This window comes from Phascolarctos cinereus, unplaced genomic scaffold, assembly GCF_003287225.1.
Source record: "Phascolarctos cinereus isolate Bilbo 61053 unplaced genomic scaffold, phaCin_HiC Scaffold_726;HRSCAF=1367, whole genome shotgun sequence".
Taxonomy (NCBI): domain Eukaryota; kingdom Metazoa; phylum Chordata; class Mammalia; order Diprotodontia; family Phascolarctidae; genus Phascolarctos; species Phascolarctos cinereus.
The window spans coordinates 128308262-128380350 of NW_027556098.1; the positions used below are offsets into that span (position 1 = coordinate 128308262).

Here is a 72089-nt window from a genome sequence, read left to right on the forward strand (position 1 = left end):
TCTCAAGCTCTAAATCTATGATTCTGGGTATTGTACTGCTTTGTGGTATCTCTTGAATTAATTAACTTTCCATGTGTTTATACCAAACCCCTTTCCACTCCCATCAGATCCAATCATTCTACGGAGCTGGGCCATTACTCTGCCTCTTCTCTGGTGGAAAGAATGTCCTGTTAAGTTTTTCTTAACAAATCTGTGAGCTATCTGTCACTTGTAGGGTGGGAAGATAGGTGCCATCCCACACTCCCTATGGAACAGGACTTGTCCCCAGTACAACCCACTCTCCCACTTCACCCCTTCCTGGGAGGTACAAGATCCCAAACTCTCTCTTTCTGTCCTAGAATAGGTAATAATCTAACTTTTTCCCCAGCCACCAATAGTTGTGAAGGTGCTTTAGGAAGATACCCTTCTCTACCTTATCTTCAAGCACACCCACATCTGCTTCTAGGATGGAGCTGGTACTTCTTAACTTGTTCTGTTTTCCAGCTGTTACCAGTTGACTGATAAGGTCACTCTCCCCCCTGGCCCCACCCCCCTCCACTTTTTGGTTTCATGGTCAGAGAGAGCCAGTCACATAGGATAAGCAGGCATGGATAGGCTGCAGTCCTCATCTCAGATTTGATTGCAGTGACTCCCTATTGATTTTAAGATAAATTTTATTACTTCTTTATCTCCTTTTTTATAATTTCCATTTTTTGCGTAAGTTTTGTGATGCATATAATCATTAATATAGAAGTACATGGATATAATTTGGAAATATGTAGATATACACATATTGAAGTATATGATGAGAATGTCTTTACCAATATGGGTGCACTATAAAAACAGTTTTGAGACCAATGTTTTAAGAAACTAGTCTAATAGAGAGGAGATTTAAAAGTAAGTCAAGCACATGAGAGTAGGAAGGTTGTAAGCAGCTCAGCCATGGAAAGGTTGTCTATTGTTTATGGGCTCACTTATGTATCTGTTATCTCAGTCTTGCCAATGGATTGAGAACCAGGGAAGTCTCACAAGAGACATAGGTTTAAACCAGAAGGAAAGTTGGACCCTAGATAAACTAGCTCAAAATCCAACCTGAACTCAATTTTACAGATTGAGAAAACTGAGGTCTGTATGGGGAAGTGACTCGCTCAAGGTCACACGGGTAGCAAGTAACACAGCTGATATTTGAACCTAAAACCAATGCTATTTCCACCATCCTACATTGCCTGGCCAAATGGCTTCCTGGAAGTAAGGGGTCCATGTGGTTAAATGATATAAACATGAATTTTATGAATGAAGGGAGAACTAATCCTTATATCTGACTAGTGAATTTATCTCAGACAAACCAATTAGGTCAGAGAAAATTAGTATATAGGCTCTCTTGGAGGTACTCCTCCAAGCTGGAAGGGAACCTCTTCCTGTCCCAGCCTATGGAGCTCTCCTAACTTAGTTTATGTTCTCTGCTCACTGGCAAAGCTCAGATGAGATACACCTTGGGCCAATGAATAACCAACATGTTTTCCTGGTCCTGCTGCCTATTCTACTGAAATTGAGAAGAATAATGAAGATTCATGTACCTAGCAGAGTAATTCCCAAAAATTAAAGTTCATAATAGAACAAAAAAAATCACAGAATCATATGATACCCCAGTTACAAGGAACCTTAGAGATCAACTAATTGATCAGTTCTTAAAGTGTTGTCCAGGGACCTCAGGGGGTGGGGTGGGGGTGATACTTGAGACTCTTCCTGGATTCAGATTCATAACTGTTTTCATAATAATGCTGACATTTAAATTTCTAATACTCTAAATATGGGTAAATGTAACCTACATCTGGGGGGTCCTCAATAACTTTTTAAGAGTGTAAAGGGATCCTGAGAGAAAAAAAGTTTGAGGGCCACTGATCTAATCTTTCCACTACCCCACCTCTATTCTAAAGACAAGAAAACTGAGGACGTACCTCTCATCTCTGTCTTCTGTGCCTTTGCTCAGGTCTTTCCCCATGCCTGGATATCACTGCTTAAGAATCTCTTCCTATTCTTATCTTTCCCTTCCTTGAAGATGCTTCCTTTAGCTTAAGTGCCAGGTGCCTACCTGCCCCATGAAGTCTACCTTGATATCCCCAGATGAAAAATTTCTCAACTTTTCCTAGAGCATTTTAGGTCTCCCACAGGATCTGAAAGGGGCCTAAAAAGTCATCTAACCCAATTCCTCTCATTTTATACATGAGGAAATTGAGGATCAGAAAGCTGGTAAGAGCCAGGTCCCCTGGTTCCATTTACAATATTCTTCCCAAACTCACTTTACTTTGTTGTACATTTATGTACACATGCAATTTAACTCCATCCACTCTATTCCTTAAGGACAGATGTTGTTGTTTGTTTAGAAGAGGACCAATGACATCACGGGATGATGTCTTAACTTGCCCATGAATTGGATTTAAGTGAGGTAAGAGTTGCACAAAGTTGCCGGTCTCACTCTCTTTTTCACAGTCATTAAAGTCCAGTGGCAAGACAGAAGTCAGGATGACTGGCAATGGCCTGGGATGCAGTGGATGACCTTGGCTTCTTCAATGTCTGACCAAGCTCTAAGACAGTCTTCTAATGTCTGACCACAGTGCCTGCTTCAGCCTTCTTCATGGCTGTTGGAACAAATTGTTCTTATCCACCCATTATGCTGAGGGAAGTCTTCACATGCTTGGGGTCAATATCCCCCTAATTCAATGATAGGTTTGAGACACATCAGTTAAACCCTCAACATGGTTTAGCCCATCAGCTGAGATGGTTCACTGGGGTGTGGCCATTGCACATGCTACAGCTTCTTCGAGCTGTGGGTGAGAGTTGGGAGAATCAGGTCTCCATGACCCCATTAAGGACAGAAACTTCCTGAGGATGAGGGTAATGTGTATCTCATCAGATCCCATTCTTCTCTCATTTCCTCTCCTAGGGTCTTGAATCCTATTAGTGAGGAGCATTTTTAGAAGGGCCGTAGAATACATTGTTCAAGAGGCCTTCAGTAACAACGAATGAGGTGAAACAATTCATTCCAGATCACTCAGAAGGTGAGGGATGGTGGTCCCTAGGGTGCCTTTGCTTTTGTTTCTTATAATCATGGAAATTCCAGAGATAGAGGTTTGGGCTTAAAAGCAAGAGGACTACCCAGCGAACCAATGCTACTGCGGCACAAGTGTCAAAATGCTGACTCAGAATTTGTGGCCATTTCAATTTCCTATTTTACCCATGTGAATTATGATAGCTATCACCGAACTCCTTCTCCAGCCCCACGACCACCATACTCTCCACCTCCATGACCCCTTGTCACCTTGAACCTCCTCTTTCTGCTCCTATTCTTTCCTTCACGGTAGAAGTAGTTCCTCTTCTTTCATGTACCACAATACACTTGTGGCCTCTTCCTTCTCCCAGTCCTCCATCAAAACCTGGTCTCAGAGAGAGATCATAGATCTAGATCTCTACATCTAGAGATCTCGAAAGCCATCCAATCTAACCCTCATTCTTTCCCCCCCCACTCCCCTCCTCCCTTCCCCTGCCACACACACACACCACTTTATAGTTGAGGAAACTGAGGCCTAAGAAAGTTAAGTGCTTTGCTCAAGAGTCACTCAGAGAGTAAGCATCTGAGTTAGGATTTGAACCCAGGTTCTCCGTTTCTAGGATGAGTGCCTGTTTCACTGTATGATGCCTCCTCAGATCTGCTCCCAGTCGTTGATGAATTTAAATCACTCTATTACCTCTCCCACAAGGCAGTAATACTTTAAGTAGGGCTATGAGACTTCATTAACATAATTTTAGGCATTAGGATAAGGAAGCACTATTTTTGGTTTTGTTAGGGAAAGGATAGGAAATATTCTTGGTGCTGTTGAAAGCAAACCACATGGAAACAACTTTGAGGTTTTGCCTTACACCTCTCAAATTGTCAGATGATGAACAGAAACAGCCAGTGTTGGAGGAAACTGAGAAGTCAGGCACAGGTGATACAATCTTGGTGGAGCTGTAAATCAGTTCAATGGTTCTGAAAAACAATTTAGAATCATGCAACAAAAATCACTAAACTGTTTATACCTTTTGATGCAGTCATACACCCCAAGATCATGACAGAAAGCTCTCCTGTATAACAAAATATTCACAGTAACATCAGCTAGAACGAGGTGGGTGCCCATGATTTGGGCAATGACAAGTAAATTGTGGAAAATGAATTCAATAGAATATGACTATAACTTAAGAAAAGAGAGGAGAGAAGGAATTCAAAGAAACATGGGAAAACTTGCATGAGGTGATAAAGAATGACAAAAGCTGAGCCAAAGAACAATGTATGTGTCTGCAAAAACATGTCTGGAAAACAACACAAAAAAGCTAAATTCTGATGAATTGCAATAACCACCTTGATTTGAGAGAACAGAGCATGAAACACCCCTACTTTTAGTAGAGGCATGAAATATTGTGAGACTCAGTAGATTATCAGTTTTGCTTATCTCTTTTTCTTTGTTGCAAAGGAGAGTTCAGTGTGGGGTGGTATGTGGGGAAATGACTGTAACGTAATAAACAACAGCATAAAGCAGCAGTAACAACAGAAAAAAAAAAAGCAATCACATAGGCACCCGCCTATTTTCCCTTTGTACAAGGCTGGTCTTGCCTGAGATTTGTTTGGGGCTGTCTTACAATGAAATTCTTTCATATCTAGGAAACCTTCCCAGCCCACATTAATCTAAACTCCAAAAGTACTCACTGTCTCATCTGCACCAGTAACTTGTAAAGTGAGGGTCCATGGTCCAAGTCTCTGTTCAGGCAAAAATATTCCTTAAAGAACAATGTGATGTGATGGAAACAATAGTAGATTTAGAGGTAAAGGACCTGAGTTCAAATCTTAACATTCAGTCCCTTTATGATCCTGAAAAAGTATCTTAACTTATCTGGGCCTCACTCCCCCATCCCTATAAAATAAGGGGGATTGGGCTACATGACATTTAAGGTCCTTTCTAGCTCTAGAGAGACATGAAAAGCACATCTCCAGTTGGGTAATGGGCTCTCTTGAACTCTTCTCTCTCCTAAACTCCCCCAATACTTTTGCCCAGTCAACCATGCTTACAAACTCATTGGTATCCATGACTCTTCACTCACACCTGCCATCTGCAATCTGTCACCAAATCCCATCATCCTACCTTTCCTATTATGAACACCCTTCTCTCCACTCACACAGCCTGAGGCAGGCCCTGCTCACCTCACTCCTGGACTATTGCAGTAACAGCCAGCTGGTGGCCTGCCTGTCCCAAGACTCTCCCCCATTCCAGTGTAGCCTTACCTCAGCAGTCAGAGCAATCTTCCTAAATCAGAGGTCTGACCATGTCACCCCCTACTTAGTGAACATCAGTGGCCCATATTACCTCCAGGAACAAATATAAAATCTCCAGATTTTAAAACCTTTCATGACCTTGCCCCTTCCTTCCTTCCTTCCTTCCTTCCTTCCTTCCTTCCTTCCTTCCTTCCTTCCTTCCTTCCTTCCTTCCTTCCTAAGTTACTTATACTTTGAGCTCCTCTATGTCCACTATGATCTACCAATACTGGCCTTAATGCTGTTTCTTGAATATGACCCTCCATCACCCACCTCTGCCTTTGCACTAGCTGTACCCCATGCCTGGCTTCCCTGGCTTCTCTTAAGACTCTGCTGAAATCCCCTCTTCTGCAGCAGACCTCTCCCAGGTCCCTCCACTGATGAAATTATAGCCAGTTTACCATATATATACATACACACATATACATACACATACATGTATATGTGTATGTATGTTCATATATATGTGTATGTGGGTAGCTGTTTATGTGCTGTCACTCTCATCTGATTGTGAGCACCTCATGTGCAGAGATGGGTTTTGCCTTGATTTGTATCCCTACAACTTAGCACAGTATGGCCCATAATAGACAATCAGTACAATGCTTGTTGACCCAGAGCCTCAGAAAGACAAAGAAAAAGCCACATACAAGAAAGTGTTCACTTTTTCATGTAAATGTCTGACAGTGATAATGTTTATTTGTAATGATTTCTTTTTTTAATAAAGAAAATATGAAAAAAGCAAACGATAGACTCTGATGACAGGTGCACTGGGATGGTTAGGCTCTCTAGGTGGTCAGGCACCCCTGGCCTTCTAACAGCAGGAAGTGATGGGGGTCAGTTGGAAATTTCAATTCTGCCCTTCTTGATGCCAAGTTCACTGAACTTTCTTGAAGACTTGCTTGCATATGACACCTTGTACCCTCATTTCCTGGAAAGCAAATATGATGCATAAATATCATTGTTATTATTATTATTATTATCATTGTTATTCCCATTTTACATATAAGAAAACTGAGGCTGAGGAAAGTAAAGTGATTTACTCACAGTCTCATGACTAGTAAGTAATTAAGCAGAGACTTATGACTCCAAGTCCAGAGCTCTTTCCCTTATACCAGACTGTCTTTCAAAAAACAGAATCCATGGCTTTGTGGGCCTCATGTTGTATACCCACTGAGGTGGTCCTTAGAAGACCAGGAGAAAAAAGGCTTTCTCTCCACCTCATGTGATCTCAGCTCTTTGCCTTTTGAGGCTCAAGCTGTTGCTAATTTTAGTTTGTATTACTCAGTAATCACTATTACATCAGCTAGGGAGCCATACAACCTGGCCTCTGACACTGATCACACTTGGATTAACTAAAATTCCATCCCAGAGCAAAACTTTATGTATTTCAGAATACATAAAGCGAACATAATGAAATTGAAAGCAGAGTTAATGTAATTTATCTGCAGTCTGCCTGGGTTCCCTACTTTAGAGACAAAATGAATGCAGCAGCAATGCTTGATTTCTCCCCATTTCATCCTGGCCACATACCACGTGACAACTGCTACTGTGGAGGGGGGTCGGGAACAAAGGGAAGGAAGGTGGTTGGCCTATGCTTCAGGAACATACCAGATGCAGCTCGTTGCCTTCAATCCAATGTGTCCAGCCTCGGCCTTCCTTCTCCCCTTTCTGCACACACTGGAGTTTGTCACCTTCCCAGCTCACCGTGGTCTGCCAAACAAACACAGTGAGTGAATGGAGGACAGAGCCATACTGGGGTTCGAGTGCCCCTTTTATCTACTGTGCTAAACTCATTTTCATTAAAGGGATTCTGTAGCAACAACCCAGTGGCCATTCTAATCACCCTTTTTAATTAAAAAGCCTAAATCATTGAAAAAAAGTTATGAAGCACTCTAGAAATTTCATTTAAAAAGAACAATTAGTGATAGAAAAAAAGAGTCCCTGCTGCTGGAGGCTGACCACCTGATGATATGCAAAAGCTGAGGAAATGGGAGTACCACAGGGGTGAAGGAAGAATTTCCAAACTTGAGTATTAGCATTAGCAGGTGGTGGTGGTTGAATAAACAGCCAATTAATGTTAAGGCTATTTGTGTTTCTCCTGCACGGTTGTCAAGCATCACACTTCTCAGAAGTAGCTGGTGTCCATCTTCAGTCACTTTGTTTAGCATTCATTTAATACCTAAGTGTAAGTATGTTGAGCAGCAAAGAGGAATGGGAATACAAAGACAAGCAGGGCAAATACTCCAGTCTAAGAAAGGAGATGGTTTATATGCACAAATATCTTTAAGGAATGAAAGATGAACAAGGAAACAGCACATTTTAATAGCATAAGGGAAAGTAACAACAAAATGCCATGAGAATTCAGAGGAAAAGATGATCACTTCCCGTTCAAGGAACAGGAAAGACTTCATGGAGGAAGTGGCCTTGAAGCTGGGTCCTGAAAGATGGATAGGATTTCAACAAGTGGAAGTGAGAGGGATGGGCATTCGATGACAACTGAAATGGTAACAAAGTAGAAGGCACATTTGATTAGAGGATGTAAGGGAAGTAAGAGACAGCTAGGCGGTTCAGTGGATTAAGTGTTGGGCTTGGAGTCAGGAAGACTCATCTTCGTGAGTTCAAATCTGGCTTCACTTACTAGCTGTGTGACTCTGGGCAAGTCACTTAACTCTGTTTGCCTCAGTTTCCTCATCTGTAAAATGAGGAGAAGGAAATGACAAACCATTCCAGTATCTTTGCCAAGAAAACCCCACAAAGGTTCATGAAGAGTCAGACACAACTCAACAACAGAGAAAGAAGGAAAGGAAAAGAAAAGAGCTATCTTGGAAAGAGGTAGATTCCCCTTTAATAAGACAGGATGGCTTCTTGTCAGCTACATTATAGAAGAGAATCCTTTTGGGTATTATTGAACTAAATGACTGGAGAACTCCTTTCCAATTCCAAAATACTGTGATTTATATTTTTGGACATGGCCAATGTGAGAATTTATTTTGCTTGACTATGCATATTTAATATGAGGGTATTCTTTTACTTTTTTCTGATGGGGTAGGGTGGATAAGAAGAAGATTAAACTCTCCCGCACCCCCCCAAAAAAAAAACAAAACCAGAGTTTATTGAAGCAGTTTTGAATGCACAGAACAAAACAAAATGAAGTTTAAAAGAAATCACAGACTAATAGGACGGCTTTGGAAGATAAATATTGAATTCATTATAAACTTAGAAAAAAAGCAAGCTGTACATAATAGAGAGTCACAATTTCATGTATAATTCTCTTTTTGTGTTCTGTTGTACATATGGGAATACTAATCTTATATGGTATTTAAGTTCAAAATAAGAATATACATATTTAATGTAATGGAATACTATCGTGCTATAAGAAATGATGAACAGGCTAACTTCAGAAAAACTTGGAAAGACTTATATGGTCTGATGCTGAGTGAAGTGAGCAGAACCAGGAGAATGTTGTACACAGTACCAGCCACATTGTGCAATGACTAATATTGATGAACTTAACCCTTCCCAGCAATACAAGGATCTATGACATCTCCAAAGGTGTCGTGATGGAAAATGCTATCCACATCGAAAGAAAAAAACTATGGAGTATGAATGCAAATCGAAGCATACCATTTGCTATTTTTTTCCTTCTGTTGAATTTTGTTTCATCTTTCTGGTGGTTCCTCCTATTGGTTCTAATTCTTACTTACAGCATCACTAATGTGAAATATATTTAATAGGAATGTATATGTATAGCCTATATCAGATTGTGTGCCATCTTGGGGAGGGTGGTGGGAAGGGGCAGAAAAATTTTAAACTCAAAAGCATATGGAAATGATTGATAATTCAAAATTAATTAATTTTTTAAAAAAGAATATACCTTTAAAAAAAATTCTGTTTTTCTACTTCCTAGTTTTTAACTTTGGGCAAAACTGCAAAGGTAGTAAAAATATTACCATTTCCTCTAATTTTTGTTGCGTTGTTTTTCAGTTGTGGCCATCCCTTTGTGACCCCAATTTGCGGTTTTCTTGATAAAGATACTGGTGTGGTTTGCCATTTCCTTCTCCAGCTCATTTTCCAAATGAGGAAACTGAGGCAAACAGGATTATGTGATTTGCCCAGGGTCACACAGCTAGTGAGTATCTGAAGCTAGATTTGAACTTATGAGGATGAATCTTTCTGATTCCAAACTCAGTGCTCCATTCACTGCGCAACCTAGCGGTAGCTAGTATTAACCAACTTCTAAGGATTGCTACTAACAACTGGAGTCTCAGAGGCCCTAGTGAGGGGAAGGGAAAATAATATCTATCATTTAAGACACTCAAGCATTTAGCCATTCAGGGGTCTTTGAAAATCCTACAACAGAGCACAAATGAAACAAGTCACATTACCCAAATCAACCGATTTCCATTCTCTGACTTTGAAAATAATCATCTGATAGCCGATTATTCTCAAGTCCCCAGTCTCTGAGGTGAACTTTGGCCACTGTCCCTGGCTCTGGGTCTCCACACCTCCTCCTGGTCTGTTCAGATCCCTTCTGTGCCTTCTTTACTTATTAGCCCATCACCTCTGCCTCCTCCCCACTAGACACTTGGACTCTGACTCTGGGTCTCCCAACTCAGAGAAGTGACCTTTTGCCCTATCTTCCCAGAGGTTCAGGCCTCCATATCACTGCTGCTCCTGATCTAATCATGCCATTTGTTCTCCCCTTTTCTCCCAGTCCTCCTTTGTAGCTATCTTTTATGTGTTGTTTCCCCTATTGGAATGTAAGCTCCTTGTGGGTAGGGCTTACCTTGCTCATTTGTACTTGTATCCCGTACAAATATAGTAAACAGGGATACATAATAAATAAGCAACTAGGTGGCACAGTGGATAGGGTACTGGGCCTAGAGTCAGAAAGACCGGGGTTCAAATCCAGCCTTATACATTTATTAGCTGTGAAACATTGGAGAAATCAGTTAACCTCAGTTTCCTCAATTGTAAAATGGAGATAATAATAGTACCTACTTTCCAGGGTTGTTGTGAGGATTAAATGAGATAATATTTGTAAAGTATTTAGCACAGTGCCTGGGCGCACAGTGCCTGGGCACACAGTAAAACTTTATATAAATGCTAGTTATTATTAAATGATTAACAAGTCCTTTATCTAGTCCTCATTCCTACTCAGATTACTCAATTCATTAAGATTTTCTCTAACTTTAACAAGATTAAGAGAGCCATGCTACATAGGAACAGATTGGTTGAGTAAGCAAGTACAGATAGAACTCAGTGTTATAATTAAATAAAATTTACAAGAAGGTTTTAGTAATATGCATAATCCTTATATATAAACATCTGGTAATCAGAGATGAGTGCTGAGCAGCAGAAATAGTCTTAACTCATGATTTTTGTACCTTCACTCCAAGCATGGATTTAGAGGTGTAAGGGACCTTAGAAGCCATAGAGTACAGCCCTTTCATTTTACAGATGAGGAAACTCAGGCAAAGAGAAGTTAACTGACTTGCCCAGGCTCTCAGAAGTAGTAAGTATGTGATGTGGGATTTGAACCCAGTCTTCCTGATTCCAAGTCCAGTCCCCTATTTAGAAGCAATTCTGGGTTTATCCGAGGGAAGGACTGGGAAGGAGAAAACTAGGTAGAACAGGAAGATGTTCTGAGTTGTCTAGGAAGGTTCCTAGATCCCCCAGGCTAGAAGAAAACCAAGCCTTTCCATTTTCCAGCAGTTTGGGTGTTCCTACAATCCCTCTCCATGCCTTTCCTGACTTTCTTTCTCATGCTCCATGTCCAGGTACTTTCATTTCCTCCCTTCCTAGGGTTCCTTTTATGTGTTGTCCCATTAGAATGCAAGCTCCTTGAGGGCCGGCACTAACTTACTTTTGGCTTGTATTTGTATTCCTAGTGCTTAATACAGTGCCTGGCACATAGTAATTGCTTAATAAATACTTGTTGACTTTATTGGCTAGCAGGGACACCTTCATCTAGGTATTAGGAGTCAGGAGAGGGAAGATATTGGAGACCAGAGACACTGAGTTGTGGCCCATTCCTGGAAGGTAGATAGGAGTTGAAAATCAGGTCATGGAGGTCAGAAGGGGCAGCACAGGCCTCCCTCAGGCTCTAGAGATGAAACTGGTTATAGTGGGGGGTGGGGTAGGGGTGGAATGAGGCAGGGTACCAAAAGCAGAATAGTAGCCAATGTCTTTCCTCAAAAAAAAGTAGCAAGTTGATGACGAAAAAAGTCTCAGGAGAGAAAGTTCTGTTCTTTCTCCCCTTCATCCTTTCTCCTCTGTCACAAAGAAGATCCTTTCTTTTCAGGAGTTAGCTTTACATAGAATACAGTGACTCACATACATGACTTAAAGGAAGGCTCCTTGCTCCAGGGCGGAACCTTGTTCTGCATTGACTAAAATTATTCTATTTCAGAATTAATCTGAACTCATAAACAAATACCCCTGAGGGGGTTAAGGGAGACACTATCAGTCAATTCCCACTTTAAGGTGACAGCTTACGTTGCCCAAGTTAGTTAGACCTGGCAGTGGCCCTATAGGGCAGGACTATAGGAACAACTTTGGGCCTTGGATCCAGTGGAGAACAGAGTTAGGTGAATGGGGGAAGTAAGACTGAGTCCTGGAGCAGCCCCTGGTCATTAGCTCCTCAATAACCAATAGTAGGATGGGACAGATTAGAGAGAACACCAGATTGCGAGTCTGGATATCAGACTCTAATCACTGGCCCTGTCAATGAAGAGCTAACTTTACAATGTTTCAGAAATCACATTTCATCTATAACATGAGGGGCTGAACTTGACAATCTCTAAGGCTCTTTTCAACTCTGATATGTGATTGTTATACCCTCTCATTGCCTCCTTCCAAATCTCTGCCATAACCAGTTTCTTCTTTCTCCTCCCCACCTGCCAGCCCTGAGTCTGTACTGGGTGCTTAGTGAATACCGATGGACTGAAAGAACTTGAAGTTTGAGTCAACTCAGCAACAGAATTTCTAGGAAACGAGTTCTTAAATTTTTTTGTGTGTGTGAAATGGACCCCTTGGGCAGTCTGGTGAAACTTTTGAATCTCTTTTCAGATAATGTTTTTAATGCATAAAATAAAGTTCATAGAAGATTATAAAGGAAACCAATTATATGAAAATGCAGTTATCAAAATATATGTGTATATATGTATATATTTATTACATGAAGGGGAATAATGAATATATAGTTTACATGCATTGTTGTTCAGTTGTTTCAATCATATCCAACTCTTTGTGACCTCGTTCTGGAGTTTTCTTGGCGGAGATACTGGAGTGGTTTGCCATTTCCTTCTCCAACTCATTTTACAGATGAGGAAACTCAGGCAAACAGGGTAAAGTGACTTGCCTAGGGTCACACAGCTAGTAAGTGTCTGAGGCCAGATTTGAATGCGGGAAAATGAGTCTTCTTGATTCCAAGCCCAATGCTCTATCCGCTGCACCACCTGCCTGGTTATATGTATATTAAACATACACATATATACATATATGCACACACAAACTCCTCAGCCTGGCATTTAAAGCCCTCCATAACCTGGTTCAAGCCTAGCTTTTCTGACTTATTTGACATTACTTCCCTTCACACATTATGTGTTTTAGCCAAAACAACTTACTGCCACGTCTGTGCCTTCTCACAAAATATCTCTCACTCTGAGAATTCCCTCCTTACCTCACCTCTTCCCTCAAAGTTCAGCTCAGGTGCTAAGTCTTATGAAAACTCTCCCTTCCTCCCTTCCTTTTTGCCCTCCTTCCTTCTCTCTTCTTTTTACTTCCTTCAATATTTCTTTCCTCCTTCTTTTCCTTTCTTTTCTCCTTCCTCCTTTTCTCTCCTTTCCTTCTTTGTCTCCTCTGTCATTCCTTCTTTCCCTCCTTTCTTTCTTGTCCTCCTTCCTTCCCACCCTTCTCTTTCCTTCCCCTTCTTTTCTTCCCTCCTTTACCCTCTCCTTTTCCCCTTTGACCTTCCCTTTCTTTCTTCTTTCCTTCCTTCCTTCTCTGAGTGACTTTGGCCAAGTCATTTTCATGCTCTGAGCCTTAATTTCTTCATTCATAAAATAAGAGAGTTGGACTTGGTGATCACAATTCTGACATTTTATGATGAACTTATGGGTCTATTCAGTATTCTATCAATCTAGCATTCTCTCTACTATCTTTTTTTTTATCTTATCCATGTTTTAGAACTTTGATCCAAAACACTCATATATTGGATCTTTGGATCAACTACTGCCCTCTACTGACTGGATTAAAGCATGCAGAAATACAAACCACAGAAGGAGGAGGTTTTTCACTGGCTAGAAAATGCTAAGGAGGATTTTGTTTTGGTCTATAACTTGTCTGGTTTGTCTTCTCACTGTGATTCTCCATCATGGAAGAATTCTTTCAGGTTCATCCAGACATCTTACAAATGTGCACCACTGATCAAAAGGAGAACTAGGTTCTCTATCTCTTATTCTTCCACCACTAAAAAAACAAACAACAACCTATATCTTAAATACCATGTCTTCCACAAAGCCTTCTTGGATGCCCTCATTGGTAGTGACCTTTCCATTTGGACTTCATATAGCATTTTGTTTTGTATTTATCAAGTAATATTGTACATTATTGTTATCTGGCTTTGTATTTTCTCTTTGTACCAGACTACGTTACATGAGGTCAGGGGTTATGTCTTTCCCCCCCCACTAAATAGTATTTTATTTTTTCCAATTACATGTAAAGATAGTTTTCAACATTCACTTTTATAAGATTCTGAGTTCCAAATTTTTTCTACCTTCCTCCCTCCCCTCTCCCCTCCTCAAAATGGCAAGCAATCTGATATAGGCTATACATGTACAATCTTACTAAACATATTTCCACATTAGTCATATTGTGAAAGAATAATCAGAACAAAAAGGAAAAACCATGAGAAAGAAAAGTCTGCATTCAGACTCCATAGTTCTTTCTGTGGATGTGAGTCTTTTGGAAGCTGAGAAGAGCTAAGTCTATCAAAGCTGGTCATTGAACCACATTGCTGTTACTGTGTACAATGTTCTCCTGGTTCTGCTCACTTCACTCAGCATCAGTTCATGTAATTCTTCCCAGGTTTTTCTGAAATCCGCCTGCTCATCACTTCTTACAAAACAATAGTATTCCATTACATTCATACACCACAAATTGTTCAGCCATTCCCCAATTGGTGGGCATCCCCTCAATTTCCAATTCTTTGCCACCACAAAGAGAGCTGCTATAAATATTTTTGTACATGTGGGTCCTTTTCTCATTTGTTTGATCTCTTTGGAATATAGCCCTAGAAGTGCTATTGCTGGATCAAAGGGTATCCACTGCATCATCTAATTGCCTCTAGCAAGAGGATTTTAGAAGGCTGAGAAAAGTCAACCAGCCTTATAAATCAAATCCACTAGACTAGAGCTCCAAGAACAAAACCATACAGGCTAATTGGGATGCAACAGGTTGCTCACAATGAGCAAGGCCTGGTTACCTGCGGCTGGTTTATAGTACCAGGTTACCTGTAAGAACTTCATAGCTTGTAAAATTGACCCTGTGATACTTTGTGATCCCTTTTAAAATGCCAACGAGAGTGATACCACTGCCTTTGAGGAGGGCACAATGGAAAACAGGGGAAAAATGCTCCCCACCTTCTTTACAGAGATGGCAGAGATTATGGATGAGAATATTATACATATCGTCAGGTACATTTGCTCTGTTAGCTATTTTTGCTTAGCTGTTTTTTAGTCACAAAGGAAGAAGATATGTGATTATGATATTTAAAAAATAAACAGCAACTAATACATTAGTAAAAATCATTTTTATAAAGGAAAAGTGGAAAAAACCCCAGTGGAGCTGGAAGCTAGAGAACCTGAGGGGAAATAGTGGCAACAGGAAATGATTAAAGTTTCCTTTTCTCCAATGCTTAAGGGCAGAGAAACAGAATGGCTCCTATTTCCTCAGTCCCAGGGGGACTATATGTAAAGATGAGGTCACCGAGAAGGATAAGGCTAATTGCTAAAAGTCCCTGAAGGGAGGCAAATTTGTGCAGTCAGCCAAAGAACCCTCCCACTTTCCCTTTCAGGTCCTTCCTTCCCCCCTTCTGTGACCTCCACTGCCATCATTCAATCAACAACCCTGAGTAAGTAGAACCCCACCCCCCCTGTGGTATTCTACCCTACTGCAGTCCCTTTCTCTCCAACCTCCTCCACCAATTATCCTGTCCTCCTCCCCTCACTGCAATCTAATTGCTTCATGTTCCATTCTCTCAAGGCTTTGTTCTTCATTAACAGGTGTAGAACACATACAAACATATACCACAAGAAGAAAATAGATATGTGACCCAAATGTGCAAGATCACACCATTAAAAAAAAAATCTTAGAAGGCAACAAAGTTAGGTACCTTTCACAACAATGACTAGAGAGAGAAGTCTGAACAACAGAAACGGAATCACAATCCCTCCCAGGTGCTATTCCTCCTGGGAGGCTTTTGGAGACACAATGTCCAAATGCACCACATTCAGTATGGTTTAATTGAACAAATACTTATTGAATTGCTTACTTTATGCAAGGTAGAGTGCTAGGGTTTAGAAATGCAAAACTGAAAGAGAAATAGTCCCTGTCCTCAAGGAGCTTACGTATTACATGAGGTTAGGAATGCAACAAGTATGTAACTATGAAAATAAAAGGTACTTGGAAGAATGGGTCAGGAAGGCTTTCCAGGAGGTGATGCTAGAGCTAAGCCTTGAAGATAAGGATTGTGAGAAGCAGAGAAAGAGATGGAGCAGGTACTAGATATGGTGGAAAACATGCAACTGCACGGAGGCAGAAGTGAGAATGGTGAGCCGGGGAAGCAATTAGTAGCCCAATTTGGCTGGAACACAAAGTATGTGAAAGGAGTTGCATAGTGTGAAATAAGGCTGCAAAAGCAGATTGCTGCCAAATTGTAGAGGAGTGAAATGGTCAGATTATGCCTTAGAAAGGTCGTTATGATAGTTGTGTGGATGACTAATGGAGGGGAGAGACTGGAGACAATTAGGAGTCTATTGCAATACTCCAAGAGAGGAGTAATGAAGGCCTGAACTAGAGTAGAGGCAAGGTAAGTGGAGAGAAAGGATATAACAAGTAACCAAGTCTAGATACATCATAGAGCCTAAGTGGGAAGGGAACCTTTAGACTACTGAGGCCAAGAGAGGTGACAATCTGCTTAAGGTCACAAAGGTAGTGAGTAGCAGAGATGAGATCTGAACCTAGGTCCCCTTTCTACATTTCCAGTGCTCTTTCCATACCATTTGGCATTTCCGTGAACTAAGGAGGTCTTGCCCATAGAAAATACTTCAGAAATATTTATTGAGTTGAATATGTTGAAAGTTAAAATGAAATAAAACCCACATATACTTTTACTAGCACAGTCTCCTCTAGGAATGTGAAGTGCCTTCTGGACTCCCTCTTTTTTTTTCATATTTCTGATTGAACTTGCTCATCAAGGCTGCATAAAAAAAATATATAGCCATTGCCCTTTCTTTTATTAAAATTTAGAGATTCAGAAAGGGACCCTGCATGGAGCCTACCAAGCCTTGGACAGAGATCACTGAGACTTTGCCTTCCTTGAGAAACTTAATTAGTCTTTGTTTAACTAGAATATTTGTTTAGCAGCTGCCAACAGATAGCTACTATTAATCTCAAAATGTAATTTAGCTTAGCTGGTTTACCACCTCCAGGCATTGTTCTGCATTTGATTTTAGTAGAGGCAGAAAATTTTTTTAAGTCTTTTATTCTCTTGGGAGAGCAGGGCCATGTTTAAAGGGATATCACATTTCATCTTGAACCAGAAAAGAGGGGATTGTTTGTGTTCAAACAAGAGGAACTATAGCTCTGAGATTTAGGAAGAGGACTTTGTAACAATGAGTAATAAGATTTTTCCCCTCTCCCATTGCCAAGATGCACCATACAGTCTCCAACTGATCCTTCAAATCTTGGGGATGTTGAACACATTTAGCATACAAATGTTTAATGATCAAATTAACTTCATAGCATCCTAGAGCTAGAAGGATCCTTAAGAAGTTATGAGGGGGGCAGCTAGATGGCACAGCAGATAGAACACCAGCCCTAGAGTCAGGAGGACCTGAGTTCAAATTCTGCCTCAGAACAAACCCTTGGCACCTGTGTGAACCTGGGCAAGTCATTTAACCCCAATTGCCTTGCCAAAAAAAAAAGTCATTAAGTCATTAAGTTCAATCCCCCATCTCCATAGAGGTGAAACATCTCTAAACCAGCATGGCTGTCCATTCTTTTCTTAAAGAGATAGAGATGACACATTTTCCCTAGATCACTCGTTTCAAACCTCATTGCCTCATCCTTTTGAGAACAAAATCCCTTGGTGGGCCCACTTGGGAGGCAGAGCTGTAACTGGGAATCTCAGTCCCTGGGGAAAATTTAGTTGAAGTGTGTGGGGGAAAGAGGAAAAAGATAGAAAACTCTATGTCATTTGCTAGGGAAGTCAGTGTATAGTGGGCCTGGATCCTGGACATCCTATGTAGCACAAATCCTCTAGGTCTAGAGCAATCTGCCTCAATTAGGTATAGTTATGCCAGCATGGTGATGATGGGACCCTTAAAGGGTAAGGGGAGGTTGGTTCAGTCTTTGTGGAGGACTGACATTTACTGGAAGGAAATGTGGCCCCACCCCAGATGTTGGTGTTCTGCATTAAAGCCAAAGTCACCCTGTGCTAGGTACGGTTTGTCTCAGGCAGTTAAAGAGGCCCAAACTGATAGATGGCAGATTGCTTGGATAGAAAGCCATACACTGTTCTTTGAGGTATGAATGCATAACCCTCCAAACTTACCTTACATGCATCCTCTGGCCCTATCCCCAAATTAGGGATAATTCACATTTGTTGGAATGAATTTTTAAGCTAGAAGGGATATTAAAGTTCATTTGGTCAAATCCCTTCAGAATCCAGAGTTTCTGACTCCACTTCCAGTCTTCTTTACCATATTTCCTACCCTGGATAAGAACTAGAATGGAGGCCTTCTGACTACTTCCTCAATGAAGAGGAAGACCATATACAAGATGTTTATGGGGCAGCTAGGTGGTGCAGTGGACAGAGCTCTGGCCTTGGAGTCAAGAGGTCCTCAGTTCAAATCTGACTTGACATTTGCTAGCTGTGATATTAGCTATATGACCCTGGGCAAGTCACTTAACTCCGATTGCCTCACCAAAAAAAAAAAAAAAAAGATGTTTCCAATTAAGAAGGTGCTACAATTGCCCAATGGTGAGTAATGCTATACCTTCAAATAATCAATCCATAAGCATTTATTAAATACCTATTAGGTGCCAGGCACTGTACTAAGTTCTGGGGTTACAAAGACCAAAGAGAAAAAAAGTTCTTTCCCTCAAAAAGCTTACATTTTAACAATGGATATAAAAGTAGGAATATGAGTACATATATACGTATATATACATATATATATGTGTGTGTGTATGTGTGTATATATATATATACATATATGTACATATGTGCACATATAATGGAAAATGACTACACGGATGTTTGGGGAAGGAATTCACCAGCAACTGGGGGTGGTGACATAGGAAATCAGGAAATGCTTCATGGGGAAGGTGACACTTGAGCTGAGTTTTGAAGGAAATTAAGGATTCTGGTAGGTAAGGGTGAGGAGAGAAGGAGTGCATCACAAGTCCTATCATAGAGATAGGAAATGGAGTGATTTGTGTAACAGCAATAGGCCAATATGAGGAGAAATCACAAAGTGGGTAGATGGGGGTACTATGTAAAATGACTGTAAAGACAGGAAGGCTCCAGGTTGTGGGGAGCTTTAAATGCCAGAAATAAAGGTTTATATTTGATCCCACAGGTTAACAGGGAACCACTGGGATTTATCTAATATGGCAGTGATGTGATTAGATCTATACCTTAGAAAAATCACTTTGGCAACTCTTAATAGGGTTGATTTTAGGAGTGAAAGGCTAGAGGTAGAGAAATGTATAAAAATACTTATAGTTTTTTTTTTGAGGTGGCCAAGAATGAGAATCTGAGAGGGTGCCTATCAGTTAGGAAAGGACTGAACTAATTATAGTATATAAAATGTGATAGAATACTATTGTGCTGTAAAAAATGATGGTTTCAGAGAAGCTTGAGAAGACGTTCTTGAAGTGATGCAGAGTGAACACAATTAGAACAATTTATACAATGACAACCACACTATAAAGACAAACAACTTTGACAGACTTAAGAACTCCAATGAGTGTAATGAGCAGCCATGATTCCAGGGACTAATGACAAGACCTGCTACTCACCTCTTGATAGAGAAGTGAAAGACTTAGAGTGCATATATATATATATACACACACACACACAAATGTGTATGCATCTACAAGTGTGTTTGTGTATGTGTATGCATATGCATATATGTATATGTACACGTGTGTGTGTATTTCCAAATTGGGACATGGCCAATTTGGACATTTGCTTCATTTAATGATACATAACAGGGATTTTATTTTTCTTTCATTCTCAGTTGTGGAAAGTAGGATAGAAGGGAGAGAAGGCAGAATCTTGCTGATTGCATGTTACTCATCCCCTGACAGAGAGGTGATATACATAAGATAGAGAGACATGCATTTTTTGACATGGCCATTGTGTGTATATATTTTGCTTAATTATGCTTATTTGTTATAAGGGTTTTGTTTTTCCTTCTCACTTTCTTAATCATGGGGTGGTTGGGACAGGGGAGGAGAATTAGATTCCAAGAAAAAGAGAGCACTTAAATACTTTTAGATACACAGAAGAGAACAGAAGGAACTACCAATAAGGAAGACAGTTTTGAAAGCAATATATTGAATTTATTATATACACCTTTAAAGCATGAAACATGAAATGGAAATTCATAATTTTATGTACAATCCTCTTTTTGTGTTCTAGTGTATATGGAAATGCTCCTTTTTCATCTTTAAGTTCAGAATAAAAATAATAAAATTATATAGACAACAAAGAAGAGGTCATTAGATTTGATAATTATCATGGATATCTTTGAAGAAGGCAGTTTCAGTTGAGTGATGGGGTTGGAAGCTAGATTTTACAAGGTTAGGAATAGAGTAAGAAGAGAAGAAATAGAGATGCTGAGTGTAATATGTGTAGTTTGACCAAGAAATGGCAAACTATAGGATGATAGCTAAAAAGAATGGCAGGTTATAGTGAGGCTTTTTTCTTTGGATAATTTCAAAATTATAAAAATACTGCATTTAGATTGAAGAGATTTGGGTATATTTTTAAGTAAAGAAAGACCTAGTAAATAGAGAAAGGCAAGATTAGACAGAGAATGAGGATGATAGTGGGGATAATGTGCTAGAGAAGATATAAGGATATGAGAGCAAGGATATGTAGAAGGGTTGGTCTTGGCAAGAAGAAGCACCACCTCTTCAGAACTTAGAGTAAAAGAGGATATGGCTAGGGATGATGTCGAGAGTCTGGGAAATGAGGAAGCAATAAGTGAATGGTCTAATCTTTTTTTTCATAAAGTACGAAGTGAAGACTTCAGCTGAAGGGTGGGGAGAAGCAGTGCTTTAAAAGATAATCATTCATGGAGAAGTTAAAGGATACCTTGCTGCGGTGAGGGCCCAGTTGAGATTAGATAACAAATCTGTACTGACTCTAAGTCAGCATACTTGTATGATTTCTTGTAGCTCTGTTTAGCTCCATATGAGGAAGAGGAGAGAAAGCAGATAGTAAGAGTACTCTACCAATCAAAGTTGGGGCTTGGAAAGTATGAGTAGTATAAGGACAAGTGAGTAAGTGATTCAAGAGTAGAGTGGTTTGTGGAGTTTAACTGGTTCACTAAGGGTTCTTGCTTGGTAGGGAAATAGAGCATGACCAGAGGAGGGGTGATAGCCTTGCAAAATACTGAAGGTAGAGGGATTTCAGGACATGGTGAGAATAAAAAGTTTCAGAAGAGTAAGGCATAAAGAGATCAAAAGGAGATTGTGACTGGAGGAATTTCACTGTTCTTTGATGGGTATGTAGTCTCACTGATATAGGTAGTCTCCCCACTTTTGAATATTGCAAGCCTTCTCACCCTGTATGATTCCTGTCCATTTTCCCCATAAATTCTCAAAGTACTAGAGAACTTTGTCCAGTTCTTTTAATATTTTGTTGACACTAGTGCCAAAATTGAATGGTCCCACATTTATCCTTCACAATGCTATGCTGGAATTTCATTTGTGGTAGGTCCCATTCTATAGCTATGACTTTCAGTTGGTTTCTTCACTTTAAAAGAAAAAGTATTTCATTTTCTCCCTTCAAACTATGATCAACAACTTCCATTTCTCCTAATGCTGATGGCTTGATATGAAGGGAATACTCAAAGAAGGCTTTGTGTCTATATACTAGTTGATCTGTCATTTATTTATCACTATTGTACAATAATCAATCACAATAACCTTCACCTTAGTGGATCCCTGGAAGGGACCTAAGAAGTCCTTGCTCTGGTGAAGAAAAAACAAAACAAACAAAATGAAACAAAACAAGACAAAAAAAAAAACAGGGTCCTAAAATTCGCTCCATGACTTAGCCAGAGATGAAGGATGTTCTCAAGATTAGTGAATTACAGGATTTTCACCCTTATCCACTACAGAGTTTTTTTGTTTTATTTTATTTTATTTGCTAATTCTAGGTCCTAAAAACACAAATGTAAGCTTACCCAGATGATGTGGAGAAATGAAGTTGGGAGAAAGGGAGCTGGCCGATCCTTGGCAAAATTATGAAGTTGACAAAAGGTTGTCTTGGGCCCTTTCCCACTCTAGTCTCTACAGTATGTTCCCTTTTACCTCCACTTGGTGTTCTTCTTCCCATGCACTTTACATTATCCCTAGGGAGGGCAGTGCTATATTTTTAAGAGGAGACTGGTGGAGGAAAAAACATCCCAAAGGATAGGCTTTCTAATAATATTTCAGATGTACAATGGTTAATATAGTGCTTGTCTTCTCTATGGGGGGGGGAGTTGGAGAGAGGGAGAGAATTTGGAACTCAAAAATTTTAAAACTGAATGTTAAAATTTTTTAATTTAAAAATTACATTTCAGGCATTGTAGAATGCCAAAAAAGGATAATTTTGGGCAGCGAGACCTTCCTAGGGCTCTACATATCATACAATTGGCCTTAATAACTCTTTTGTCTGTAGGTGCTTCCAGCCCTAGAGGTGGCTGAGAATAGGGCAAATAGCCACTTAGCAGTAAAGAAAATGGAAGCTAGTGCCTCTATTACAAGCTGGAAGGATTGGAAGCCCAGGACCCAGAAGCATCAGTATCACAGGGCAAACAACAAGATGAAAACCTGAGCCTATGATGCCTATATATCAAGCTGGAGCACCCCCTTCTTTCTCTTCTTCTTGCCCCGTACCTTCCCTAGCAAAGGAAGTGCTAGAAGCCCAGGCCACATGGCAATCCATGTCTCTTTGGTTCCCCAGGTCACTCAGAGAAGGACAAGTGAGAAAGGAGAAAAAGTAAAGCTGATCTAACTTTTCTGTTAAAACTACTAAAAGAAGGACAAATATGCCCATACATTTTTACTTTCCTAGCAACTTTTCCAGGAAGAAAGGCAATGACAGCCCAAGGAAGACAGATTTGCTTTGGTTGGTTGAATGATGTATCACCTTAAAAGCCATCGTGCTGCCCTCTTGCTCACTTTAAAGCAGTAGGAACCCAGTGACACAGAAAATCTGGCCTGGGATCAATGACATAGAAAATCTGGCCCTCTGTAGCCCAGATGCAGGAAGTCCATCTCTGGGGATCCTTTATTCAGACAGTATAACTGTCTGAGAAGAGACAGACAATTCCCTCAAACTGTAATTTCTCATGGTGCTTTTGGTTTCAACCCCATGAAATGATTGGGCCTTGGGTCTGATATAACATAAAAGTCTACAAATTCTGCTCTGGCAAACAAACTTCAAATATTCTAATTTCTAATTGTTCAAAAATATCCATAATTTCACTGGTGTTAGCACTTTCAAGGCGGGTCACTTCCCCTCCACATCTTAGGAAATAATTTTCATGAATTGTTGGTACAAAGAAAAAAAAAACCTAGTGGTAAACTGTAAGAATTTGCTGTGTCCAAAAAACAAACAAACCAACACCTGATGGCCAACATATGGCAATATTCCTTAGGTAAGGTGCTCTTCAGATGACAGTCACTCTGGAAGTATACACCATACAATAATGATGACCTTAAGCAAACCTTCACCTATTTGGGCCTCAGTTTCCTCATCTGTAAAGTGAGGTGGTTGGACTAGATGACTTCTAAGGTCTGGTCCAGTTCTAAATCTGATCCTATGACCTCTAGACTTTGCTCGCCATTCCCAGATGCCAGTCTTATCATGCCTGTTTTTGAAGCGTTTCCAGTTTGAAAGAACCTAGAAGAATTTGGCTTAAACTTTGGGAACCCAGGGTCATTTCTATGTCATGATAAGGCAAAGAGAAGGACCTTGGTGGAGAAAACTTATGCATATCCACATGTGTGTATGGGTATATATGTGTGTAAATGTGAATACACACACACACACACACATATATACACACATTCATATATAAATATACACACATATATATACACTCAGATATATAATACATACATACTATACACAAACACACTTCAAAGATAATTCCATTGTCTTCTACTCAGCAACTAAAACAATCTTGCATTTAATAAAATTCTATATTAGTCCCTGGCAACAAATTACTGTGATGGATAAAGTTTTAGCTCTTCTACCTAAATGTGAATGAGAAGTGAATGAATTGCCATATTCCCCTTTCTTTAATTCTGATCCATTTAATTCATTCAATATCTATTAATGGTCACAGTTCCCATCCCCAAAGAACTTGCCATCTGGTCAATGGGAAGGGAAGATGGAATAAGATAGCAAGCGGCATAAGAAATACATAGGACAGATGAGGGAAGGAGAGATGATTTCTGGATGTGGCCTCTCCATGCTTGTCTCCCCAGATGTTCTTTATTGGACATAATGGTCTTACAGCCCATTAGGAAAAGGTATGTTATGGTGTCAATCTCCTTATATCAGTCTTTCCACTCATGCTCAGTGGGGTGATTATCAGTGTACTCCTTCTCCTACTACATTACTCCTACCATCACCACCACAACTACCACCACCACCACCACTACTACTCCTTCCTGGCAGCCAAATGGTTTGTGAAATTCCAATGATAGAGGTTGTCCTCTTGGCTGAGGGCTGTGATCTCTGTCAAAATGGAAATTCTCCAAGGAGCATTCATACTTGAAGAGATAAATGAGATAATATTTGTGAAGTTCTTAGCACAGTGCCTGGTATGTAGTAGGTTCTTAATAAATGCTTGCTCTCTTCCCTCCCCTCCTTCTCAGTCACTTAACATCTTCCTGACTCAGCTTCCTCATCTGCAAAATGGGAATAATAGCACTTACCTCCCATTGTGGTTGTGAGGATAAAACAATGTCTATAAAGCACATTGTAAACCTTAAAGTATTATATAAATGCTAGCTATTGTTGTTAGTTTACTATTTATTACTACTACTACTACTACTACTACTACTATTGTTGTTTTTACTATTCATGATCATAGTAGAATTGTTACTGGATCTCATATCACAAGTGGGCTCCTAAAGAGGCTTGGTCAAATGCTCTTTCTGGGGGGAGGGGAGACTCATCAGGAAGCTTGACAGCTACAAGCCAAGTTCCAATGATTCAAATTCAGCAACCACTCTTCTCTCCCAGTGCTCCTCAGCTTCAGCTTAGTTGGCTCACTTGATGTGGGCTGTGAAAGGCAGGGGACACATTCCCCACCTAGCATAAAACTTTGCTACTTCCACTGTGGTCATCAGGCTTCTTGCCAGGCAAGCATTTTAACAGAAAATCTAAACCTGGGTTCTAGAGGTGAGCTGCTACCACGCAGGGTCAATCTTCAACATTTGAAATCAATTACTTTTGAAATCTATGCTCAAAGGGTGAAGAAAAAGAGGAGTGATCAATGCACAGAGATCAATGATTGAGAGTGCAGGGAAACACCCTGAAATGAGTGAAAGTGGAACATAGCAAGGCCACAGTGAGCTAGGAGTATGAGAAGGTGACTGAGAATCCAGGAGCAGCCCAGGGCAGCCAAAAGCAGAGGGAGATGAAGTAAGCCTTGGAAAATTGTATCTCAAATGGGCTGATTGCTCAGAAAAAGTTCTTCCATTGAAGTCTTAGAACAGTTTTTTTTTTGCCTTTTGCTAAGTGAAAAACAAACAAACCCCCCCCCAACAATAAATAGTTTCCTCTAGAGAAGCTCAGCTGGCTCAGTGCTTCAGAAGGGGAAAAAAAAATAGCAAGGCTCAGTGCTGCTCACCTCTGCTGCCAGACAGGGATTCCATCCAGAGGCCATTATTTCTTCCTGAAGACAATAAATGGCATCCTCTGGGTATGCTAGGGGACTGAGTATATTATACAATTAAGGATGTTATTAAGTGCCCATTAAAATGTTTGACAGATGGATGGGTCTGGGCACTGGACCTGAGACTGGTGAATACATTACCAAGCATGTTTAGTTGAGGCAGGATGGTTACAAACAATGAAAGTGTTAGTTCTAAAACAGATGGTTGGCACTAAAATGAATTAAGGGGATTTGGAACTATGCACCCAAAGTAACTAAAGTGTGCCTCTATCTAAAGAGTCAAAGAAGGTGAAAGGGGGCCGAAAACACAAAAATATTTATGGCTTTTCTTTCTGTAGTGGCAAAGACCTGGAAACTAAGCGTGTATCTATCAACTGGGAGAATATCTGAACAAATTATAGTATGTAAATGTAATATAATAATAATAATTACATATATAATATATATAATATGTATAATATAATAATAATAATAATAATCTGCTGATAAGAAATGATGAAAGGAAAGTTTCAGAGAAACCTGGGAGGAGTTGTATGAACTGATATAGAGTATAGTGAACAGAATCAGAAGGACAATTTAATAGTAACAAGAACACAATCAAGACAATGACTTTGAAAGACTTCAAAACTCTAATCAAAGCTGTAATGATTAACCATGATTCCAGAGGACTGGTAATGAAGCACATTACTCACTTCCTGACAGGGAGTACATGTACTGAGGAAGCAGAATGAGGTAGACATTTTTGGACATGGCCAATAAAGAATTAGTTTTACTTAATGATGTGTATTTGTTACAAGGCTTCCCCCCTCAAAAAAACTGGATAAGGGAGAGAGGTGGGAGGGAGAGAAAATAAAATGCTTATTAATTTTTGTAAAAATGTTTTTAAATTTAAAATGAATTCTAAGCTAATGTTTGTGCTTGATGTCTGCAAAAGCATCTGGCAGACAGACTCAATCTACCCAGCTAATAAAGACCATGAAGCCTATCATAAACCAGAGGTTCACTTCACCTGGTAGGGATGATCAGATGTGTTTCTGCCTGGAGATGGTGGTAGTAGGGAAAGGGGAAAGCATTTTATAGCACCTACTATGTGTCAATTGGGGTACCTAGGTGGTACCAGGCCTGGAGTCAAGAAAACTCATCTTCTTGAGTTTAAATCCAGCCTCACACACTTCTTAGCTATGTGACTCTGAGCAAGTCACTTACCCCTGTTTGCCTCAGTTTCCTCATCTGTCAAATGAGCAGGAGAAGGAAATAGAAAACTACTCCAGTATCTTTGCCAAGAAAACCCCAAATGAGGCCAGGAAGACTTGGACATGACTGAAGCCACTGAACCACAAACAATATGTGCCAGACACTATGGTAAGCAGTTTACCCCAAAATGTGAGGTAGATGAAGTAGGTGCTATTATTATTGCCATTTTACAGTTGAGGAAACTGAGGTAAACACAGGTTGAATGATTTGCCCAAGGGTTATACAACTAGTAAGTGTCCACAGCTCAGGTCTTGGTGACTACAGATCTAACACTATGTACTATGCCTCCCAGCTACCTGGTGGCAGTGGGAGATTCAATTGGTCAGCGAGGCAGTGTGAGGTTATGTCAGTGCATGGCTGATACAAGATGCATATGGAGGTTTACTAGGTCTTAGAGGGCATGGAATTCATGTTGATAAGGGTAATAGGGTCTTTGTTGTTGTTCTATCCTTTGTTTTCAAAAAAGGATCAATGACATCATGATGTTGGGGTCAGGGTACAGTTTGTTTGGCTGTGGCTGATTAGTCCAAGACATCACCCATCATCCACTATTTTACTATCAGGGTCTTTCACAATGAGGACGACAATGAGGGTGGGAAAGAAAAGGAGAGCTAGGAGACAGACTGTTGGGAGAAGGTCTGGAGATTTGGATATAGTAGAGTCAGGGGTCAGAACAGATGCCCTCGAAAGTTCTTTCCTGCTATGGATTTTATGATTCTAAGAATTCCTGGGGTTCTTCTGAGCCACTTAGCTACTTGTGCCTTTCGGTAACTTTCTTAGGTCAACACTAACTGAACTGCCTCTTCCCTGACACTAAATGAGAACAGCACAGCTGCCCAATCTGAGATGTGACTTCAACATGAAAAACAGCAGCTTACATTATACTTGGGGCTTTTAAGTTCATTATTGCTAGCCCCAAATTTATGTAGCCTTTTAAGATTTGTGGAGTGCTTCCAAAAGACTCTTCTCCACAGCAACCCTGAAAAATAAGTAATGTAACTAATAGGATTATCCCCATCTTATAAAATGAGGAAACTGAGGTACAGAGAGATTAAAGTGAAACATTAGGGTCTCAGAATTAGTAAGTGACAGGGTCAGGACTGGAACCCATATATTCTCAATTTCCTCACCTATGCAATGGGGAAAAGAATACTTGTATTATCTATCTCATAAGGTCAACAGCAAAAAACAAATGTTCTGTAAATGAAATGAAATCACCAAAGAAATCTGAACTGCTACATTCTACCTCCAGGTGTGGCCATCTTTCCACTTCACCACATGGGCTGTTTAGACAGTTCTAGACTCTCAGACTCACACTTTCCCCCACACATCTCCTTACTTTATTAAATACAAAAGCTTTCCAGGTCTCAAAACCCCTTCCTTGACTCTATGATCCTGTGATTTTTTTCAGGGCAATGACAGCTTCAAGGAATCCCATCCTATCGGTGACTTTGCCAAGAGTAGTGGGAGACTGTATCATTGGGAATACAGGACAGCTATACCACAAGGGGAAGGGAGGCCTTTCACATGGTAGTAACTTACTTCTGCTTCCACAGAAGCAAGAGTGTGTGTTCAAGCTCTCAGTCTCTAGTTATTGGAAGATGACACAGCACACAGCAGAGACCTTGAATAAATATTCTTTCTTGTTGGTGACTTTGGCAAAATTGTTAAGGTAGGCTAACGTGTGTACAGTTTTCTAATCCTTCTCATCTAGTTCTACCTTGCTCTCTCAAATCAGTCTCCTTGAAGGAAATGAGGGAGCTAAGAAGTGGTGAGGGGGCAGCTAGATGACACAGTGGATACAGCTCTGGCCTTGGAATCAGGAGGACTTGAATTCAAATCTGGCCTCGGACACTTGACACTTACTAGCTGTGTGACCCTGGGCAAATCACTTAACCTCAATTGCCTCACCCCCCCAAAAAAAAGTGGCAAGGAGTATGTACGTTCCAAGTATGAAGAAAATCCTATGCAAATAATGGAGATGAAAGATGGCATGCCCTATGGGAAGAACAGAAAGAGTAGTAGGTTGTACTAGTTCATAAGAATAGTGGTTGGAAAATAGGTTAGGAGCAGGTTGTGAAGGATCTTACATATAAAACAGTCATTAGCCGCATCCCAAGTCAGATCCATATCACCTAGACTACTTCAATAGCCTCCTAATAGGTCCCCTTGTCTCCAGTTTCTCCTGTCGCCAATCTGTCCTTGACACAGCTGCCAAAGCGATATTCCCAATGCCCAGTGACCCCTCTTCTCTACTGACTCCCATGGTTTCTATTTCTTTTAGGGTCAGATATGAATTCTCCTTTCTTATTATTTAAAGTGCTTCACAACCTAGTCTTAACCCATCTTTCTAGGTTTATTATAATTATTTCACTTTGTGAATTCTTCATTGCAACCGAACTGATTCTCTTTCTGCTCCTCACACATGACCTTCCTGTTTCCATGTTTTTGCACAGGCTGTCCCCTGATACCTGAACATACCTACTCCTCACTACCATCTCTTACATCCTTAGTTGCCATCAAAGCTCAGCTCAAATATCACTTTCTACATAAAGTCTTTACTGAGTCACTCACTACCACTGTCTAGCCTAAAAAATTACTTTGTATATATTTTATGTACATGTCTCTCCACATAGAAGGTACTGTCCTTAAGGACAGAAATCTTCATTTTTGTCTTGGTATTTCCAATGGCTAGAACATAATATGAATTAATACATTTTTGTTAATAGGTATTCATGCCACCTCTCCCCTTACCCCCAACAAAAGCTTCTTTCAGGAAACAATCTGATAAATTCATTCAAATGAATCACAAATAAATGCGAGGCTTAATGTGTTATCTCTTCCAGGGATATTTGCGGGTTTTTTTTAAGCTTCTTGAGACATTGAATCTCTTATGGTAGAATTTTCAACATAAATAAATTGATCTTAGAGGAGGGAGGAGAGGGCTTTTCTTGAGGCCAAACCCTGCAGGTGAGCCCAGCTTCCAGTTCTAGATTTGGTTGAAAGATGGAAGTTCATCTTAAGCACCAGACACTTCAGCTAGATCATTTACACCGTCCTCAATAAGAGGCCAGACTAGGTACATGAATCTCTCTCTGAGGTATCTTTTATTATACCTTTGGAGTCCACTGAGGGCATGATCCCTGGCCTTTAAATGATTACAAACAGTACCCAATATAGTAGGAGGCCACAAACATCTCAGTAGCAGAGGAATGCTCAATGAATTTCTTAAATATTGCAAGGTGTGAGTGAACTTTCATCTACTAACACTAGGCCTATAATTCTAGACTGGAGAGAAAAAAATCACAATTCCCTGTAGTTCCCAAATCTGAAATTTTACTCAACCTTTTACCTGCCCTGCCCATGACAGAATCAAAGAGCTATTGACTCCAGATATTCCCTTTTTGCCATAACAAAAGAGGATGATTTTTTGACACTAAAGAATCCCAGTCTCCATGTGTCTTTATAGCCTCTCTCAACCTTCAGTTGACTATCCAAGAGTCTGGATAGCAATAACAACAATCTTCTGAGTCAGGTATCCCCATTTTATCGATGAGGAAACCGAGGTTCAGGGCAGTTACGTGACTTCCTTGGTCACAAAGCAAATACAAGTTCAGCAGTCTATGAACTACGGCTATACCTGCAGTACTTACCTCAAGGATCAAAGAAGATGATGTATAGGAAGTACTTTGCTAATCTTAAAGTGCTATCTAAATGCAAGTTGTCATCATCTGTAAAATGAGAAAGTTGGACTAGGTGACTTTTGAATGTCCCTTCACCTCTAAATTTTACGATCTTATAATTGTTAGACATCATCTTGTCCATCTCTTTTATTTTTAGTGATAAGGAAACTCAGTCCCTGAGAGGTGAGATGCCTTGCCTCAAAACATACAAAGCTGTTGACAGTCCTGGAATCCATGAAATCCAGTTTCCTGCTCTATTCATACTATACATCCTTATGGAAAGCAGAGTCCAAGTGTATATTTTTATTATCTTATCATGAATTTTATTTCCATCACTTTCATCATTCATTATGTAATTGTTTTTAATGTTACTGAACCAACATCATAAAGAGTCATTCTGTATTAGGGAATTATCCAGTTAGTCAGAGAACTGCATTAGAAAGTGTTAATTCTACAATTAGTTGGTTTTTTTTCAAGACAACAAAAAGGAAAAACTTAAATGAATGTTTGCATCTGAAGACAATGATGTGAACAGGATTTTAAATCAAATGAAATGCTATAAAAGAGTCAGTGTGAGGACACGGCTGAAGCAGGAGAGGTCACCTGGATGAAGCTTTGGGTGAAATAGTAACACTGTCTGCTGGAGCAAAAGCTCAATGCAGGAAGCTACATGTGTGGATTGATAAATCTAAGCCAATATTATTATTGAAATGAAAAATATATTCGGGTACTGCCACAAGATACAACCTCTTGTTTTCATTTCTGCAATTTCTGGCTTGGGTTCATTCTCCTCCCACAAAAGAAGCATTCAGCAATAAGCTAAAAAATATGGGGAGCTTAGGGAAGAGAAGTGATTAATAAATTCCGAAAGAATTTCTTCCTAGCACCAAAAAACAAACAAACAAAAACCAACAAAAAACCTATTGTATTTGTTAGCTGTTAAATGGAAACAGAACACTGAAATTAAATGGTAATTTAAAACAATGCTGCATCTTAATTTTTTAAATCGCAAATCAGGAGAAGATATTTGTAACCAGAAAATATTCCTGCAACCATTTAACACAAACATGGCCTTTTTCTATTTCCATGGAAATGAAGGTCACATCAACTCTCAGTCCATTCAATATCTGATTGGAGAAAAATCCAAGGGGAAAAAGGAGTTACCTGAAGGCAGCATAATTTCCCTCCCTCCCTTTTGGACTTTGAACTTGTTCAACCCTACTGGTTTATGAAAAAGCACCAAGAAGGGCCAAGTTTCACTGTTCTAGAATTACCATTTATGCTTTTACCTAAAAAAGAATGGGATATTGATGTAAAATATCAAATCCAATATTAGCAAGGAATCTGTAGCAATATATTAAACATATTCTGTACTGCAAACAGGTTGGATTTTTTTACCAGGGTTCATTTAATATGAGGAAAACTGTAACCTTAATAGGCCATATTAGTAACGAAGAAAATAACACGATTATATTAACAAATGCCGAGCATTCTTTTATGATGAAAGCACTAGGATGCATAGGAATAAATGGACTCTTCGTTAATGTGTTGCTTTAAGGCCAGCACTACCTGCAATGGAGAAGCACTAGAACCCTATCAGGAGTAAAGCAAGGATATCAATTGTCATCATTATCATTTGATACAGTTCTAGAAATGCTCGCTACAGCAATAAGTCAAGGAAAAGAAACTGAGGAATAAGCACAAAGCAGAAAAAAAGGTCACTTTTTGCAGATAATGTGATGCTTATGATTGCCACCATGCTTCAGCTGTCTTCTCCTTCTGCCTCTGTGGTCTCCCTTTCCCATTAGTGAGTTCTTCCCAGACCATCTATTTTCAGGAAGGGCCCAGAACAGTCCTGCTTCATTCTCTAGACTTTGTTACAATGCATTCAAGTGGGTACCTTTCCTTCCCCCTGAGTATTTGACAAAAACTGTTTGGAAAATTGGAAAGCAGTCCAGGTGAATATAGACATATAACCATACCTTCATACTCTATACTAAAATAAACTCCTAAAGGACACATGACCTAGCTATAAATAGTCATATCATAAACAAATTAGAGGAGCAGGGAAGGAGATAACTTTCAGAACTACAGATAGAAGAGTTCTTGACCAATGAAGGAATTCAGAGGATCACAAGAATAAAAATGTACTATTTTAATTATAATAGAATTAAAAAGCCTTTGCAACAAATAAGATCAATTGTCAAAATTGGATAGGAAAAATTCTTGGAGCAAAATTTTCTAGCAAAGATCTGATATCCAAGATATGTAAAGATTTTATACAAATGTAATACTAAAAGCCATTCCCCAACAGATTAAAGGTAAAATGATCTAAACAAGATCCTGGAAAGGCTCTCAAAAGGAAAAATGCAACTACTATTGATAATATGAAAAACTGCTCCAAATCATGAAGATAAGGGAAATTAAAATTAAAACAACACTGAGGTTCTACTTACACCTATCAGATTGGTAAGATGACCAAAAAGGGAAATTACAATTGTTGGAAGTACTGATTGAAAATAAACAATAGTGTAGTGCTGGTAAAATCATTCAACCGTTAGTCTAGAAAACAATTTGGATTTATTTTCAAAACATCATTAAACTGACCCTATGACAGCAGTATGAGCCTTGTATTCCAAAGAGATTGAAAATACAAGGAAAAGATCCATATGTAAAAAAAATAAGTTATAGTGGCACTTTTTTGCTAAAAGCAAGAACTGGTAACAAAGTAGGTAGCCATTATTTGGGAAATGGCTAAACAAATTATGGGACATGAATATGATGGAATATTATTTCCCCATAAGAAATGATGAAAGGGATTGATTCAGAGGAACATAGGAAGACTGATGGACAGTGAAGTGAGCAGATCCAGGAGAATTATTTTTTCCTTGAGTACAACAGTGTAAAAGGCAATTCTGAGTGACTTAAGAACTATAATCAATGAAGTAACTAATTGTGACTTGAAGACTCGTGATGAAACATCTCACCCAGTTCATGTCAGAAAGGTGACAGATTGAACATACATCATGACATACATTTTAAGATGCAACCAATAAAATACAATTTTGTTTTGCTTAACTATATATAAGGGAAGGTTTTTATTTGGGGAAGGGTACTCATTATACAGTGGTGCAAAGAAACACAGAAAAAAAGAAAATAGTCAATGAAACTTTTTAAAAAAAATAAGTCAGAGAAAAAACTTCAGAGTGGAACACAGATAAGGTATTCTTAGTACTACCATGTTAAATTTGTATACACTTAAAAACAAGGTGTATATAACAGTCATGGTTTCATATACAACCCTCTTTTTCTCCCTTATTTGTATATGGATACATCTATGTTTGCTGATAATTGTTAAGTACCCAATAAAAAATAAAGAGAAATAAAAGTGTGTATGTGCGTGTACAATGAGGCAAAAACTCGTGCAACCCAAAGAAGTTAGTTTCAGGGCCAGACACCCCAAACCTCTTGATCTTATTGGAAGAATATTTGTATCATCCTTGGGCAACAGCTGTCTTCTGTATTTGGATAAGCCAGTCAATGGTCACTTTTGTCCACCATCCTAATAATAAAGTGGCCTTCTTCTGAGCCCCACCACTTTCCTATTTGCTCCTGATAAAGTACATTAAAAGAAAGGGGAAAGAAAACAGAAGGGGGGAGCTAATATTGGAGAGATAGAGGGCTCCTGTCTATTACCTCCAATTCCCTATTGCCAAATCAAGTCCCAAACTCCCTTTACCTTGAAATTGAATGCCTTCTGAAATTTCACCCTACCCTATGCCAGTAATTCCCAAACTAAGCCCTATAATTCCTGTAGATGAATCCTCTCACTCTTGCCCCTATGTGCTATACTCATTCTTTCTTCTGAATGTGCATCCCTCAAAAGAACAGCCTTTGTTGGAGAGAAACGTTTGGCACAGAAAAGGCACATGAAAAACTATGATTAGTGAGTTTACTCTTTAGGCTTCTGGTTCTTCAGTGTACCTAGAATATATAACTTTAGTTCTCCTTCACCAGAATTCATAGGGTTTCCTGACCTTTTCCAGGTTGGGAAACATCTGAAAATCTGACAAGGGAAAAGATCCTCATACAGCTGTCTGTGCTACTTCAACTTTACAACACACACACACACACACACACACACACACACACACACACACCCTTTAAATACCTCTGACACACTTCTTCTGTCCTTTGACCAGCAAGTCCATGATCACCACTGGTGGGGACATCCCATTTAGTAGGTGGCATCATGCAAACCTTATATGCTTTAATAGGTGGTCATAGGGTGTTTCTGTGGTCCCCCAGAAAATTGTCACTTGCTGGTCAACCTCTGGTGATATGCCTTCCTGAATTAGCTAGATTAGTCCTCTGTTGACAGACACACATTATCCACTCTTGAGCCTATACCTGGAGTCTTTTCAGCTTAATAGAAGCTGTCAAGTTGGCATTGTCTCAATCAATCAACAAGGAATTCTTAAGAACCAAGCATGTGCCAGGCACCCGGCTAGGTGCCAAAGACACAAATACAATGAAGGAAACAATCCTTTCTTACCAAGAGCTTGGAAGCTTATGTTCTAATAAGAGAGACAACAAATGCATATGTAAGGATATACAGAATAAATATGAAGAGAATAAATGTAAATAAATACAAAGCAGTTGAATAGAAGGTCTCTTGAGGGGGAAGGATCAGGGAAGGCTTTAAGTAAAAAGTGGGTTTTGAGCTGAGTCTTGAAGGGTAGAGAGGGCTTCTCTGAGGCATCTGGGATATTCAACAGACACCCTTATGTACAGATTCTTATGAAAGCTATGGCCCCACCTACTAATCCAATTCCTTTGTGTTCTCTTCTCCCTTTCAAACCCATCAGAAGGTATCAATTACTCATGAAAGCCTAAGCTATTTCTCAGAATAATAATTCTCTAATGTTAGATTCAAAGCCTTAAGAAGGAATTGAGTACTATGATTTTAGAGTCAGATGGGACCTTTGAGTAGTAATGCCAAACTCAGATAGAAATGAGGGCTTCTGAACTGTATACTAGGACCCCTGTGGGCTGCGTATTGACTTAGAAAATCACTTATTAGTATCATCCGTGTTTTATTGTATTTTTATTTATTTTGTTAATATTTACCAATTCCATTTTAATCTCACACGGCAGCTCTGCAGAGTGTTGTGGGCTGATGTTGCATGTATTAGATGCCTCTGCTTTAGAGATTTAGTCCAAAAAGGAAGTCAAACATGACAGTTTTTCAAATGCATATTTTCATGAATAAACACCAACTGATAGGCCCTCATCTCTTTATTTTCTTCTTCATGTATCACAATGAGGATGCCCAGGACATCAAGTGAATTGATGCCAGCCTGGTAAAGTGATTCATATAATCACAGAGAGAAACAGTTCTCTCCTTCTTGGGCTCTAAGGGAGTTGCAGGACCACTATATTAAGGAAGCATAAGAGAGCCCCATACGTGGCGCAGTGGATAGAGCACCAGGCCTGCAGTGAGGAAGACTCATCTTCCCAGTTCAAATTTGTTCTCAGGAACTGACTAGCTGTGTGACCCTGGGCGAGTCACTTAAATCCTGTTTGCCTCAGTTTTTTCATCTGTGGAAGAGCTGGAGAAGGAAATAGCAAACACTCCAGTAACTTTGCCAAGAAAATCCCAAATGGGGTCATGAAGAGTCTGACATGACTGAAATGACTGAACAACAAAGGAGCCCTCTAGATCTTTCATAAGAACTGTCTCTGCCTAATATTTTAAAGACATTTTTGTTTGATTTAGGTCATAAGGTTCTAGATCTAGAGCTTTAGAGGCCTTGATGTTCACAGATGAGGAAACTGAGAGCCCAAGAACAGCTTGCTCAAAGTCATATAGATATCAACCAAAAATGTTGAATTTGAATACAGGTCATTGGACTCCAGAGCCAGGGTTTGTTCCACTGTGCCTTGAGCAGTTCGAGGCTCACCTATTGACATAATCTGTGTGCTATTCTTATTTATGTCACTAAGTATTTCCCAACTATATTTTAATCTGGTTCAGGTCTCACTCTAGAGTATTGGTAGCTGTTTATTTGACAGTCCTAGTCTGGACAATCAACAACAAGATAAATCAGGTGCGAGTTTGTAGTGTTCATTTTCCAAGGTGTAAATGCTCACACTAAAAATCTAACTATGGCAATTTAATTTAACTAGCTGCCTCTAGCACACCCCTGTATGGACACCTTCCATCCAGTATTTTACATACAGCCAAGAGGCATTAATTGAGAGGAGTCTACCTTCTAGTTGGTACAAAATATTGCTAAGGGAAATCATTGGATATAGAACTAGAAAAGACCCATGAAACCATCTAAGCCAAGAGAAGTCATTTCTCAGAAAATATACAGGCAATAAGGATTACCACCAAAATTTGGACCCAGATTCCAAACTCACTACTCCTTCTACCATACCATGCTTGCCTCTCCACTCAAACCTAGGACAATTTAAACAGGTGGACATGAAATTACATTCCAAGAGGTAGCTGTTGACAAACTGTGAAGTGTTCATTGGTTATTCTGTTAAAACCACCACATCTAAGTTAAGGATAGGACAAAATTCCCAAAGTCAAGTTTCTAGGTTAACGTTAGCCCCAACACAGGCACTGATGCCTCAGTGCTCCTTCCCCAGCACTATAGTTCCAGGGTTTGGTGGATGAGTAGGTACAATTGGTTCCTTTCTCCTACAGACTTAACTTTTTAACAGAAATCATTGATTATCAAGGTACTATAAATTAATCCCCTAAGCTGTGTGCCTCTGACTTTGGCTCTTTTAGGTCCTTCACATTCACAGACATGTGAAAACAGCAAACTAGGTTCAGAGCTAAAATCTATACCAGAGGCATGCCCAACTCATTCAGAGCAGTTGGTGGTTCAGACCTCCCCATAGTCTCAAGACTAAGAGCTTCACCTTACAGTCCCTATTCATCTTTCATGCAAACTCCTCCTTTCAGAGGCTTTCAGGATCACCTCATTTGTAGAACCTGGATTTAAGCTCTCAGTCTGTTCCTCCTCATCCCCCTCCCTTTGTATCCATTGCAATTTTTACCTAGACAAGCCCTAGGCAAAAAGCAGCCAGGGTGATCTTTTCCTATTTATCAAATTCTGGGCAAACCAGAGGTCTTTGAGGCCACAATGAATATAATATCATAAAATTTCTCCCAGCATCCTTTATTTTAACTTCAAGCATTTATTGAGCACTTCATAGTAATCCAGACTGAGGCAGATGACAATCTGGGACAATATAGTCATAAACTACCTTCTCATGACAAGTCATTGTTTTTAAAAATCTACTTAAAATTTTGCAAATTATTTGTAATATGATGTCTTGTCCTCAGATTTTCCTAAGGCACTTTGTCTGTATTGCTTCCTACTTGTATCATATGCAACCATATCCACGTAGCATCTCTTTCTCTTACCTCATCCCCAAATATAGTAGGAAATAAGCTCCTTGAAAGCCATGACGATGTTATGTTATTTTTATATTCAAATGTCCAATACCTAGCAGTATGCCTTTTTATATGTTATGGACACTTAATGAATTAATGAAAAAAAAAATGGGAATGGTCCTTGGGTAATTGTCTCTTTTTAAATTTATGTTAAACACATGTGTTCTAGAGGAATTTATAAATCTGGTTGGGAGACAAAAAATAAAAACAATAAAAAATAAGTATGCTAATGGAATGAGATTCACCATCATTTATTTAAAGATAATAAAGCTCTATCTTCCCTCTTCCTCTCCATTCCCACTGCCCCTGCGCTTCTCAAGACAAACTCTCATCTGTGCCTCACAGAAGGACAAAACTGGGAGGAGTTTCAGGAAGTCGTCTGTCTAATCCAACCCATACCAGTACTGCACTTGCTTCTACAACATCCCTACTCAATGACGACGAAGTCTTTACTTGAAGACCTCTAGTGAATGTAAGCCTGCTTCCCCTTTTGGACAGTTCCAATTGTTTCCTTACATGGTACTGAAATTATCTTCTATCCATTGCTGCTAGTTCTGCCCTTTGGGGCCAAGAAGAAAAAGAATCAACTCCCTTTCCCATATGATGGCCCACTGGATACTCCACATAGTATTTTGCACAAAGCAGGAGCTTAGAGTGTTTCTTGAATCGAAGACAGCTACAATATTCCCACTAAATGTTTTCTCCTCCAAATTAAATAGCCTTAGTTTCTTTAAGCAACCTTCTCTATCAGATAATTTCAAGGCTCCTCAAAGTCCTGGTTATTCTCCTTTGGTTGCTCTTTCAACTTAACATCCTTCCAAAAATGGGGTGAACACATTAGACTACAATGGGGGTAACCAGGGCAAGACTTGTGCCTAAACACTATGCTTCTTTCAGTATAAAGTCCATCTTGGCTTTTTTAGCTGCCATGCTGCTCTGATGACTCAGAATGATTTTATTTTTGTTCACTAAAATGTCCCTTCTCTCCCTCTCCCAACCACATCACACAACTAGCCAAATTAAAAATTCTAAAACTCTCTTCGAATCAAGGAAGGACTTTTTCATCTGTTTAACTTTCCAAGAACTCTAGAACCATTTTAACCTTATCTCTACTATGTTCCAATGTGGCTTTCCAATCTATTCCCTGATCACAATATGTTAAGTGTGCCTAAACAGCCCTCAGACCCCTTCTCTAAATCTTTCCAGGCCAGTTCAGATACCACGACCTCCAAGAAGCCTTGCCTCAATTACGTTAAACTCTAGTTGACTGTCCTCTCCTCTGAATTCCTAGAGTGCACAATTAAGCTCTTAAGTACTTAAATATGTCTGGTATTATTTTCTTATTGTTTCAAACATATAAAACATTCCCAATTAGTTTGGGAACTCCTTTAAGGAAGGATCATCTTCTGTATATCCTGTCACCTACCATGCAGTAGACACCTAATAAAATACTAGATAGTAATATCGCTCTACATTTCAAAGCATTTCTATATCCTTCTGGCTTTCCTGGCTTCCTTCAAGTCTGAGCTAAAATTTCAGCATTTATCAGAAGCCTTTTCTAATCCCTCTTAATTCTAGTGATTTCCCTCTGTCCATTATTTCCAGTTTTTCCTATATGTAGCTTGTTTTGTATGTAGTTATTTACAGCCTTGTCTTGTGCATTACATGGTGAACTTCTTGAGAGCAGAAATTGTCTTTTACATTTCTTTGTATTTCCAGCACTTAGTATCTGACAGATAGCAGGCACTTAAATGTTTGACTGACTGACTGACGTTGTTTCCTTTTAAGGAAAAGCATTTCAATCTTGTTTGGGGATAACATTGTTCTCATAGCATCAAGTCCTGCAACAATAGGGTTTCATCTGAAATTCAAAGCTATTCAAAAGAAATCTCCCCAGCACAGCAATCACCCAGGAGAAAACCAGCAGATGGAGAGCACATGTATTGTCCAGATTATAGCATGCAATCAGATAGGCAGCCCATTGACTTAGTCTGTCAGGACATATATCTTGGACAGACACTGCACATGAACAATGAACTGGGCCCAGAAGTGAAGGGATTTGGGAAATTACACAGTGCTTGTAATGATCCAATGGGCTCCTTGATTGACAGTCCCTATTTTCGACACCAATAGTCTTTTGGTGATACAACATAGCTATGAATCATGGAACATCATGATCTTTTGAGAATCAATTTCCGGTGACTCAGAGGACGATGGTGAAATATCCATTGGATGTCAGTAGGTCTGAGCACATTAGCATTTGAGTAGCAGATAAAAAGACATCAAGGATATGCAGTACTAGTAAAGTAGGTGATCTGGACAAAGGCTAACAGATGAACATCCTGAGTGTGTTGCCCTGGTATTCATGAAATATTACGAGATGTGAAAGAAGGCTTCTAGCACTGAGCAGATCTTTGTAAGATTGATGGAACGGCATAGGCAAGAATTACACAGGATGAATCAGTAGAGAAACTGATGAGAGCATCAAAATATAAAGTACAATATTATTAATTACTCCCTTAAGGGGAAAGGGAGGGAAGATGAGAAAGGAATAAAAATAGTACTAATCTACCTTCTAATTAATATGGCAGATAAGAAGTTAGTATAAAACAGTACAGTACTTATCCTTCCAAAGTCAGAGGGCTAAGCTTCTCTCCCCTTTCTATTATTGCTGCTTTCACAGGAGATCCAAAGAATATTGAAGTTTTGCTTATTTTGAACAATAATTTCCTATCAAGTGTTCCAATTGAAGAGTCAGCTTTAGGAAAGGACCATAGCTGAATTTCGAGGCTAGAAGGAACCTTAGAAATCATCCAATCCAATCTAATTTTTTAAATGGGGCTCAAGGAGGTTAATTCACTTTTTGAAGGTTATACAGGCAGTAAATGACAGAAACAGGATTTGAATCCAACTTCAAATCCAGCACACTTTTTAAGGCATCTCAAAGTTATTTAAAGAAAAATCTTCACAGTACTTAACACATATTGATTTATATTTGGCCAGAAGGGATCTTACACTTCCTGTTTATTCTAGAGGCCAACAGTGAAAAGATTTGGAAGAGTCTTGGACTCATCTTTCCTCAGGCCTACAAGCCGCCAGGACTGGGTTTTACGAAGTATCACAGACTAGTTTCCAGAGGCCGAGCTAGTTAATGGGAGGAAAGCATTCTGACCTCTGAATGACCCCAGGAAACCGGCAGCATTCAGCCTTGAACTCTGGAAATGGCCTTCTGTCTCTTGTACTGCCACTAATTGGTGTCCTAATGGTCACTGATTTCCCAAAGAGCTAGCGGTGGGAGGGAGGAGTTTGTTTGGCACCATTGTCAGGAAGGTTTGGTGGCTTTGTGGGTTTATTGCGAAGGCTGCCTGAGGGTAAGAGTTCACAGCCAGAAATTCTAAAGAAGCCCTCCACCCTCTCCTTCACTTGAAGGAGAGGGTTAGGAATACAAAGCGAAACGGGCTAAGTATTGTTGGGGGTTGAGATGGGAACCTTTATTGTGGCTTGTTTCTTAAACCAATTTTGTCGATAGCTTTTGTTTTTCCTTCCTTATTACTGTGGTTTATTTTATGCTGAAAGCAAATTCAAATGGGGGACTTGGTTTTAACTGAAGTCTATTAAAAATAAAAACCTCTTGCGGTTAGTTTGGTAGTAAAGAGGTAGATTTTAAAAGAAAGTACAAGCAGGCGTATAGGGATAAGAGAGGAGGCCTGGGATGGTGCCCTTATCAAAGCAGAGTAGGAAGGGAGCATCTCAGTAAACACCCCCTCCCATCTACTCCCTAGCTCAAATCCAGGGCCCTGCAACCCAGAGCAATCCGAGGCAAACAATCGGATCCTGGAGCTGAGTTAACTCTCATCCTCACCAGGCATTTGCGGTCGTCCACGCCAGACAGATCCTCCTCAAATTCCTGCCCTACGTCGAATTCCATGATGTAGTTCCTGAAAGTGCTCAGAGTGCGGATGATCATATGGTCGCCATTCTGGACGATCTCTTTGTCCGGTTTGAGTAAGCAGGCGATTTTTCTAATAGCCACATTGACATCTGCAGGGGGCAAGGGGAGAATGGGTGGAGAGGGGAAGAGTTTATAAGAAAACGTTCAATATGCTTTCCTGGAAGCCCAGAGGTGGACTACCATAAAGTGAAAGCGCACCGAGAGTTCTTCGTGGGCATTGTGCAATCAAAGGGTTTGGTTTGGTTTTGTTTTAATGTTTAAACCACCTCCAAAAGTTGCTGCAGCAATGTTTCCGGCGGGGCATTAACAAAGTTTAAAAAACAAAACAAAACAACAACCGTGTTCACTTTTTGCTAACGAAATTACCAATCTCCAACGGCATGCATTCAGATATTTGTCACTAATTAACCCCAATAAAATTTAATTTCTCTTCAAATCTGCAGCACAAAAGACCTAACCCCAAGACCTTGCTGCAAATTCTGTTTGTGCTGTCTTTGCAAATCTTAGTTCCTGGACTCTCTTGTGTTCCAACACTGAGAGAAGCAAACTTTAACAGTGCTACTGTATCATCTCGAGCCGCGGACTTACGAGTTACTTTTTTCAACCAGGCTGTGTTCGATTCAACAAAGGATTGTGTTTCGGGCCAATACACTGTTGCGAGCTCTCCCGACAATTCCGCACAGAATCACCGTAAGTGGCGCTTTGATTATTAACAAAATAGCAGGCGAACTATCTTACCCAGGGCTTTCAGATACTCCTCGAAATTCTCATTGCTCAGCATTTTCCAGTAACCGTTGAAATCGGCAGGCATTTTAGGTGTCAGCAAACTGCAGATGCCTCAGATCAGAAAGGGTCTGCTCCCCGTAGTTTGGGTTCTCCGGGACTTGGCAGGCGGGACGCGGCTCAGCCTTGCTTTTATCAGGTCTCCAAGGGCCTGCACTCGGGTTGCAAGTCCCTCTAATCCGATTACTGCTCAAGTGCTACCATTTAATCCTCTAAAAAAGCGGTCTCCTTCGGTTTTATAATGAGACGACAGCTTGATTTAAACCTCCCACACAAAGCCTAGAAGATCAATCACTGGTTAGCCACCATCCTTTTTAATGGAGTTGCTCCTCCCTCCTCAATAGGGGAAGGGGCGGGGAAGGGGATCGAAATGTCCGGCCCAGTTTGCCCAGGGGTGCTTTGGCAACCTAAGTGTGCCTTGCTTCAATTATATTTCTCAGTAAAGAAAATTTTTAAAAAGCGGGGGGGGGGGGGGGAAGGAAGGGGCTGAGACCAGGAAAGAAGTGGAAGGTAAAAAGATCTTTTATTATTTCTAACTGGGAATACTGAGGTCCAGTAGAAACTGGGGGTAAGGTTGCTGTTGAATCTTTCATATAATTTCCAGAGCTTCTTAGACTATTCTTAAATCATGATGCTAGGAGGGCTTCCAGAAAAAAAACCCACCCATTGATTGGTTGGGGAGAAAGAAGGAGGGGAGGTCTTTGTTGCTTCAGTTATTAGAGAAAGAGGCAATTCGCAGCCCTTTGTGAGACTGCAATAGAGTGGCTGGTTGTAAGTTGCTAGTCAGTGTACTGCCGGAAAAGAGGGGAAACTTAAGGCTTTTCTTATTGTGAGCTGATAGACAGACCAGATCTTGCTGAGAAGAGTGAGGCAGAGTAGACACGTCACCCATGTAGTGTGATTTGAAGAAATCCAAGAAAGGCTCCACATCCTTGAAATCCCAACAAAAGAGCTTCATCCCTGTGGATTAAGACATTGATTAGAGTCTGGGCAGAAGAGTTTAGAGGGTGAGGAGCCCTGGGGCAAGGCAAAGGGGAAGACTTAGAGGCAGAACATCAGCAAAGGCCGACTTTGCTGACTTCACAGTTCATGTGGGCACACACACATATGCATTGGCCTCTCCATCTACTCTGGGGTTTATAGCTCCATTAACCCTGACTCTGGGATATTTTAAAACATCCGTTTGCTAACCAGAGAAATAGCGATGTTGATATGGGTTGATTTTCTTTTTCATTAAAGGCCAACTATCTCATTTAAGTGGCTTTCAGCTCCAAAGCACAATTTAGTGGCACTTCTCTCTCTCCTCTTTCTCTGTCCTTTCAGATTTTTCCTCTTCTTCCTTTTTTCTTTCTCTTCTAGCCTTAAAATCATAGACTTTCAGAGCTAGAAAGGAGATCAGGGAGCATTTAGTCCAACTCCATTACTTGATAATGAGGAAGGTTGAGTTTCAGGGAGGAGAATGGATGGAAGAGTATTCTAATGGAAGGGTATTCTAAGTGAGAGAATAAAATTAGCAAAGATTGGTGAGGATGAGTCAGTTTATAATGATTCAGAAAGATGGAGGCCATTTATAAAACCAAAATACTGAATACTCAAAACTAAACTCATTATCTTTTCCACCTAAACCCTCTGCCTCTCCTTCTATATTTACTGTCAATGGCAACAGCATCCTCCCATCCTCCAGGAAATCCCAGTGGCTCCCTATTGTCTCCAGGATCAAATATAAGATGCTCTGTTTGGCATTTAAAGCCCTTCATAACCTAGTTCCCTTCTACCTTTACAATCTTCTTATACCTTACTCCCCAGTGTATATACTCTTTGATTTCTCTAGTGTCACTGGCCTCCTGGCTGTTCCATGAACAAAATATTCTATCTCTCAGCTGCAGGCATTTTCTCTGGCTGTCTCCCATGCCTGGAATGCTCTCCCTCTCCTTATCTTTTCCTTGGCTTTCTTTAAGACTTAACTATTACCCTTCTTCTACAGGGTGGGATCTTTCCAACCCTTCTTAATTTTAGTGCCTTACCTCTATTCATTATTAGGTATTTATCCTATATATAGCCTGTTTGTACATATTTGTTTGCTTGTTATTTCTCCCGTTGGGATTCTCAAGGGCAGAGACTCTCTCTCTCTCTCTCCCTCTCTCTCTCTCTCTCTCTCTCTCTCTCTCTCTCTCTCTCTCTCTCTCTTCTCTCTCTCTCTCTCTCTCCCCAGCTCTTAGCACAGTGTATGGCATAGTAAGTGCTCAATAAATGTTTATTGGCTGAAACACCATAATGTACCAGAAAAAACATAACTTGAAATCCAGAGACCTGAATTTGAGTTCTATCAGCCTTCTGAGTAGTGGCATACCCAGATCAAGTGATTTAACATCTCTGAGCCAGTTTCCTCATTTGTAAAATGGCAATAAAAACCACTTGAACTTATCAAAGGAATTATTAAGTGCTTACTCTGTATGAGGCATTGTGCTAATCACTGAGGGTAAAAGAAAGCCAACCCCTCCCCACCCCCAATTCACACGGTTATTGTAAAGAAAGTGCTTCACAAAGGCAAGGAGCTACATAAATGGGAATTAGCAACTTCAGCATCATTGATGATAATACACTTTTTCATTATGGTACATAGGTAAATCTGGGTTCTCAAAAGTGATACCAGTAGATCACAAAGCTCTGCCGGCATCAACCAAGCTGGGAAGGATTTGATTACAGACTGGTTATTGAATGTATACATTCTGTCCAAGGACCAACCTAGCAAAGTTCAGAGAGCCTCATCAACAGGATGGCCACAGAGTGATGAACTTTGTTGGCCATGGAAACTCTTAAAGACTACTGATAAAATCAAAGATGGGTTGTAATCTGTGTCAGGAGAACTTATCACACTAAAGAAGCAATAAATGCCTAAAATATGTAAGCATTATTATTAATAATAATGTTGATGATCATCATGATGATGATAAGTAAAAGCAAATCAGACATGACCCAAGATGAATTCTGCAAGACTTTTAAGGATTCATAAATAGTAGAGTTCAACAACAGATTGGCATCTCTACTGGTGCTACTCTTTCCTATAACTATGGGAAAAGCTTGGTGTAGCAGGTAGAGGGCCTGGTCTTGGAGTCAAGATTTTGAGATCTGCCTCAGATACTTACTAGCTGTGTGACCTTGGGCAAGTCATTTAACTGCTTCAGTTTCCTCATTTGTAAAATGGGGATAACAATAGCAACTCCCTCATAGGTTTGTGTTGAAGATCAAATGAGATATTCTTAAAGCACTTTGCAAATCTTGAAGTATTATATAAATGTTGATTACTACCACCACCTCTTTTCAAGTGCCTGCCTATAAACCCATTCTAGTAATTATTCAATAAATTAAAAAGCAATCATTCACCTACTGGAATCTTATCTTATCTACCCATGCCTGAGTCTCTGCCTTAATTTCTTGTCAGTCTGGCATCACATATTACCCATCCCACATCTGTCCTCTCAGGGACTAGAGTGTTGACATTGAACCATGTTGCTGAGTTCTTGCTACCTGCTGTTGTTGGACCTCGGATTCCTTCGTGCTAGCTACCAGACTCCTCAGCTGCCATGTCCTACTTGCTGCCTACTGATAGATCAGCTTAATTCCAACTGCCTGACTCATTTGACCTCCTTATATCTTCTTCTGTTAAGACCTGTCCTGGTGGTCTGACCCACTCCAGTGGGTCTATCTGGTTCAGGCTATCTCCTGTTGGCCAACAAAGCTGAGATGTTGACCACCTGCTGATCTCCAACATGTCTTGAACTCTGACAGGGACACTCATAATTCTTCTCAGACTTAATAGCCATTAGTAGTCAGATGGAATAAGTTGGCTAGCCAGAGTGTTCTGAAAAGGGAGATATGTGCCTAGTTTGAGGTGGAACAAGCTTCCGCTATTACTGGCTTGCCTTCCTGGGACTTAAATCATTCCCCAGAGTTACTCCTTTGCATAGGCTTAGAGGCCAAGGCCCACATCACCCAAGTTTGCAAACTTGGAGTCATCATCAAACCTTCTCTCTCCCTCATCCTTCACATCTAATCAGTTGCTAAGTATTCTTAAAGCTACCTCCACATCATCTCTCCCACCCATCCTCTACTTTCCATTCACAGACCATCATCCTACTTCAGGCTCCTACTTTCTTACCTAGAGTACTGCAGTAACTGGCCAAATGGAGCTTCCTATCTCTTATGTTTCCCCTCTCCAAACCAAAAGCCAAGCCACACAATCGCCAAATTAATATTCCTAAAACACAGGTCAGACCATGTTCTCTCTTGCAAGGAAAAAAAAAAAGCTCCAATGATTTTATGTTGCCTTGAGGTTAAAATACAAACTCCTTTGTTTGACATTTAAAGTCCTTTACAATCTAGCTTCAGCCTCCTTTTCTGGGCTAATTACATGTTACCTCCTTTCACACTTTACATTCCAGTCAAACCAGCTGGCTTGCAATTCCTTGTACACATTTCACCTCCTATCTCTGTGCTTTTGCCATTGCTTTCAAAGAACTCCCTTTCCTCCTTCCTCTGAGGAATGCTAGTTCCCTCCAAGTCATAGCTCAGTGCCACTTCATACATGAAATCTTTTCTGATCCTCCTGGATGCTAGTGTCTCCCCCAAATTACTAAGTATTTACTTTGTATATATTTTACATTTACTTATATGTGTCTTTATTTAACCAAGAAAAAGTAAGCTACATGAGGACAGGGACTGTTTCATTTTTCTTTTTGTATTCTGAGAATATAGTACAATGTCTAGAACACAGCAAGTGCTTAATAAATGTTGACTGACAACCACTTGGCCCACACTCCCTAACTCTACTATGGTTCTGTTAATAGCCTAGTGAATGGCACCTTCTTAACTCTTCAAGTTCACATGGATGTGTGAGACTGGGTCCTGTCTAGTCTTGTTTCATTGATTCAGCACTGGGTGGTTCTGGACCTAGGCCTTAGTGAATATATTGGTCTAGAATCTAACCATCCCTTCAAAACTAGCTATCTGGATCCCAGAGTCAAGTGAAGTCAACCTGGAATCTATCCTGGGATGACCACACCTAAGCCTGACTAATATGGCCCCTAAATTTACAATAAAAATATCTATTCCATCCATCCTGAGTGTACTCTATGGTTTGCCCCAGGCTAATGGATGGGGCTCAAATGGAGGGAGAGTCATTTGGCCATGAAAAAGAGTCTAATGTTGCTTGTCATCATGAATCCCAAAAGTTCTGTTTCAGATCCAGAGAAAAGGAAACAAATAAAAGATAAACTGCCTATGCCATCCTCTAATCCTACTATTGACTCTAAATTTGGTTGGAGTTCCTCTTTATTAAATTACTATGGTAGAACCCCTGTGATTAAGTATTTGTTTTGACTTGATGATGGTGTTCAGAAGCACATATATAAGGAAACTCTTTTCTTATAAAATGGATTGATCATGATATCTGTTTCGTGCCTAAACAGTAATGCTGAGTATGTGTTATTCTTCAATCATGTCTGATGCTTCATGACCCCATGTGGGGTTTTCTTGGCAAAGATATTGGAGTGATTTGTCATTTTCTTTTTCCAGATCATTTTACAGATGAGGAACTGAGGTAAACAGGGTTAAGTGGTTTTGTCCAGTAGTAAGTATCTAAGGCCAGTTTTGAACTTAGGAAGATGAGTTTTCTGATTCTAAGTCCAGTGCTCTATCCATTGAGCCAAACTAGTTGCCCTATGGCTGAAGCTAAGGGGTCTTTACTATCCAAGGGAATTAGTCACCATTGGCCACCCATTTCAACCAAGGAGGTTAAATTAAACATAAAACAGTGTGCACAGTGAGCCCTCTGGTGAAATACTTTAGTGAGACTCCTGGAACTTCCCAATGATTGAAGGGAACTTTCAGAAAGATGGCTGAATGAGTTGTGCGCAAACCATATTCTTTTTGTCACCTCAAAATAGTAAGAAATGTCCCAGATAAGGTGAAAGAATGGCAAAAGGAGGGGCAAGAAAAGACATAATCAAAAAGAAATACCCTATAGGCAGAGACTGAAGGAATGAGTAGGAAAAGAAAATCTTCTAAAACAGAAAGACTAATGTGTGCAGAAAACTGCAGAAAAAAGAATGATTATGCAACATGAAAAACTACCACCACAACAGTGGTTTGGTTTGTTTTGTTTAGTGAAAAATTGAGTCGATCAGGTTCTTCCTCATATTTTATTTTCTACATTTGACAGCAAATGCTTCTCTAAATGACTGGATGTTGTTGTTGTTAATGATGCTGCTGCTGATGCTGATGAACAGTGGCCTTCCTGGGAAGGACAAGAAATAACTCATGTACAAAACTTCCATATCCTAATGATATTTATTGAAGGGTATTCTTCATAATCAAGCAACGAAGGCCAAAAGCAGGTTGATGATTGAGGAAGGTCTGAATCTTCACATTTCTGTCTTGAGGTGAGCTGCCATCTGGACAGCCAAAAACAACATCACATCAGCCAGTGGGGATACAACCAAATATAGATTCTCAACTTTCCCATTTTATGCAAGAAAAGGCCTGTCTCTGAAAGGTGTCAATGATGTTTTATCAGTTTTCATTGCTTATTTCTTAGGAAAGTGCCTGTTGGGGAAGTGAGGCAATATCTGTTATTTCTGCTCCCATATAAGCTTTGGGATATTTGAGCATTGTGATTGCCTGAGGGAACAAAAGAGGGGGAAAAGAAAAGTGAAAAAGACAATCTGACTGACTGACTCCAAGGCTGACTGTGCATATTTATTGGTCCTATTTTCATGGATTTAGCTTAGGTTGGCCCTGAAAAGCATTTTCCCATGAACTTCCACCAGAAGACAGAGACTCACCTCTCCTTAGAGCTAACTACATAGTTCATTGGATTGAGGTCTTCAAAGCTCAAGGAATACCATGTTAAAAAATAAAATAAATGAAAGTAAGTTTGTTCATGACCCAAAGTTCTAACTTAAGTTTTAATTGTTCTGAGACAGCCTCCAGACTTTAAAGGATGTAATAAATGCAGTGAAGAAATTAACATTCACTCAGGGCTTTTGTTCAGTACTCTACATAGAAGTTGTGTGAGGATGAAATGAGATAATATTTGTCAAGTATTTTGCAAACCTGAAAGCACTACATAAATGTTAGTGATGATGGTGGTGGTGGTGTTTTGCATCTATGTTATGAATCAATAGGCAGTCATGGTGGTGACAAAATAGGCCCTAAAGTAGCAGGAGACACCCTGAAAAAGAAAGTGGAAGATATAAAGCTTAAACATCTATTTTAAAAAACTTACATAAATAATATATTTATTTATAAATTTACAAAAATGAAAAATTGTTATTAATGAAAAATTAGAAGACAGCAAAACTGGAAGTGTAGAAAGTCTACAAAAATAATTGAACTGGATATCAGAAATTAAAGGGGCTGGGGACCCAATATAAAAAGTCACTATCATATAAGAAAAAGACAATGAAACAACAACAAAAACCCTGAATGCCCTATTTTATGAAATCATTAAAAAAAAACCACACCTATACTCAGAAGTATTAGATTCAAAGGGTAAAGTAATGAATCTATAAACCAGTGAAAAAGGAGTAATTCCAGGTTTAACTTACCAGAAATGTAGTCACCTAATAGTTCCAAAGCTTATTAAGTCAAAGAGAAAATATTTCAAGGAACAGGAATTCTTTAGAAGAAGAAACGGATTACATACAGGTACAAGAACTCCAGACCAAATAGTGCAGGACTACTCTTGATGAACAAAAATTAAAGAAAAGGGGGCAGCTAGGTGGCACAGTGGATAGAGCTCCAGAGTTGGAGTCAGGAGGACCTGAGTTTCAAATCTGATCTCAGATACATGACACTTACTGTGTGACCCTGGGCAAGTCACTTGACCCCAACTGCCTGACCAAAAGGCAAAAATAAGTTAATTAATTAAAGAAAAGGCTGGAATACACTGCATCTAAAAGTAGAGATAAAAAGGTTTTCTCCAAGTATAAATTATTCTTTAAAGTTGAACACAATTATTGTGTATGTGGAAAGGAGAAGAGAAGAGAATCAAGGGATGTACTTTTAATACAATTACTTAATTATGAAAATCTCTTTTGAGAAAACCAGGTATCATGGCAGAATCCTCAAAATGCAGATACAGTGAACAAAAGTAACTTAAGAAAGGTAAACAAACCTGAAAAGCTAGGTGATGGATCTAGTGCTTACATACTGAAAGGCAAGATGAGACCACTGGTTCCTTAGGATACCCACCTTTTAAAAGCATCACTTGGGAACAATGACAAAAAAAATCTCAGGGCTTGGATATTAATAAAATACTCTAGAAAGGAAGGGAGGTAGGGGATAGGAAAAGATATATTTCTTGAAGCTGAGCCCTATAGTTGAAGGTCATATAAACATAGAAATGGATGTTCTTATCTGAACTGAACAAAGAAAGGTAAAAACAGTATTAGTGCTAGTGTAGTGGAAGTTGAGTATGCTTAGAGTTGACGTTCCTGGTCGACCATATGGGATATTTGAAACTTGCTTCTAACTTGTGTGAATCAGAGCTAAAGGAATTGTACTTTGAGATGATAAAGAGTCCCTTTAATGGATTCAGAACTAGAAGAGCTGATTCCTCAGTGGATGTTTAAAAGAGAGCAGCCCTATCCCCCAGCTCTCTCTCTCTTCCTTTCCAGTTACTAATCATGTCAGAACTGTTATGACATAGTTTCTTAGAAGGAGATTGGGGGAAGAGTGGCTTGCCCTATTCTCCACCCAAGCCATCATATAACCATGTGCACATTACATCTAAAACACTTAAGTGGTTCAGGCAAGCCTGAGCTTGGTTTTGGACTGCCTCTTCTGTTTTTATTCATTTCTGATCTTAAGTAAATAGGTATCTGTCCTAAATGAATGTGTCCAGGCTTGTAGGTAATTTTGAGTGTGAGAGGTCTGGAGAGCATGGTTTGAGCTGAATGATTGCAGGGAAAAAGACCCCAGCAATAATTCCATCGTTTTTAATGGCCACTGACAAAGGGATTCACCCAAACCTGATTGTTTTTACCAGAAAACATCTACTGGAAGTTGTTGAGACAATGTAGAGCCAAGGTGAATTGTAAAATGCCTAATTAGCTGCACTGTGACTGCTTTATGTTCTGACGAGGTTTAAGTATCAGCATCCCAGCAGAATGTAATAGTAGCTATAAATTAAATTACTGAATCCCATTTTAAGTTTGATTTTGTGAAATATACAGTTGTGAGTGTTCTATATGTGGCATATTGTGTATAGGAATAAAATAACCCTACAAAAATGTCTTATTCATATTGTACAATGAGTATCTTTCTTCTCCCCCCTTTTGGGGAAAATTCTAGGTATGAGTCATAAACTAAGATATAAGTAAATTATTTCCTCAGGCTGTGGAATGGGAGAGTAATGAACTGAAGAGTGTGAGAATGGGAATCCTAGTCCTCTTACACAGCCCCCCCCAAAAAAAAACTATCAGAGGCCAAATCTCCCCCCCCTCCCCGATTGTACCAAGTACAGACTGAGTGCCTGGGTCCAGAGCAGAGAGGCTGGTAAAGAAGAGAGTTGTACTATACCCTAGACCTTGTCTACCCAGAAACAGTTCTCCATAAGATCTGCAGAAATAAAATAAAGGGAGTAGAGGCCTTGGATAGAGTAGGAAGGGGCAAGTGGGGTATCTGAGTTGGAAAGCAGAGCTGGAAAAGGAATTCCCTCAAACAAAACAAACAAAAGGAGGGGAATAAGTGAAGACCAAATTATTTGGAGCTAGAATGGAAAGGGTAGGGAAGGAGATGGGAAGTGAATTTTTCTGAGCAGAACAAATTGCAGATACTTAATGTTAGCCTCTGTCTTTTCTTTTATTTCCTTTTCCTTTCTTTTTCTACCTCCTCCTCTAAATGTTGTAACAGGACTTTATGAAAGAAAAAAAACCCTTAAAATCGTGACTGTTCAATTCAACAAGGATTTATTAAGTGCCTATATACCAGACATTGGGTGAGTTGAAGGGGATGGAAAGATAAAAATGAAAACAATCTCTTCCCTGCCCTCAGGGACCTTACGTCCTATTGGAAGGAAACAACTGGAGATAAATAAGCAAATGCAAACTATGCACAAAGTAAATAAAATACAATTTCTGAAAGAATAAAGAGAGCTCACAAAGAGGAAGAAGTCAAGGTAAACCTTGAATGTAGCTAGGGATTCTAAGAGTGGAGATGAAGAGGAAGAGTATTTTAGGTGTATGTCCTGTATAAAAACATAGAGGCAGGTAATGAGGTGTTACACAGGGAAACAGCAAGGAGGCTAATTTTATTAGAATATAGTGTAAGAGGGTATTTCATCTAAAACCAAGCAGGAAAAACTTATTGGAGTCAGACTGTGAAGGACTTTAAATTTCAAACAGAAAAGTTTGTCTTTTATCCTAAATACAATAGGGAGCCACAGAAATTTTTTGAGCAGAAAAATTTGCTCAGCTTGGGGCTTTAGGAACATCAATTTGACAGCTAATGAGATAAAAACATCCACCAAAAAAATAGAGGGTGGTAGAATGGATAAGAAGTAAAAGTCAAGAATTTGTCATATATAAGAATCTTATTTGAAACATAAAGATTCATTTAGAGTTAAAGTGAAGCACTGGAATATCATTTATTAAACTTCCACTGAATTAAAAAAATAAAAGCAAGAGTAACAAACTTGATTTCACCCAGGACAACAGTAAAAATATATGCCCAAGAGAGACAAATATGGAAACTACATTATGGTTAAGGGGACTTGTAATAGTACTGATTATCTACCAATGTTTCCTCACAACATGGGGGACATCTCCCACCATCACCACTACATGGTTTGGGCCCAGCTCTCCTTCTTCCTTCCTGTGACAGGGATTAGTTTTCCCTAAAAGGCAACAAAGCTATCCCTGGGATTTGATTGGCCATTGTGTCCCTTGGCAACTTCCAGATCACCCAATGTAAAAAAAAAAATCACTCACATGGAGGCATCTCTCATTTAGTGAACTTCTGAAGACCATGGAAGTCAAGTCACCATACCCTGCCCCCTTTCCATAAGGTGAGGAGGGAGGCTGAGTCCAGAAAAGCTAAGTGTCCCTGTATCCTTATTACATATCCTTTGTATGTTAGGGCAAAGTAAAACTTCTTTTGTTAACTGTTCAAGAATGCCTCATCTCATCTGAACATTGAACCTGAGCTAAGAGAGTACTGGAATCAGGCCTGCCTCTAACAGCACTATAGCCAATGGAAAAAAAAAAGCAATTATTAAATGTAAACACCAAATACCATGGAAACTGAGCATATAAATGTTCTTCAAAGTTCAAAAAGACCTATATAGTCAGAGGATAATCGTTAGAAATTTCAATGTTCTTTCAGACTTAGACAAATAAATAATAATAGATAAACAAGAAAGTAAATAAGGAGCAGAATGGAATATTAGCTGTCATTGTCCTCTGTAAATTATCAAAAAAGGATTTTAAGGTGTATACTATTTTTCCATCTTGCATATAGCCCCTTTAATATTAATGCATAAATGTAGAAAGGCAGAAACATTAAATGTACTTTTTATGAACTATAATGCAATAAAAATTACAGCCAATGAGAAAATATGAACAAAGAAGACAGACTTAGAGGCTAAATGATGTTATTCCAAAAAATGAGTCAAGGAAGAAATTATGGAAATAACAAATAATTTGTTAAAGTAAATGATAATAATAAGACATGTTCTCAAGACTTCTGGGACACAGTTAAAGCAAGCCTTAGAGAAAAAAAAATATATGTATATATATATATATGTATGTATACACACACAGTAGCAGAAGGAAAAAAATCAAATGAATTAAATGTGTCACTAAAAAAAACTTAAAAAAATTAGCAAATAGATAATTGCCTTAAAAAGCACAAAAGTAGAAAATTTGAAAATCAGATATACAAAATTTAAAAGAAAAGGACTACTGAGCTAAGCAAAACAATCATTTTGAAATAGCTGATAAAAGAGACTTTAAAATTTGACTGAAAAAAGAGGAAAAAAAATTACCACTTAAAATGAGAAGAAATTCATAACAAATAGAAAGGAAATAAGGGAAAATCCCAGAAACTGTGTCCAACTATATGCCAACAAAACAGGCAACTTATATAAAATGAATGGTTACAAAAAAATGAATACGTAAATTAACAAAAAAAGGAATAAGGAACCTTAAGCAATCTGATCACAGAAAGTTATATTGGATGAGACATAAACCCCATATGAAAATAAAAACCAACAACATGGTTCATATAGATTTACAAGTTAATTTTATCAAACATTTAAAAATAAATAACTCATATGCCACACAAATTGTTAAAAAAAAAAGAGAAGTACCTTCTTTTAGACAAATATGGCCTAAATAACCAAATCAAGGAGGGAAAAAAATCAAAACTATAGACCATTATCATCAATATCTATCTATGGGAATTCTACTTTATTTTTGCTGCCTCTTTGAATCTTTATATGGGTCTCTAATAATTCAGAGTAGGCTTAGTGGAACAATTTCAGAGACACTCTTACTGGAAAGAAGATGGCCCTTAACTTCTCTGAGAGAAGGGAAAGTTGGATCGCCTTGAGGTCATGCTTATCTTTCCTTGGAATGGGAGCATAAAAAAATACTGTTTATGTTTATGTTCTACTTTTCCTGTCATTGAGATTTCTACTTGAGAGATGAGAACAACCAAAATGATTCACATAGTAAATTACTATGAATCTTGACTTTGAGCAAGTTACTGAGTTAGGTGAACACATTATCTTCCATAATTTTCATTAATTCATGAGTCTGAGCCAGGTGAATGAACATACCCTTTCCCCCATTTTTTTTTTAACAAACAGCAGTTATTTGTGTTCAGGAAGATTTTCTGGTTTGTACTAAAGGTCTGTGAGAAACCCAGATGAAAGAGAGAGAGAGAGAGAGAGAGAGAGAGAGAGAGAGGGAGTTGTCTTCAACAAGATAGAAAAGTATTTTGTCTATTTTCTTTTTTATTTTATTTTGTGTACAATAAACTGTGGGATCATATACTGAATGTGTGTTGAGGGGAAAGATCTCTGAGAGTGAATTATCCCAAAGGATGGGGAATAGGGCCAAAATATAATTACATTCTGTGATTTAATATTTCATTTCATCCTTTAAATTGAGATCCACGACAGCAAGGGGTCAAAATACCACTTTTGAGACAGGAGAGAATGAGAGACCACAGTGCACATTTGCAGGGATCTAAGCAGGCAAGATCTGTCTTAGTAAGTGTGAAGGTTAATTGAAAAGGTCTGATCTGGTAGATCAAGTAAAGCATCACCTGATGGGTAACTCAGATGTTGTGCCATGTTAATTTGACCCCCTTGGATGAATATTTATTGATATGATAACAGATGAGCTCATACTCCAAGCAAATACCACAAATGTATTTATTGTTACATATGAGAGTTTACTCACAGACGCATAATTGTCACATGGGAATTTACAACTATACCACTATAACACATATAAGCATATTAGATATCATATATGTATGTATGTATGCATACATACATGTATGTAAACACAATGTTATATAGTTTATGATTTATGATAGTGTCTTCCTCACAACTACCCTATGAGGTGGGTAGTACAGATATTATCACATACATTTTATAGATGTAGAAACTAGGTTTAGATTCCAGATCTAGCCCTGCTCCCTAAGGCTTCTTCAATTTAGTGGAATGATCAGACATGAGAAACTGTTTAGAAGCCAGAAAGATCTAGCAACAAGAAAAGTCCAATCAGCTCCCACTTACTTTTCTCCCATTTGCTTATGCTCATATAAACCACTTTTATATGATTGTATTGACTCTGGCACAGTAAGTCTGTAACCCAGGGGGTCATTTTAATTTGTAACCTTACAAAAATAGTGACATTTCTCTTTTTGTGTGTTCATATACATGCCTGAAATTATGCTCTGAGAAATAACACAGTTTTAATCTCTGAGTAATTCATGGCATCTTCAGCAAATTTAATTTTATGAGAAAATGGACAGCTGTTACAACAAAGCTGGTGTTGTTTGTTCAATCATGTTCTGAAGTAAAAGCTCACATGCAAAGGTCAGAAAAGTTGGGAGAGAAATTTGAACAAGCCTTCCTTCTTCTGTCAGCTCATTAATATTCAAACATTCAAATGAGGCACCATGTGCAGAAACCCCTAAATTGTATCTGTACTACTTCAGTGGACATCCTGAGGATTTCTGACAAGATCAATTACTTGTTTCTTTCAGTTCACTCAAAGGTTGGAACCAGTTATCATTCATCTGGTTGTCTTGCACAACCATGTTCTTATTTAATCCATGTGTGGGCACAATGCATGGATAGAGTATTAAATAAAGAGAAATTGTAATAATTTTCTTCTCAGTCAAGCACCATGAAAGCACCAATCAATCCATCTGAATGTAGCCCTTACCTTCAATAGCCAAAGGAGAGCAAACATTTGTTATTGGCTTTCTTTAATGGAAAAATCACATTAAAGAAATAGACTCAGTTTACATGATTTAAGAAGTTAGAAATACGATTCATCAAGGATTTCTTGAACACCTATTCTCTATTGAAGTCTCTACTCTGGGGGCATATATTGGGAAGATAAAAGCAGCACAAAGATACAGAACGATATAGGACAATATATAAGAATTGTTCAATTGAAGATGACAAAGTGTTGAAATCAATAAATCAGTCAAGAAGCAGTCATTAAGTCCCAATTGTGTGTTAAATGCTGTGTTAAGTATGGGGGATATGAATACCTCAAGAAACCTATATTCTACTGGGTAGAAAGTTTGGTATGGACAAAAAGTGCTATGGACTCATAGCAAACTGGGGAGATCAGTATGAACTTGTAACGGGAAGATTTGTGGCATCCATTTGACTTGATGGAAAAAGCTCTGAATATGGAGTCTGAAGACCTGTGTTCCTATCTCGGCACTACCAATAAACAGTGATGTGATCTTGGCCTTAGTTTCTTCTTGGGTAAAATAAGGGTGTTGGACTAAATGACCTCTAACGTCCCTCCCAGTTCTAAATCTATGAGTCTCCCTCTACACTGTGAAGGATGGATATTATTTAGAGAGGCAGAAAAGAACATAGCCTTAGTATTTCTTCAGTGTCTGCTCTATTTGATTATTATTTTCTTTAACCTTTCTAGCAGCCTCTCTTTTAATTACATACATTTCTTCCCCAAATCAAATGAAGCCATGCCATCTTAATTGACTGCTTGTCCTCATTTTAAAGACCTGAAACTCTGCTTTCTTGGGCTGCATTTGTATCCATGGTACAAACCTGCCCATCATGTGTCAATTTGCCCTGATGGTTTGGTTGGCCAGAATGAGGGTGCTGGCTCATCAGCATCCATCTCTTCTGTAGAGACAAACAGCTTCCTTTCCACTGCTTAAACTTGTGACATAAATGTAATTCTGTTTCCTCTTTGGTGTTTATGTTTCTGGACATTTCTATGATTCCCTCATTAATTTTCCTGTAGTCAAAGCTATGTGGATGGGATTCAGGTTGGTTTGTTTTTGCTTTTTTTCTTTTGGATCTTGTTCCCCTCAGAAATCAATCCCAAATACTTCTTTCATTGAGCATCACTGAATGCTCAGAAGCTTGTCTTCATCTTCCTGAAAGACTGCCAAGCCCCAAGGAGATTTTAAGTGCTGTCAACTTGTCCCACTGAAAAACCAGCCATTTGGTGGTTTGAGACACATTGCCTCAGGACACCTATCTACAAAATAGAATGTTCTTTACCTGACATGATTTGTGAGCTTTTATGTACATTCATTGTCCTTTCAGGTAGTGAACCAGGACCCAGGACTTTCTCACAAACCTAAATTCTGACCATCAACACTAATCACACTGGACTAGATCAGGGGGATCACAAATGGTACTCTGAACCCTCAAAGCACTTATTTGTTTGTACCACTCATAAGGCAATTATTACATAATGCTTTGTATGGTTTCCTACTTCTTGTATGCTACTCTGCTCATAGCTATTTCCCCATAACCTATCTAAAAACTGACTTAAGTCTTCCTAGCTCAAGGCCCACTTCCTCTAGGATGCCTCCCAATCTTGCACTGAACTCACTATCGTTTTGAACATGCAATACTCCTTGTACCAATCATGAGGCAGTCAGATGTTGCCTTATGACATATCATTTAACTAGAATCAGATAATTTAAAAGTTATAATGTCATTTCATATGAGGAAGCTGAAAGTCTTAGAGCAGAAGTGATTTGCCCAAGGGTACAACACAAGCTAGGGGAGAAACTGGGACTAGAATCCAAGTCTCCTGATTCCGAGGCCAACACACTGCCCTTCCCATTGCATCACACTGCTGTTGTGTTGTGTTTCATTCATGTACTTATTATGTTTCCAACTGGATTGTAAATTCTTCATGAAGAGAACTGTTTATTTTATACTTTTTTGGAATCCCCAATAGAATTTAGCACTCTGCTAATTAGGTACTAGATGCTTAGTCAATATTTCTTGATTGAAGGAATATATTTTTTCTCTCCAGGATGCACTCCTGACTCTCTTTGTGGGCTTTCTTTACAAAGCTTCCTTGTTTCTTACCTGTGTTAACCCCTACTTCCTTTTCTGTGTCGTCTTCTCCCATTAGAATGCAAGCTCTTTGAAGGCAGGGACTGTCTTTCTTTCTGCTCATATTTGTTTTCTCAGCACACAGCACAATACTTGGCTTGTAGTAAGCCTTTATAAATGCTTGCTCTCTTGATTTTAAGAACATCATTGTGCACAGCAGAGAACAAAAGAAAACTTACAAGGAAGCAAAGAAAAGATGGACAGCTATGAACACAATGTATAATATTTATTGATGGTGGCTGGGCCCAAGCCAAGATCTTTACCCCTTACACCAAAGGGAATCTGACTCCCATTTGTCTATAGGCCCCAGACCCTCATCTCCCTTTGAAAGCCTTAGCTTACCTTTTAATCTTATTCAGATGCACCTTTTACCCTCTTACTAAAAGAATCTGACTCCCTTTTGTCTATGAGCCCCAGAAAGGCCTTACTTTGGTCTCAAATGAAAGTCCTAGCCCCACCCTTTGATCTTGTGCAGATGCCTTTCAAACTTCTGCCTTCCTGTTCCCTCCATTAGCTATTCCCATTGTCTATTCAATCTCTCAGACCTTCCAATTGGAATTCTCACCTGGACCCTTTTCCCAGTCCCCCTTCTCTGGCTACCCAAAGTCACTTCAGTGTATAAAAAATCCACCTTGGCCCCCATTCAGATGCTGAGAATCTCAAGCTCAAAATGCTGAGACTTTCTCATGCCCCAAAGGGTGAGCTTTTCTCAAGCCCGCTTGTCCTTACTGGCGTCACCTGGCCTATGTGATTTATCACTAATAAACTTTTCCTCTGGCTGAAGAAGATTTGAGTTGAATTCATTTAGCAGGGTCTGGTACCGTAACCTTGGGGTGTCACCCAGCAGCACCCCAAAAGTCCTAGACCTCTTCATTTATTATATAGGCTTTCTTGAAATGGAAATTTATTGCTGTATATTTTGAATCCTCTCTTACATTCTGCTGTGTACATAGCAATTCTTTTTTTTCCTTATTTTGTATTTGTTTTAATATTTAAGTTTATAATGTTTCTTTTTCTTATTGTGTACTTGTTTTAGTATTTAAATTTAAAATAAATTAATAAAAAATTTTTAAAAAAGAATATAATCAAACCACACTTTAGCCTTCTCTTCTCTAAATAATTGTAGTTACTTTTTCTTTATGGATTTTTTTTTGAGGAAAGTGTCTCATAATTGTTTTCAAGCATTTGAAAGACTTTTATACAAGATGTCTCAAAAGTTTTGGTGCAGTTTTAAGCTTTATTAGGACTTTGGAGATATCCTATTATAAAGTGGACACCAGATGATCTCTTGCCCTGCTAATTAAATGAGTAAAAAGGAATTGGCTTCTGCTAAAGCATGGGAGTAGAAATATTTCTCCTACATTCTGGAATTCTTTTTTACTCTTTGCTTATATTTCTTAACATGGTCACTCTGCTTTTCTCAATTCTGCTTCTCCCCTACAACCTGCCAGCTCAAACATACCTTCTAAATAAACCTATGTGAATTAGCCACAATCCCTTTTTTGGGGGGTTAGACAATTGAGGTTAAGTGACTTGCCCAGGGTCACACAGCTAGTGCCAAGTGTCTGAGGCTGGATTTTAACTTAGATCCTCGTACTTTGGGCAGGTGTTCTATCCGCTGCACTACCTAGCTGTCCCTAGCCACAATCATTTGACTCCTTCCTTCAGGGCCCCCTCATTATTTTGGAGTTTTATCTGCCCATCTGTTTTGTACTTCAACTCAAAGAACATATAGAAAAGTACATCAGAGATCATCTGATTCAATTTCTTAGCTTTACAGATGAGGGAACTGAGGCACAGAGTATTAAAGTGATTTGCCCAAGATCACACAGCTTAATATCTAATTGTTTTCAAGCCTTTTCATGTGTTTACTTTCTGTTCCTCTGACTAGACTGAAAGTTCCTTTATGGGCAGTGACTGAGTTTTCTATTATTTTTGGCTTAATGGACTAAAGTTAAACTGTGTGACTATAAGGGGTATTAAATATTGTAATAGCACAAAAGAATCAGGAGACTCCCTTCTCTTCCTGGAACTGTTAGATCTCATCTTGATTGGGTGATTAGATGACCTAAGTAAGCAGTCTACTAGCTCTCCCTATACTTCCATGATCTTTTGTAATATATAACATTTTATTTTTCCCCAATTACATGTAAAAACAATTTTTCAACATTTTAAAAAAAGTTTTGAGTTCTAAATGCTACCTTTTCCTCTCTCCTTCCCTCCTCCCTCCCCCCCCATCCCTGAAATGGTAAGCAATCCAAGATAGGTTATATATGTGCAATTCTATGATCTCTTGATCTTTTTTTTTTCCTGACCACTCTGTTAGCCCCCTAGATTAAAGAAGCTCATGACTTACCCATAGGACTCAAACGTGGATCTGTCCAATGTTCATTAATTTATGGAAGCTGAAATTACAAGTTAGATAACATCTGAAGTGTTTAGTTATGTTGGCTAGATTTTGAGAATATGAAAATAAGAGCATTCATTTTAAAGACACACAGACACACACACACATTAAATCATTACTATGTGCTAGGTGCTGGGAATACAAAGTCAAATATGAAACTGTCTCTGCCTATAAATAGCGGCCATCCTACTGAATGCAGAGGATGTAGAAAGGAGGGAAACCATAGCAATAAGCAGTCTGGAAGTGATGTCACATGAAGATCACTTACAGGAATTGGGAATGATTAGCCTGGAATAACAGAAGTCTTCAAAGAGATATGATAACTGTCTTCGAATATTGAAGGGCCATCACGTAGAGACTGTTCTGTGATTTAAAAAAAAAATAGGACTAAGACATGGATAGAAGCTATAAACAGGCAGACTTCAACACAACATAAGAAAAATTTTATAACACGCTGCCCAATAATATAGCTATCATTGGAAATGGTGACATACACATATTGGGACAAATGAAAAGTCTGAGAGACATAGTTTCTGGTAATTAATAATTTATTAATTAGGCTAGCAGATAATGGATAAATTGAGGTGAGTCGTTCTCTCATAACCAAAGGTGAACCTTGGAGACCATCCAATGCTCAAATATCTTTGGAAAAGTGGAGATCAACTCTGATTGGTTAACAATTAATGAGAAAATTAATATTATAGTGAGAGATAGACCTTTTCTAATGAGGAATTGGGTAGTGACTTTCATCAAGTCAGCCTCTTGGACAGTGACTCATCTTACCTAGACCACTTAAGCTGAACACAATGGGACTGAATTCACCTAGATTAGATTCTCTTTACCCTTTAATCAGAAATAAGCTCTCCCAGTTGGGTGGGGTCCCTCACATTCACTCCTCCCCAACAAGATCGAGAAGAATGGCACATTGTCAGCCCTGAACTTTATAAGGACTGTGCTTTGAATGAGTAAATAAAAATAAAAAAGAGGATCTTTGGGTACTATATATAAAATTGGTTATTAATATAATAAAAAATAATCATTTTTCTCAATATCTATGTATATGCATACACATGCATACATATGTATATGTACATACATAGATATTCTTCATAAATAGTACAACCACTTTTCAAGGGTGCTGTATAAGACATTCCTGCATTGGGAAGAGTGATGGACTAGACATCCTCTAAAGTTCCTTCTAGCTCTATGACACTCTAAGAGTGTCACTTGATGTGTGTTTACAATACACTGGATTCCTGTCAGAAATTTCAGTTCTACCACTTACTACATAATTATGGGCAAGTTCCTCTATTTAGGTGAGACAAGGCAACAAGTATCTATTAAATACTTAATATATGCCAGGCACTGTGTTAAGCAATGGGGATAAAGAAAATCAACCCCTGCCCTTAAGGAGCTTACATGCTAATGGGGGAAGACAATACACTAGAGGGAGCTGAAAAGGAGAGACGTGGATGATACTTAGTAGGGGCATGGTGCCATAGTGGTGAAGAGCTGAGAGTCAAATGCACTAAGAGAGGAATGAAGCATGGATGACCTACACCTGTTGTCAAAGCAAAGCTCTCAGGAAGAACTCATTCATAGGAGAAGGGGGCTGGAGTGGCAGAATATTGTTCCAGGACAAAAAAGTTCTGGATGCTGAGGTAAATTCCAGGGTGAATGTGCGGCTGTGGCATAATAGCAAAGTCCTGAGAGCCCAAAAGCAGAACAAGGAGAGTTGAGCATGGCTGCCCTGGGCTAATTCCCCAAATGGAAGCACCAGGAGGAATTCACCAGTGGAAGAAGTGGGCTGGAGAAGTGGATGGAAATTCTAGGGTGAGAAGGCCTTGATTGCTAAGGGAAATTCTGACACTCTAAGACTCATTTTGGTTATTTGCAACAGAAAGGTCATACTACATATACTATCAACCTGACTGGGTTGTTATGAGGAAAACACAGTAAATTTTTAAAACACTCATCAGTTTGAACTAACATTATGATTCAATGATTTATATAGACAAGCAAACTAACATTATGATTCTATGACTCAAAGACAAGGCAGTTCAGAAGTCTTTCACTTAAATACAAGCAATCTATACGCATTTTGGAGGGCTAAAATCACAGGTCAAAAGGCAAGATCATACTCATTCCCTTTTATACCTTTTTTCATGATATTCTTTCATCTTCCTCCTTTGTGCTGGTGCCATACTTAACATATTCTATGGTTCCAGAGGATCTCTAAGTTCATTGTTGAGGTAGTCTGATGGAGTAGATCTCTACTGATCCATGCCTGCCCTGCCCCCGACTCTTGTCCATGTTCTCCCATAAATCTGCTAGAGAAGGTCTGTCCAGTATACTGTGAGACTCTAAAAAGTCCTATCCCAATGCCTCATCATGACATAGAGACAACACTTTATTCTACACAACTATTTCAGCAGAGTATAAACTGACCAGTTCTACCATGGTAGAGGGACTTTGCATACTGTCCATGAAACAAACTATTGTTGCTTTCTACAGAGCAGCCTGGATAAACATAGAGAAGCTCACCACTGATAGACTGGATGCTTTATGATAAATCCTTGGCTATGATTACCCAAGCACTTCACTTTTTTTTTTGTGAGACAGTTGGGGTTAAGTGACTTGCCCAGTCACACAGCTAGTAAGTATTATATGTCTGAGGCTAGATTTGAATTCAGGTCCTCCTGACTCCAGGGCCAGTGCTCTACCCATTGGACCACCTCGCTGCTCGCACTTTCCTTTCTTAAAATTCCTCCACCTTAGTGACTCAGTGTGCTCTAAAATAAGAGTATTATGTTCTTGCCTACCCTGCCTACTCTTTCACTTTTAAAAACAGATCCTGAGGAATTCCACAGAGTAGTATTAAGTGGAAAGTCTTATGGTAGCATCTAAAGAGCACTGGATTTGGAGTCAAAATGTCTAGATTCTGGTTTTGGCTCTAACATTATCCCTGTATTCTTGGGCAAACCACTTAATTGCTCTGTGACTCAATTTCCTCATCTGCAAACAGGGTGTTAGGACTTGACCCCCAAGGTCTCATCTAACTCTAAAATTATGATTTCCATGATCCTAACAAGCTGTCACTAATTGGAAATGAAACAAATAGAGAGGAAATGCATTGTTATGGTCTTTTACATTGGAAAATGAAAACCTCACCCTAGTATGGTGGGTAAATTATTTCCCATACAAAGTGAATTAGCCATGCTTGTGACCTATGAGGGGGAAAAGGATTAATATCTCTGTGAGTGGAAAGAGACAAGAGAATTCTAAAAGACATCATCATAATTCAGACAAAATCAGCCAAGGGACCTCTGAGAATGAAGCATTAGGGGAAGAAAATGGAGTCTATGTGATTTAATGAGAAAGTATTTAAAGATTCAAGTCAGTTCAAACATTTTATTAAATGGTAAAGTCCAAAGGAAAAACTAAGCCAGGGTAAACACCTGGAAACAACAAATTCCATGGATGAGTGGAGAAGCTGAAGTTTCCAGAGAAAAGGTAAAGAGGAGGAGCAGAATGATTAATAGTGTACCAACTTAAAGATTTTAAGGGAATAAGAAGGACATTACCAGATACACTGCACCAAAGGAATATACAGAGACAGAGTCCTATTAATAAATGAAAAAGGGAACAAAATCAATGATGACTTTAAAATGCCTGCGCATCCCAACTGTGCTTAATAATTGATCTGTAAAATAAATCAACACATTCATTTTGGCCCCTACTATGTCTAACACTCTATGTTTATTTAAAAATACAGAGATATGTTGGTATGATTGAAAGGCAATAGGATAAATCTAATTTGTCAATAAATAATTTTCAATGCCCTAAACATTTATTAAGGTACTGGACACTGGGAATGCAAAGATGAAAAAAAAAGACAATCTCTGTTGTAAAGAAACTTTCACTGTAGGTGGGTATGTGTCAGGGGGAGACATAGATGAGATCTAACAGGGGAGTATCACTTATACAGCTCCCCACTGCGTGAGATGGAGGAATTGGCTTCTGGGAGAGTTGTGGAATATAGAACGGAAGAGTTTTGGGGAAATTTTGAAGCATTAGGAGACATTTTGTGTAACTGAGATGGTCTGCTAACCACTTGGTGAAGAGGAGCCTCTTGATTGGCTGTGGCTAAGGAGGCAGAACAAGGGGATAGGGTTGGGTAGGGATGGAGTCATTCAAAAGGCCTTTGTCAGCCTCAGACTCTTTCTCTCAGTTTGACTTCTCATCAGCTGACTTCTTCCTGTCAGATGGCAAGGAGAGATGATGCTATAAAGGAGGAGGCTGACATTTGACCCCATGAAAACTCTACTCAGTTCTTTGCCTTAGTGTTGGGTTTTTTTTTTGTTTTGTTTTAGATGAAGGAGATTAATCTGGAGGCTTTAATCTTGTGAATTTCGAAGTCACAAGAGTGAGTCATCTGGCAGTCCCAGAGTCAAGTCTATGCTAGATTTTGCAGACAGTCCAACATCCAAAGAGTAACCTTGGGACTCAGTCCAGAGGTACCTGAGGTAAGATCTTATTCCTCAGCAATGCTGCATTAGGACATGAACTTGATGGGATAAATGTTATGTAGAAACCGCATTGAATCTGCATCCATCTTCTCCAGACCCCAAGGTTGAATAGGAGAGATCATGCCCCTAGGGTTTTTTTTTAATTATCTTTTAATTGTTTTAATCAGCAAAAATCTGCCTTTGCTCCTTTCCAGCCTAACTCTACCCCTCAACTGAGAACAAAAGAAAAACAAAACCTGCTACAAACACGTACAGTCAATCAGACCAGATTTCGACATTGGTTTTTGTTGTTGTTGCTGTTGTTTAGTCATTTTCAGTTGCATCTGACTCTTTGTGTCCCCTTCTGGGATTTTCTTGGTAAAAAATGGTTTGCCATTTTCTTCTCCAGCTCATTTTACAGATGATGCAACTGAGGCAAACAGGGTTAAATGACTTGCCCAGGGTCACACAGCTAGTAAGTGTCTGAGACCAAATTTAAACTCAGGTCTTTTTGACTCCAGGTGTTGTATTCTATTTTGCTACTTAGTTGCCCCTAAAAGATTTCCACATTGACCGTGTCTAAAAAATCATCTATATCCTTAGAATTTATTGTGTTTAAGACCAATCCCTCTCTTAATCTAACCTTCCTTCTAATTCCCCTCTCCCCATTCTCCCCTTTTCTTTTTTCCCTATTGAGTGAAATATATTTCTTTACCTTCCTCTCTCCACATATACATATATATACACAAATACCTATATGTATATATATATATATATATATACATACACACATATACACATACATACATATACACATATGTCATCTGAATTGATCAAAGGGTGTAAGAATACTCTCTCTTAGAGGGGGCCCAGATCTTCTTGGTAAGCCCGCACAACTAAGTTTCTTTACAAAACTCAAAAATAGGGAACCCTAGCTTTGAAATAGAACACTTCAATGGAAGTAAGAATATATGTATATTCTTACTTCCTTTGCTAAATTCAGATTATATATATTATATATAACAACTAAGCTTCTTTACAAACCTCAAAAACTAGGAACCCTAGCTTTGAAATAGAACACAAGAATATACTTATATTCTTACTTCCTTTGCTAAATTCAGATTATATATGGAGAGAGAGAATATATATGTATGCATATACATATGTGTATATATGTATGTATACACAAACAAACACACACACACATTCTTAATTCCTTTGATCAATTCAGATGAGAATAAGATTGAAATGGCAGCTGCTTTCCTTACCTCTCTTCCTTGTTTATATAGATATCTACTGCATACTCTGATTATGGGAGACCCACCCCCATCCACCCCATGTATTCTTCTTTCTCTCTCTTCTTCTATTTTTCTCTTAAGATCATCAAGATATAACAGAACCACTCTCATGCATAGGCTAATTAGATTCACACTACGACCCTTGATAATGATAGGGTTCAGCTTGGAAACATGTGTCATCTTCCCATATTAGAATGTAAGCAGCTTATTCTTGTGTAGCCCTTTAACACTGTTCATTCATGTTTGCTTTTTTATGTTTCACTTGACTCCTTGTTTGAACTTCCAAGTTTCTATGTAGCTCTGATCATTTCATCATGAAGGCGTAGAAGCTCTCTGTTTCATTAAAGTTCTATTTTTCCCTCCTGTAATGTTATACTCAGTTTTGCTAGATACATTATTCTTGGCCATAAGCCTATATACTTTGCCTTTTGCAAAATCAAATTTCAAGTTCTCTGCTCCTTTGTAGTGACAGCTGTTAAGTAATATCTGATCCTGACTGTGACTCCTTGGTACTTGAATGCTTTCTGGCTGCTTTCAGTATTTTTTTCTTTGACATGGAGACTCTAGATTTTAGCTATGATGCTCCTAGAGTTTTCATTTTGGAGTTTCTTTCAGGAGGTGACTGCTGGATTCTTTCTATTTCCATTTTATCCTCTGGTTGTAAGATATCTGGGCAGTTTTCTTTTAAGATTTTTTTTTAAATAGGATGTGTTGGATCTTTTTTGGTCATGGCATTCAGATATACCATTGATTGTTAATTTTTTTCCCTTTAATCTGTCTTCCAGGTCAGTTGTTTCTGCTATGAAATGTTACATTTCCTTCTATGTTTTCAATCTTTTGACTTTAATATTTCTAGTTGCCTCATGGAGTCATTGGCTTTATTTGGTCCATTCTAATTTTTAGTGGATTTGTTGTCTGGGCAACAAATCCTCATGTGTTAAGCTATCACTTCCCTTCCCTTTCTAATTCTTTCTTCCATAGCTCTCATTTCTTTTCCATTTTCCCCCTCCATCACTCTCATTCCATTTTTAGAAACATTTAAAAACTCTTGCTAACTCTTGCTATATCTCTTCCAGGAATTTTAATTGAATTTTGCCCAAGCTGTGTTCGTAGAATCATCTGATCCAAGGCAAAGTCTAATTGTTGCCCCCTTGATCAAAGGGCTTCAAGTTCCTGTCATTGTGCCCCAGTATCAATCTAGTGGTGCTCCCCTATGGGCCAGGGATATCCTTATGCCCTCGTGTGCAGCTTCTCCCTAGGCCCTGGAGTGTTCATGTGTGACAAGCTCCTGGCTGAACCTATCTCCAATGTCCCCAGACCACTCTGTTTGTTTTCCTATGCCAATCTGGGTTAGACAAAGAACTCATTGTGACTTTCTCTGATTTCTCCATTAGGATTTGGTCTGATGCATTTTCTAGATCTGTTTACAGGAATTTTGTAGAGGGGAAACTCAGTTATATTTAGAGTTCCTATAATTCTCATATCTTTGCTCCACCTTTCACTCATGCCCCAAAGATATTTGAGGAAAATGCTTGTACTTCTGTTCTTGGGATATCTTTGAAGCAAATATCCCATTGTAAAAGCTAATTGATTGGCTAAATGGAACTGGAGCATCAATAGTGGCTCATAGTGGGGGGGAAAACACATTGTCACCCCACAGAAGTACTTTGAGAACCCTGAAGGGAAATGTAAATAGACGGGCTCTGGGATAATGAGTCCAGAGCATACTTGCTACAGTGACATAGAACTGTCTCTGAAGTCAGAGGACCTGGGTTTAAGTTATACCTCTGACGCCCACTAGGCTATATGACCTTGGGTAAATTGTTTAACCTCTCTGAACCATAGTATCAGTATTTATAAAATAAGGGAGTTTCATTAGATGGCCTCCTAGATCTCTTCTAGTTCTAGATCTTAGGTCCACTTGGTCATTGTTGGGGCCCTGATTGGCTCAGAGTGAATGTAAATAGCAATTATTTCTGTTTTGGCCAGAAACCCTGAGGGTCTTCCTCTCCCAGATTGATTTTTTTTTTACTAGGTAAAAGAGGCCAGTAATCACTGAATAGGCATTGCCTTAACAGAGACCTGTTAAAGACCTTAACTTAAAAAGGCCAACGTCTCCCACTGCATCCAGGGCCATCTCAAGTTGTCCTGATCCATATCTGGCTACTGGACCCAGATGGTTCCAGAGGAGAAATTGAGTGACTTTACTGGTGACTTTACACAGCCCTCCCTCACTTAAACCCAATTCACTTGCATGGCATCACCTCCCTGACAAAACAACAGATCCTAGATTCAATTATATACAAATAATCACAGGTGGCTGCCAATTTTTGTACCAAGGGCAGCAGCATGTAATGCCTCCTCAAATCAACTTTTTAAAACAGAGTCATTTGGAAAGAAACAGGGAGAGATTCTGGGACAATAGAAGGCTGCTGCTGAGGAATCTGCCAACCAGAAGACAGGAAAAAAGGCAAAGCAGAGCAGAGCTTGGAGAGATCAGAGAGGACCTCCCTAGAAGTATCTAGCTAAAGTCTTGGTTGCCAAATATTGGTGATAGTTAAATCATAATATGAATTAATAGTGAGTACATTTGAAAAGTCCACAGAAGAGCTAAGATTCTTTCTCCTCAACATGTCAAAAGCAGTCCTCATCTTCCCCTAAAACACACCTCTCTTCTAAACTTCCTTATCTGTGTAAAGAATACCAACATTCTTTCATTCACTCAGGGTTTGCAGAATCTCTACAGATCCTTATCTCAACATTTAATCAGTTTCCAAGTCTCATAGATTCTACCTCCACATTATCTCTACCCTACATTCCCTGCTCTCTTACCATACACAACTACCCCTCAAATCTGGGCCCTCTTCATTTCTTGTTTGTATCATAGCAATAGTCAACTAGTTGTGCCCCTTGCCTCAAATCTCTCTTCTTCAGTCTGTCTTCTCCACTGCTGCCAAATTGATATTCTTAAAACACATGTCTAGCCATGCCATTCCTCTGTTCAAAAAGTCTCAATGGCTCCCTTTTATCTCTAAGATAATATCCAGACTCCTTCATTTGACATTTCAATTTCTTCACAGGCTGGCTGTAGGATATATGTCCAAACTGATTTAACATTCCCCTTCCTATTCTCTCCTCCATAGCCTACATTCCAGTCAAACTGGCTTATTTGGCAATTCCCAGGATATATCATTCCATTTCCTATTTTCTCTTTCTTTTTGTATCCCCAGAATTTAACACAGTGCTTTGAACATAGTAAGAGCTTAATAAGTGACTGTTAACTGCCTGACTCTTGTCTCTGTCTTTTCATAAACTATATCTCCTCCCTTCACTCATCCCGCCTAAGCCTGGACTGTTCTCCCTTTTCACCTCTTCATCATGGAATACTTCTCTCCCTTCAAGACTCAGATTAAGTGCCACATCCTATGTGAGGTCTTGTCTGATTCCCCCACATTAGTAACCATGCCCTTCACTGCAAGAATGTATATGTTTTTGTATGTATATTATACTGTGTATATACATATGCATACATATATGCACATATGTATGTATATATGTGCACATATGTGTGTTTGTAATTTTTCAATATAGTTCCTTCCAATACCTCCTTTACGGGCCAGGGCAATTTTCATTTTTATTTTTGCATTCCCAGTGCTTAGCACAGTACCTGGCACACAGCATGGAATTAATAAACACCTTGATTCTACAGTCTCCCTCACCAAACGTTCTACCTTCATAATATCTTGCATATGCCTCTTTCTCTTCTCAAATCACTACAAACCCAGTTCAGGCCCTCAGTACCTTTCACCTGAACTTTGGTAACAGCCTGTATATGGGTTCCCCTTCTCAAGCCTCTCCCCACTGCAATCCATCCTCCAGATAGCTTCCAAATAACTTTCTGTAAATTGCAGTTTTGACCATAACACCCTCCAATCCCCACTCAATAAATTCCAAGGACTCATTATAACCTCTAGAGTTCAATATAGATTCCTCTGATATTCAAAACCCTTAACAACCTAGTCCCAACCTAACTTCCTAAATTTATTACATATTATTTTCTTCCATACCCTCTATGTTCAGTCAAACTTAGACATAGCATTCTATCTCTCATCTCCACACCTTTGCCCTGGTATTCCCTGCCGGAAGGCATTCCCTCCCTCCTCACCTTTGCTTCTTGCAATTCCTGGCTTCCTTCAAATCTCAGCCCAAGAACCATTTTCTGGTCCAGATTTTACCTGGTCTTTCCAACTGCTAGTATGTCTTATATCTGACTTGTATAGATGTATTCATGTGTATGTTATCTTTAGAGTTAGAATGTAAGCTCATGGAGGGAAGG

The 72089-nt window shown here is 39.1% G+C and overlaps 1 protein-coding gene across 1 annotated transcript; it reads right to left on the minus strand.

Annotated features, from left to right (window-relative positions):
- Positions 1–5979: 5979 nt before the first annotated feature.
- On the minus strand, positions 5980–43228 carry RBP1 (retinol binding protein 1). Its single transcript, XM_020986138.2, has 4 exons — positions 42851–43228; positions 42023–42201; positions 6932–7033; positions 5980–6251 (listed from the first exon to the last, which is right to left on the minus strand). Exons 1-4 carry the CDS (start codon positions 42921–42923, stop codon positions 6198–6200), a joined length of 408 nt encoding a protein of 135 aa, XP_020841797.1. The 5' UTR covers positions 42924–43228; the 3' UTR covers positions 5980–6197.
- Between the last annotated feature and the right edge of the window lie 28861 nt (positions 43229–72089).

Excerpts from the sequence above, each read along its gene's own strand:
- RBP1 (XM_020986138.2), bottom strand. The coding sequence starts at position 42,923 with ATGCCTGCCGATTTCAACGGTTACTGGAAAATGCTGAGCAATGAGAAT. Across the intron at positions 42,202-42,850 it reads GGAGTATCTGAAAGCCCTGG|ATGTCAATGTGGCTATTAGA; the intron begins GTAAGATAGTTC and ends TGCCCCCTGCAG. Across the intron at positions 6,252-6,931 it reads AAGGCAACGAGCTGCATCTG|GAAATGAGGGTACAAGGTGT; the intron begins GTATGTTCCTGA and ends TTTGCTTTCCAG.